Source organism: Neltuma alba, unplaced genomic scaffold, assembly GCF_004799145.2.
Source record: "Neltuma alba isolate B1F8T4 unplaced genomic scaffold, ASM479914v2 tig00004241_pilon, whole genome shotgun sequence".
Taxonomy (NCBI): domain Eukaryota; kingdom Viridiplantae; phylum Streptophyta; class Magnoliopsida; order Fabales; family Fabaceae; genus Neltuma; species Neltuma alba.
This window is the reverse complement of record NW_021633617.1, coordinates 47,058-119,146: the sequence shown is the minus strand read 5'-3', so window position 1 is coordinate 119,146 and position 72,089 is coordinate 47,058. Positions and strand designations below refer to the sequence as shown.

Below are 72,089 nucleotides of genomic sequence, written 5' to 3'. Positions count from 1 at the left end.
CGTTTTGGCCGCTAATTATTGTGGTTTTTCACAGACATGACATATAATTACCAAAAATAAATATTTAAAAATCTGACATATAAATAAACAAAGCAGGCCCCTCAAAAGTAGGTCATATTCAACAAAATCCTGCCACCATTCACATGTCATTGTTCCCCTATGAAAATTATGGGGAAAATTAGCATGGCAGTCCTTGTAATTTCATGCAGTTTGAAATAAGGTTCTCATAATTTTTTTTTCTTTTTATTTCATCCTTCTTTTCGCTCTGTTATCTGTTGTTATCTGTGCCCCCCTTTTTTCCGTTAGTTGTGCCGTTAGTTTAGGTTAGATAGGAATGATCTAACTGACCAGTTACTGACATGGAAAGAAGAAAAGATTGACTGTGGAAGAACGAGAGTCTGCAAAAAATAAAAAGCTTCCTTCCCCTTTTGCTCGGACTGAGAGAAAAGCAAGGAGAAGAAAAAACTAGAAAGAAAAACATGAGAAAAAATAAGTTTTCTCTTGTTTGGATAGAGAAAAAAATATGGAAGAAAAGAAAAATAGAGGAGAAAATAAGATAGACTCCATGCCATATTTTTCTCCATATCTGGAGAGATTTGGGAAGGAAAAAATGATTTCCATGATTATCCCTCCTCTCCATTCCTCTCTATATTTATTTTCTTTTATTATATTTAAAAAATTATTCACTTTTTATTTTTTACCTCAAAACAATATTTTTATTAAATAATTTGGTTTTAAAACATAATAATATGAAAATATATACAAACCAAATAACTTGATTTTAAATTATTTGATGATGCTAATGTTAGTATAATTTTTCTATAGCAATATTTAATTTAATTTAATTTTAAATATGATAGATTTTGATAAGGACATTTTAGTCATCTAAATATTTGTTAATTTTTTTTTTTCCTATTTTCTCTCATCCATCCAAACAAGAGGGATGATAACAACTTCCCTCTAGTTTTTTCTTCTTCATTCTATTTTCTCTCCTCTTATTTTCTTTCCTCTCAACTTTTCTCCCTAACCAAGCAAAACATTAATTTCCTTTCCCATGCTCTCTTCTCTATCCCCACTCGCCACTCCCCTTGCTCTCCTTCCCCCCCTCCCAAAAAACAAAAAACAAAAGAAAAACCCCCACAAACTCACATCCCCGCATACCATCTTTCCCCTTCATTAAACTATACAGTACATTATTATAATTGATGTATGCTCGTGAAAATTCCCCACATCCCATCTTTTATGGGTGCAGTTTGGATGAGAGAAGAAAGGAAGAAACCAAGCCCAGTTTCATTCGCCTCCTCTCACAGGATCATCTTTCTAAATAAGCAAGACCAGGTTGATGACAGGGAGCTTTTATGCAGCCTGTGAAATTGGAGGTTCATGAGCTTCTTCTGTCTTGTAAATTCCCGGTAATAATGTTCCCTTGGCTCTCTTTCTTCTGCCATCTCAGTCATTCTCATTCTTTCCTTGTCATGCTATCGAGTGCGTAGTCGGATAGCCACATCACTCCCAGTCAACTCAAACTAACCGCGTATATATGCTTCAGTGATAGAAGGACAGGCACATATAAGGGGAAAAAACAATAAGGATGGAATTAAAAAGAAAAAACACATAAGGACTTAATTCAAAACCCCTTAAAACTACGAGAACTTCCGTATTAGTTTTCCCAAAATTATATAATGATTGATGATTGATTCAATTTATCTTTTATTTTGATGGCAAAAAATTATCGTTTATTTTAATTTTAAACCATATCTTCTTTTTGCCATTGAATTTTAAACTAAATCAATTAAACTAGGTTGAGACATGAGTGAAAAAATTGCCCCGGATCAAAGTGGATTAAACCTCTGATCAAATCAATATTTGGCCTAAGCCATTTAATTAATGTATAGATCAGGAGCCCTGGGAACAGATACGAATATAATAATGATGGTGATAAATCAAGCGAAATTAATAAGTCCAACTTCAAACCTGGGCCAGGATTTTAGGTCCAAATCCTGAGGGCCTAGGGGACCACAATTTCCTCAGCTAATAAGCCCGTTTGGTGTTGGGCCGAGACTTCCAAAATGACCTTTTATGGGCCTTAAAATGAATTGTAGAAAAGAAAAATAGGAACAGGCGACTCCACTGGGGATCGAACCCAGAATCTCTGGTTCCGTAGACCAGCGCCTTATCCATTGGGCCATGGAGTCCCTTGTTTGTGGGCGCACACCATGGTTTCTTTTTTTTTTATCAATTTCAATACGCTCATCATTGAGCATTATGATTATAAAACAAAATAATTTAGGGTTACCAACAAGTGTTGGTCTAAGTGAAAGGAACTTGGACACCCTAAGTGTCACATCCTGGGTTTGATCTTTTGGATGGTGTGTATGAAAAAAAAACATTGTTCAAGGGGTCACCGTTACGGCGCCTAACAGTACCCCGAGCGAGAGATTAATCTCTTACCATTCAGATAGAAGGATACTCTGGACAATAAAAAAAAGTTAATATAATTTTGGTTCCTCAAGTCTGCCTTCATTTTGATTTTTGTCTCACATTTTAAGTTATAGGTTTTGGTCCTTTAAGACGTAAAATTGTTTAAATTTTTATTGGATCATGGAGACCAACATTTTAAATGAAAAAAAACTTGAGAACCAAAACCTATGATTTGAAATTTGAGGGATCAAAACCAAAATGAGAGCAAATTTGAAGGATCAAAAATTGTATTACCCTAATAATTAATACTATACAAAGAGTTAAAACTCTAACCTAATAATTATCTAGTTAATCACTTTGACAAGGTAAAAGGAGGGTTAATTACGTTAACAAGAAGGGATTAATGGCCAATACGAATCCTCTTATTCTTTTTCCCCATTACAACTTGTAATTGTGTAATTGCTAGGAATTGATCAAAGTCCACTTAATTATATCCAAACCTGCACATTTGGGGTTGTTGGATACATTGACCAGAAATGTTTTGTGTATTTTAATATCAACATCTATCATTTAATTAGATCAATAAAAGGATCAATAACGTATAAAATCAAACAATGCTATATAATTAAGCAGAGCATTTGCTGGAGAATATGTATATACACACATTTTAAAATCATTTGACCAAAACATTATCGTTTCATTTTTTGAATGGATCTTTCGAATATTTTTTAGTTGTGCTGCGGCTTTCAACTCCAATCAACTTTGTAAGTTAATGAATATATGTATAATTAGAGGCCGCAGCTGTGATAAAAATGGATTGCAAGAGCATTGACCTCGTTTTTTAAAATTAAGGTCGGCTTTAAATTAGAGGAATCAATTCCCTAAAATATCACACTGAATGAGTTGAAAAATACTTCGAGCAATTAATTTGCCTTACGTGTACTATCATATTCATCATTGACCAAACATATGATTTTAGGTATTTTAATCACGCGAGAAAGAAGAAAATGCAACCCCCTCCAACCAAAAAAAAAAATCATCTTCTTCCCATGAATTTGAACACACACACACACACACACACATGTTGACATTTCTGTATCTATAAATCATAATCCATCGATCATATCATAATTTATCTTCACAAAAATGAAAGTTGACTTACAATAACCAGCAGGCATCATTTTTATTATCTATCGTCATACATAAGATTCGATACAAGGGAAATTAAAAAGCATCATTCAGAATAAATGTCATTATCAACCATAAGAGAGAACAAATCAAATCATTACAAAATACAAATCGTAGTAATAATTGGCATAGCAGGGAAGATTGAGTCCACACATCGAATAAATTCACATGTGAGGGTATATAAGGAGAACATTTAGCCTATTTTGGAGCACTATATCTGCGTTAGATGATTGGTCTTCCCTTCAGCCTTTGGTAAAAAAATAATTGCCCCTTTCAGCTAAAATTTAACCCAACTTTAATGAAGTAAATTTATAAATATGAAGAAAATGCTCCCTTTATTATTCTTAGAAGCCATTAACTCTTGGTTTTATTTTTGAGGCACAAGCCCACAACTCTTGGTGTTCTTTAACACGCAAGTGTTCTGTATTATTCTCATTTTAAAAATACATGAAATGTACATTAACTATAATTAATTATCACTTGTCAGTACACAAATATATAGTACAACACAATTAATATAGTACATATTCGTGCCAGCTAATGGCCATGTTACAGAAACGTATATACCCTTCACAACTATATATACACACGCACATATAGTGTATAGTTTTCTACTTGTAATTCAGGCCAGACCAAGCACCATAATCGATCGGAGATACATATAATCACTCAAACAAATATGGCTTCATCGTCGTCTTCACTGGTAAAATTCACAGTGCTCGCAGCTTACTTCATCGTTTTGGTTGCAGTGGTTGCTGCTCATGAAGGTCATGACCATGGTGCTCCGTCTCCTCAACCAGAACCACCGTCTGGTTCGTCGTCGAGGAGCTTTACTTATCCCATGATTGCCGGATTTGTTCCTTTTGTGCTCTCGCTTTTGTTTGTGAGAGACAGAATCTAGGTCTCCTCGTGTTGATTCTTTATGGAACTTTTAATTTAATTTGCCTCTCGACAGATCCTCCATTATATTCTTCATCATGCATGCTTTTGAATAATACTGGGTTCTGTCTACGTTCTGTACTTTTGTGTGTTATTGGATGTATTCATACTCTGCTGTGGATCAGTGTTTTGTGATGTTGATACATTCTTATTTGTTTACTCTCTCTCTCTCTCTCTCTCTACATGCAGATATTCTGATTGTTAATGGTCTGATACCAAATCATACACACAGACATGAAAGATAGTTAAGTTCATTTTTATGAGCTAATTTAGTTGATCAAATCCTTCAAAATCAAAACGCCAAAAGACAGTGAGTTGGGTTTGATATATGTCAAGTGATTATTTTCTTGCAATGTTTTCTAGGGGTCGAGAATAGACTTTTGATACTTTGTTATGGGGTTGCAAATTAACCCCATGAGAAAAATCTAATCGCCCTATACTAACAGTTTTGCTCGGATGGAACTTGGCCCTATTGATATAAGTTGGTCCAAAAAATTGTGCCAATTTTTTACATTATTTAATGAATTTTTTTTTTAATAACGTGTATTCGGATGGCCAATATGTAACTTCACAAAGATTTATATTAAAATTTTGGTATAAAAAAGAGTTGTGTGGCTTTTATCTTGTTAAGAATTAGGAACTCCTGGTAATCTATTTGCACAAGTAACCTTCTACGCCTATTCTGATTTTTTTTTTTTGGGGAAAAAATAGTAAGATAAACATGCAATTAAATTCTGCATTACGGACTAGCACTGTGCCTGTATTGACAAAATTATGATGAGTGTGCTGTTAACTTGAATTACATACTTGCTTTTATTTGAAATGCACATCACAAAAAATATGATTACAAGTTCTACTTAATCAATTCAACTATAGAGGCCTTTTATGAGACAATAAATCAAGGGATCAAAAGCGGTAATATTGGTGGGATTTTGGCTTAAATATTATTATAATCACCCTTATGGATGACTCTGTTACTTAACTATAATATTAATTATAGTTAACAATACTTCATAAATAATTTTATCTCATTAAACTTAGAGGGTATTTGGATAGAAGCAAAATCATAATTTTAAAAATGCTTTTACAGCATATAAAGTAAATATGTAAAAGTACTTTTGAAAAACACTTTTAGCGTAACCCAATCATCCCCTTACTTCGATTTCCTAGTAAAATAGTATATAATGCAAGGACTACTTCCCATCCTTTCATTAAATTCATAAATAATTAAGTCATACTTGAGGAAGAAACATTGAGGCTAGACCATTTATGGCAGAGGATGGGTGGGGGAAATAGGGTTAATGAACCATGAGGTGTTTGGTTTCACATTAGAAATCAAACTAACATAAAGCCAAACATGTTTCTATTCCTAACTTAATGGAACCATTAACAACGATAAAATGCTGAAGATGAGCTAACAGACTAGAAAGAATTTTACAGAAACAGTGAGATGTCACCCCTGAGCTATGGAGCCCTCAAGGACACAGTCTCCCAGCAGCTAACCGTTGCTTTGGCAGATCCTCCTTCTTACCTATCAAAGATGCCAATAAAAAGAAGAATGCAGACGACCTGACTATAGTTTCTCTTTCCCATTAGTACATATTTCGACCATAATAATTCCGTACTAGGTCCTAACATGGGGTGATAAAAGAATTTGTTTATGCCTAGCAAGCTTTTCTCTTATCAGCTTTTAAGTGGATGTTATACCATTTCTTTCTCCTCCGTCGCTCCCTTGTATATCTCTTCTCTCTTGCTTGGCCATCTTCTCGCTCCTCCTTGGAAGAACTTTTACTCCTCTTCGTCGTACTTCGTTTTAATGGAGCAACAGTATATGATGAACGTATTTCATTCCTCTGCTTAAGTAGCTCATCAATCTTCACCGAGAATGAAGAACAAACAAAAGTTCAGTGGATTCCATCCAACAGAAAGGAAAAGGAAAGATAAGTTGAGCGGAAACCCTAATCTTATCAAAGACAAAACCTACCGCTTGCATTTCTTGTGTATATCTACTTGTCATCTCTGTAAATTGTGCCAGAACCTATCAAGATTTAATGAGAAACGTGAAATCTGATGAAATGTAATTACAACCATATACCCTGCTTGCGTCCAAGTGCTTACCTCTCGGTATTCGGACTCAAACTTCGTTAGGTCCGCCCTTTTAGATAAAATTTGGGCTTCTACACTTCTGAGACTTTCTTTCTCTTGACTAAAAGGCGCAGCACATGAAGCTTCTATAGTGTAGCTTGCACTTTTGAAAAAATTGTCACCTGTAAGAAATTTTGACAGCATATATCAGTTCCTAAATACCGTAATTACAATCAAGGAATATAATAATCAGCACTAAGCTCAGAAGTATTCATGTACCATAAACGGCAAATACATGAGTACCGGCCTTCAGTTCTGTTAGTTCACATGGGCGGAACCCATCTAGCTTTCTGAAAAATGATGCATCAGGATCCTTAGCAGCAGCTGTCTGCAAAATGGTCCGATCATCAAATTGTAGTAATTAAAACATAAGGGAGGAAATTTTAAGCGAATAGTATTCTTTTACGATAACCACGTACTGAATTCATGGTTTGATCCAATTGATAAACAGGAAAGCCAAGAAAATACATTCCCGCAGAGGTTACCTTCCCTGTTTTTGCACTGTCCTCCTACAATAACAATTATTAACCTCAACAAATTTCATCGAGTGCTCAGAAACTGGAAGGTTTTAAAAAAACACAAGAAAAAAGTTAAAAAATTACTAGAAAGCCAAGTAATCCTGAGGAAAAAGAGAAAATTAATCATATTATTCCACCTTTCACTCCTTCCCTCCCCCTCAGACTGACACAGGAAAAGCTTAATACCTGGAGTGCAAGACTTAGTCCACCAGTCTCTTCTTGATCAAAATATAGTAACTGCGGAATTCAAACATATTAGTATTGTTAAAATATACACAAATTTCACATATCTTCATGGAGTTTGGAAGGGGAAAACAGCATCAACGTGGAATAACTAAAGCCTTAACATCAGCAGATTTAAAGCAACAGAGATGATTATACAGAGACTAAAATCCTAACCTTGAACTTGCTTTTGTCTGATGATTGCACATGGCAAACCAATCCATCCTGTGCTTCTTCTTCTGATAATGTAACTGAATAAAAGTGAGCACATTGCTTCTCAACCTATCAGATGGTATCAACAAAAAATTAATAAAAGACAATCGTTAAGAAGGCCACAAGAAATTGAAATGAGAAAATAGGTCACCCTTTTAGATATAGGCAGCCCAAGAGGAAGTGAATGAATGATCACTGCCCCATTAAGCGCTTCTTCCAAAACAGTTGCTGATACAGTTGTCTTAATTGGCACACCAAGTTTACTGACATGTATGAAGATAACTAAGGATGAAAATGTGGTAAAAACAGCAGGGATGGGGAGCATTCAAGACAAAGAAATTGCTCCTTGGAGCTAAACTAGAGAAACAACACAATGAATGGGCAGAGAATATTTTTTCTCACCTAAAAAGTGCTGCAAATATTGTATTCACAGCACCTAAACTCGAAAGATCCAACTCCAAATCTTGGTTATCTGATTCAACAGCCTGCACCAAACCATGAGATTACATCACCGGCATTTCATGTCAAAGCTAAACAAAAAATGATGTATGGGGATCTTAAAGATGGATGAAAAAAATATAAATCTGGCAAAGCTCATGACCGCCATGATGTCTTAATGGTTGATGCCCAAACACAATTTTAATCACCTCAAGACCATAAGAGTCATACTGATGGCGTTTTTCAGGGTCTGACAAGATATTATATGCAAAGGTGGCCTCTTTGAACAAATCCGCTGCTTTAGGATCATTAGCATTCTTGTCAGGATGATATCTGCAAAAGGAATAAACCTCATTTTAATTTTATTCTACTACGTCACTATTTTAGCAATAAATTAAAAAAAATGTATATTCAAATGAATGTCACAAAAGCATAGTTGCTCCTATTTTAGCCCTACTTGTTTTCACTCAGCAAAAATTTAAGATATGTTCACTATATTCCAGTCATCTCAAAGAACTACGGACATTTTTAGCTCATGACACCTTGAAATTAATTAAAATCTAGGAGTTAAATGGAAAGGAGCTTTGATGAATATTCTAGCATTTGTATGGCATTGTGCGTCTTTAATATATCTTCCCTTTTGAATCCTAGAAAAGGGATTACCCCGCCTATGAATCCCAAATATCCAAAGAGATGCATTCTCAAAAAATTCCAGGCCCCACAATGAACGGCGGGGTAGTTTTCTAAAAGCTGCAGAGCTTACTTCAGGCGCAAGAATAAACCTCACAGTTGAAGAAACATTTAAACATACTTGAGTGCCAGTTTCCGGTAAGCAGTTTTAATGTCTTGATCTGTGGAGTTTCGTGAGACGCCGAGAACCTCACGAGGGTCCCGCCGGAGCTGCTTCGCACCGTGGCGCTTCTCTGATTTTGATCTATCCGTCGGCATTCTTCGAATTCTTCAGCTCGAGAAAACGCAGAACTACTCCGCTGTGGTATAAAAACAAGAAATCAAGAAGTGGAGACGGAGAAATTTCCGGCGTCGGGGATCATCTTTTCACAGTACTCATCGGCAAAATGAAGCTTCAGGATTGGAAAACGGTGAAGGTGAGAAGTGAGAAGCTGAAGTAAATGGAGCTTGAGGCCTGAGCTCTGGAGGAGAGGGGCGGAGACGGAGACGAACAGCACAGAAGACAAGGGAGAGCCAGAAAATGGAGGGGAAATTTGGTGTTTTTAAATATATATTTTAAAAAGTTTTTGAAATCGAATTTGGTTGCGGCTAAACGAAACCGGGTGCGTACTGCGCCCCGACAGGTTAACAATAGGCCGCAAACTTGGGTAAATTTCGAAATTTTTTGTCTGGCCCAACTAAACTAGGGTAAAAAAATTGAGATTTTTCAAAAGAATAATCCGAGACGGGGGCAGCATTCATCAGATCAAAACTCGCTGGTAGGCGCCCACAATATTGAGAATAAATCGATTAAATTCATTATAGTTTTTAAACCTTGATTGCATAGCATGATTAATAAAAATATTTTAAGAAAAATTTCAATGTTTTGGATTTTTTTTAAAAAACAAACAATACATAGTATTATCACTATTTGTAATGATTTTTCTACAAAATATTAGTACTCAAACAATACTTAAGCTATTTTTCCCCAAAAAAAAAAAAAAAGGTTTGCGCATTTGAATGTGATTTTTGTGATTCAAAATAAAGGTTAAAGTGGGGGCGGCGGGGCGCGTCAGGCGCACAGGAATTGAGAAAGGGCGTTTAGAAACGGATAGCATTTTGAAACTTCGAGGTTTGGCTGATTATGCTAGAAACAAGACTCTGAAACAAACCCCTAAAATCCATCAGTCTTAATGCACCGATGTGTTCAAAAGACTTGAGAGGAAAGGCCAGGGAATGGGAGGCGTAATTGGACGGATAAGTAATGATTAGGCATAATCAATGCTACTCCTCCAGTCCTTATTATAAGACCCCATTTGACTTTTTATTTGGTCCTAATTATAAGACCCCAATCCATTTTATCTCTTATATTTATGTATTTTTTTCCAAGATAATCCTTCTAATAATGATAGTTTTAGCCAATATACTTAATTAGCAAGGATATTTTAGGAATGACAACACTTATTTATTATAAATAACCAACTTAACTTACTTCCTTAATCTCCTCAAATAAGTCAATTGAGTCTTATAATTAGGACTGGAGGAGTATAAAGTTAAGCAATTGAAGTTTGCGTGTTATTCATTATGAGGATTGACCACGATACAGTGACCATTGTCTTCACTGTACTTTTATCTCTGTTGCCTCTGGATTTATAAATCATTTTTCTCTCTATCTTTTCTTTTCCACTTTCCAACCATAATTAATAAGAGTAAAATTTAAAAAAAATAATTAAACATCGTATAGACGAATTAAAAGGAGAATTAGAATAGATGACTTGCAGGAAAAAATATTTAGTAAAAAGATCATAAAAATTAGAATTATTTAAAGGGAGCAAATGTTAAAATATAAATTTTAAAACACCAAATTACCCCTGTCTACCCTTCGTTTCCTTCGTGATTGATTGTTCCGCTCATGTTTTCATTTAATGGCTTTTGCACTCAATTTCAAACTAATGTACTACCTTCTATCTTTAATATAAGACCCTGTTTGATTTTTATTTTAATCCTAAATATAATATCATAATCCATTTTGTCTCTCATATTTATACATTTTTTCTTCTAAAGTAGCCCTTCTAATAATTAGAGTTATAGTCAATACACTTGATTAGCAAGGATATTTTAAGAAATACAACACCTATTTACGACAAATAACTAACTCAACTTATTTTCTTAATCTCCTCAAATTAGTCAATTGGCTTTTATAATTAAGACCGGAGGTAGTAGTTTGTCCCCCCCCCCTAATTTTTCAGAAAGTTAAGAGTATTCTAAAATAGCCATACAATGTAGAGAAGTCACTAAAACTCATATACTCCTCCGATCCTAATTATAAGACCCAATTGACTTATTTGAGGTGATTAAGGAAGTAAGTTAAGTTGGTTATTTATAATAAATAAGTGTTGTCATTCCTAAAATATCTTTGATAATTAAGTATATTGGTTAAAACTATTATTATTAGAAGGATTATCTTGAAAAAAATGTATAAATATAAGAGACAAAATGGATTGGGGTCTTATAATTAAGACCAAATAAAAAGTCAAATAGGGTCTTATAATAAGGATCGGAGGAGTATTAATCAATGTCCACAAAACATGCCAGAATCTTTAATGAATAACACATTACTTACAATTGTAGTAGATCGAGGAAAACTAATTCTTATTGCTTATTTCTTAACAAAGCAATAAACTAATGGTGGGTAACGCAAACAAACCCAAGTCAAATATGTTCGAAAGTAATCACTAACAGACAATGAGAGAGACGCAAAAAATTCAAGAACAAGTATCTACGTTGTCCCCTACAACATATTCTAGCACCAGGTGTTATTGCCAAAGAATTAGATTACGAGAAGTCACAAATGCGTAAAGGGCAAGGCTTTTGTCATCAATAAGTTCCAAGGATTTCTTTTAATTTTGTGTGAAGTAGAGTGCAAGCTAGTAAAAAATACGTGAACTCATTAACCGTAGATATCGTATGAGAAAATATATGAAGATTAATTATGGATAATTTAATCCTTCTAAAATTATATTTTAATATAAAGTCTTTTAAAATAATTACAATTTTTATGATCCCTCTTCACTAAATATTTTTCTCTCTTTTGTTCTAATTCTCTCCCTGTAATAAAAGACTGAAACGATAGTTCTCTTTGTCCCCCCCCCCCCGGTTTTTTTTTTTTTTTTTGGTTTCGATCTGTATTATACTTCTCTAAACTTATTACTTGGGATGGGGATTTTATAATTCTTTCTTACAAGGAAACAAAGAAATACAGTATAAACAACGTAATAATGAAGCTTTGGTACATTGCGCTTTTTATATATCACCTCTTTCTCAATTTTCATATGAATGCACCAGAGATACTTATTTGCCCCGTTTTTATGAGAGATAATTTGAAACATTTTCAACAGTAAAGTAAAATTATATATTTTTCAACATTGCAACCTTGTATGAATTAAAGCAAGATCAAGGCCAACCAAAGGAGGGAAAAAAACAAAGAATTAAAGCAAGAGGTTCTCACCACAAGTACAATTTTCCATATCTGAAGAAGCCACTGTTAGAAAGCAAAGGACAGCTCCCTGTGGAATTGGCATGCGACCCTACTTTGGGACAGTATGCTCTCTTCATTACTTAGATTATTTTTTAATTTTAGTGGCTATTGGCTAAGAGTGTGTTTAGATTAGTAATAGCAAAATTAATTTTTATTTCATCTTATTTTTGCAAACATGAGTTGAGGTAAAATTCAATTAGTATAATATAATTTATGTTTACATTGACGTTTATAAAAAAAATTAGTTTGACAAGTTGAAACTTATTTAGATGACTAATAAAAAAGTAAGTTTAAATATAAAATGACTAAAAAATATATGAACTTTATTGAATAATACATATTACAATATGATAATTGTTAGAGAATAATTAAAATTAAAATTATAAAAATAAAATTTTTTGTTATTGAGAAAATTTTTGAAAATAAATTTTAATTGATTAAATATACATAATGAATAAATATGAATATAATTAAAATTCATTGAAATTGAAAATTTTTCAATTAAATAATTTTCTTGTTAAAAATAACATAATTAAATATTTTGTTTTATGCTAATTTCATTTCATTTCTTTTTTTCCTTTTCATTTATTTCTTTTTTTCCCCTTCATCAGACACATCAACTGTGAATTTAGATATAAAACCCAACAAAAAGAAGGAACACATGGCATTACCTCCCCCCTCCCCAAAACTACATCCCCATCGACTAACTTCTTGTCTTTTTGTTTTCAGTTCTTCCTTGTTTTCTTTAGATAGAGATTGCAAGTTGAAAAAGAGGGGGGAGGGAGTGAAAGCTTCTGGTTTTCTTATCAAGGGGGCAAACTCGATGAACTGTGCGCAATAACACTAGAGATGGGGGCTAGTTCATGCTACTGGATCTTCTTCTTCATGCACAACTTAGAGAGAGAAAGAAGAGAAAAAGGTCGTTGTGCACTGCTGATTCTTCTTGTTTAGTTTTGATAAGCCTGAACGTGTGATGACAAGAGAGGAGGGACAAATCTGGGCATATAAATGCACCTAACAGCAAATTGACTTTCGCAACGATAGCCTCTTCCTATATTTGACGGTGCTGTGGCTTTTCTTCTTAAGTCAAATGGAGAAAAAGCCAATCCAAACTAGCTTTTGTTTTTAGACGAGCTTCCAACCCACATTTTTAATTCTCAGCTAATTTGTGTGTGTGTGTGTGTGTGTTAATTCTTAGCTATTTGAAATTCTAATGCCTATGAGCCTACCCCTAGATGTGGATCCTTACCAATTTCGCCCTGTGGACTAGTATTAGACAACTACTTACAAATAGGTATACATGACTTAGAATTAAAAAGTTTAGGGCTAAAAATCATAAGTTTTAGAAGATAGGGAAACATGGTTCAACATGTTTCTTGAGAAGCAAAATGCTTGCGATAACTTGTGAGTTCAACGTGATCATCACATGAACGGAGATTTGTTACTTTTCCACTGTTCCAAGTTTAAATGTTAAAAACTCTTGGGGGCTACCATATATAAGCAGCATATTGTTCTGAGTTGGCTTGTACTGTTTCTGTTCTATGTTGTTAATTTATCATTTCCTTTTTTTTAAAAAAAAAAAGAAAAAAGTTAATAAAACTTTTAAAAGTGTAAAGTGTAAATAGATGGAAAGGAAGCGAGTAAAAAGTAAACCCAACATATTTTTTCGTTTAAATTTGTTCACTAGTACAAATTTCGGGCATTCGATTTGAGTTTATTTATAAATTTATAATGACTCAATGTTGTTATTCTTTCTCCTTAAGTTAGACTTCTCAAGTTGGAGTTAGGAGGTAAAAGATGGGGAAAATTTTCAAAAATTTTTTATTTTTTTTCCCTTCTCATTGATCTGTGATTGATTATAAATGATTTTGATATATGTGCATCAAGCTACATTTTACAAGGAATGATTACTTAAACTCATAAAAACTGATCTTTTTAATGATATAGCATGATTTTGACAATATCAAGAAAATTTTCTAAAAGAAGCCAAAGCAACTCATCTATGGCATTCTTGGTTTTTAGATAATGCTCAGCATAAGCCACTTATTGACGTCAAAAAAAAAAGAAAAAAGAAAAAAGAAGCCGCTTGATACGACAAGCTTAGAACTAACGAATCAGAAATATGGATTCATCATCAAAATTGATCATAAATTTCACTAGAAATAATTACTTGAACTAATAAAAAAATAGATGATTCAATGATATGAAGCATGAATTTGACACGATAAAGAAAATTTTCCAAAACATTAGTTGGAAAAAAAGAAATACATGAAATAATTAATAAGTAAAATAAAATTTCAATATGTTATTGAGCATTTATAAATAATAATGAGACAATTAGATAGTATCAAATATTCGAGTATGAAATACATATATGCATGAATTTATCTAATTTATTATGGACAAATCATATTAAAAGGTCAAAAATAGTTCTTCCCCTTTGGTAATTAATCATATTTTATGGATTCTATCAAGAATGTGTAACCTAGAATCTAGATTTGTTATTAATTATACTTAAATTAATTATTTTAAAATTAATTATGAAGAAGATGTGCTTTTAAATTAAAAATTTTCGGATTTTAATTTTGATTTCGCTAGAAGAGACATGGGATAGCTTCCATTTTCTCTCCATTTTCTTTTTTGGGGTCATATTGAAGCGTCTCCCATTTTCCCGTTCCAGGAAAGACCCGGGTTGGACAATTTTGGGCCGACATGAAAAGTCCAATGGGTCTTAAACTACGTGCAGCTAATCCTTTTTTTTTGGTGATCTGAACAGCTCATTTTTAACTATATGTAAAACAAATACTAGTTATACTAAGCAGAAAAAGAGCTATACTTATTTAAAAACGGGCTCTCTGGATGTTTTTGAGCAATTGATTTTTTTAGTAACGAAATTTTGGATTATTTTGCCTTTTTAATCTATGAAGAGGATTTGAACCCTTAACTTTTGCCTGCGCTCTGTCATCTAGTCTAGCACCAAAACTAGTGTTAACTCACTAAAATTGTCATTTCTTACAAAATTTTGGGCCAACATGAAAAGTCCAATGGGTCTCAAACTGTGTGCAGCCAATCATGTTTTTTGGTGATCTGAACAGCTCATTTTTAACTCTATGCAAAACAAAAACTAGTTATACTGAGCAGAAAAAGAGCTATACTTATTTAAAAACCTGGGTCGTTAGATGTTTTTGAGCAATTGATTTTTTTTAGTAACGAATTTTTGGATTGTTTGGCCTTTTTAATCTATATAGAGGATTTGAACCCTTAGCTTTTGCCTGCGCTCTGTCATCTAGTTTAGCACCAAAACTAGTGTTAACTCACTAAAATTGTCATTACTTACAAAGGCACAAAACTACACGTGTGCGCACATACCCAGATCGTCATCACATAGAGATGCTTATTTCGAATTAGGGTAAGTTGCAGAGTGATCTAGAGGATAAACATCTCTCAATAAGTATTCAAATCTTTTAAAAGTCATCTCACATATTTATCTCAAATTTGATAAAATTATTTTTAAAATCATGGTTTAGTTTTTATTCAAACACTTCCCTAAATATTAAATATGAAAACATCTCTTAATAAACATTCAAATCTTAATTTCTTATGTTGTGAGGGGTTAATTTCTATCCAATTGTGATTTTTTTTTTAATTTTTGTTTTGCCAACATATCACAGAACATTTAATTTAATGACATAATGACCAGCCCTTCAATTTGTGCTTTTTTTAATCAAACTTCAATATGTGTTAATCAGCTATTTAATGCTCAATAGGATTTCCTTAATCATTCAATATAATATATAAACTATAAATAATCCAATGATCTACTCCTCGGAATAAACGGAGGTATTAAACTATTATTCTTAGCCACGCAACGATTGAATTTAATAATTTAAACAGTTTTTTTTAAAAAGAATCTATCAATAAAGATTCTCATAATTAATTACACCATAATTATGAACACCGTGTTCCCCATTCACCTCATAAAATCTGTTTTCTAATCAAGATTTATTTTATTTATCATTGTTTAAGGCTACATATATAACGTGCTTATAGACTTTTTAAGTGAATGTACCTAAAAGGTCAAAGAAGCGAACAAATTCCAAATATATAAACAAATGCTTTGCATTGGTAAGCATGGGTCAGTGCATGCCCATAAATATAATAATACTTTTTTTACGAGTTAGGTTTCAATTATAAAATTAACAGTAAAGCCGTCATAAAATTATATTATCATCGGCACTACTTCCATTAAGACCAATCAAATGGATGGTTTTCCATTCCACTGACCATCTATATTAATATTTAATGCAATAGATTAGATGAAGATAAACCTAATTAATTAACTAATCGTGTTTGATTATTTTCATGTTTTCATTTAATACAAGTGTAAAGGCTCTTGTCCTCTTGTTTGGTAACGCGGGATACAATTAATCCATGTTTTTTGGCAGATTCAATTAATCCATTTTTAAAAAATTATTAAAGTTTGAAATTGTCATATTTGGCTTACCAAATCGAATATAAAATCGACAAACAATCTCACTATTGTTAAGTCTTAAATATTCTGCCAGGTGAAAAAAGTCCTAAATGTTGAGAGTGCGTGTGGGTGTGTTTTTCTTTGATGTAAATTGTTTATTCTCTCAATTTTTTTCAAATATTTTATTAGGTTTTGTGTAATTTTTTCTTAACTTTTTTTAATCATGTTCTGTATAAGTAGCTGGAATTAAAATTTAGAAAAATAATTATAGTCTTCTAAATTTTAGTTGTTATTTATTAAGAAAAAGGAGGGAGAATCATATCTAATAAAATATTTTAAGCAAGCAATGCCTGGATTTGTTTTAATTTTATACTTAAAGCCACACATCTGGAGTTTGGTCTGGAGAATAATTCATATCACGTGTAAAATATAATTATTTAATTTTCAGGGAAATTTAGTTCGACAGAATTATCCATCACATAAATTGCTGAATGAGCTGGCAATGTTTCCTCCCTGATATTAATTAATAATATAGTTAAACAATGTCTTTTTTTTTCTTATTTTTTCTATTTTAAAAAAATTACATTATAGACTGAATAACATGATTCAAATGAAATAATTGATTAAAAGGGACAAAATTCTTCGCACACTTATTGTTATCTCTTCATAAAGTTTAATTCGAAATTTAATATCTAAAAAGCTTGTTTCTCTGCTTCCAAGATCGTCAAAACTCAAAAGCCTTGATTTTAAAACACAATTTTACTGAATACAAATAATATTGACTCAAATAAAATAATGATGCCCGAAAATTATTGAAATAAGTAATTAATAGAACTTCAGTCCAAAAATCTAAAGTATTAAATCAAAATTAAGATCTCCCGAAACTATTAACATATAGCAGTCGCGACTGTAAATTATAAAAAAAAAAAAAAGAGGCAAAATTGACCAAACTTGATATTTTCAAAACTGGCAAAGAAATATTTTTTTTGGGTTCTCTATTTTCGGTGCTGCGCCGTTTTGAATGATTCTGAAGAGGTTTCTGACTGTTACTTGCAAATTTGAATGAAGTTATATTTATTAATTTCATTTTATTTCTAGATCCTTTAATTTGCACGTTTATCATGAATAACTCCGAATCCCTTTATGCCTTTTCTTTTGGTTTTCTGCCAAATTCTTTTACCCTTCTAATCTCGTTGAGAATACATCGATATCTGAGGCTACGTGACTCAAACTTTATTCTCCTCAATTTTGAATCATATGCGAATAGTTTTTTTTTATATATATTTAAAACTTAATAATAAATTCAAATAAACTAATAAACCTTAATTAAACTATATACTGCCTTAAATTATATTGTGTGCGTATGTAATTTCCTCAAATTTTGAGTTATATGCATTTGAAATTATATTGTGTGCGTATGTAATTTCCTCAAATTTTGAGTTATATGCATTTGAACCTCTTAAATTTTAATATATGTGCAGTTAAGTAACAAACAAAACCATTAGTTAAAATTCAACCCAAAAAAAAAACCATTAGTTAAAAAATATTTGTATAAATACAAGAATTTAGGGAGATTTGTTGTGGAGTTTCAAAATACAAAGAAATTATCTAGAGATTCAGAAGAATTATATATAAGCTCACTTTATGTTTTACACATACATGTGATAAAAATAGATAAGAAGCTTCGGTAATTCATTAATTACTGATAAAAATAACTATGTAGTTTTATATGTATAATTTCGTAATAACTAATAAGTTTTTAGATGAGTTACCAACAGATATAGGTACTCGAATATGCATGCGTAAGTAGACATTCCGAGCTATTTAATTATATTTTATGACTCATATTGCTGGGTTTTAACTTACAGGCTTTAATTTGATTGAAAAAAATGAATAACAAATACATATTTTCTCTTATAAATTCCTAATCATTAGATCAATTTGATGGCCTAGATCAATTCCTAAATATTTGCTAAAAATGGTGTTGAGGTGATGAAATTTGATGCGTATAGGATTTGAAATGCTATAAAAAGAAGGGGCAAAAATCTATCATTAATTGTGACAGTTAATTGATTTATGACAAATTCAAATGTTTGGGATTGGTCTTGGGCTATAGGCTATTAAAATTGATCCCCGTCATAAATTAAAACAGAAAACAAAAATGAAATACATTTTAATAGAGAGGATCCAAATTCAGAAGAAAAAAAATGTATTCCTTACTTTAACTTTATTAGTTCATAATATAAGATCCTATTCATTAATTTGGAAATATTAAAAAATCTAAATAAATTATTGTAAAGTATTTATATTTATTATTTTTTAATTTATAAATTAATAATCTAACGATACATAAAGTATTCTGAGAGAGATCATATAATACATGTTATACATGAGTAATTTATTTAACTTTTTTAATCTTGTCAAATTGATGAACTGAATGTTATATTAAGGATGAGAGCTAATATATTCATAGTCAATTTGAGTTCCTTTCTTCTTGAAATTCCATCTGTTCAACACTTTAACTAAATACTCATATTTTTAATGTTTGTTCTTCCACAGCAGGCGAAACAAATTATTTAAAAAATGCATATAATAAGTTACTAAAAACAAGTAAGATAAAATAAAATTAAAAAATTGTAAGGAAACAATATGATTAAGAGGACTTGATTGTGTTGTCATCTTTTACCGTCAGATTAGTTTTTAAAACTTATAATTAACACTCTTATTTATTCAAATCAAAGTTCAACCACCACCACGAATAGTTGACTTTCAATCTTCCAGCCTTTATCTTAACTTTATAAATATGTGTACAAATAAATAAACTACAAATCATCAAAACGCAAATGAGAAAAACCCTTTTAAGCACTTCCCAAGGCGGCTGGTCACCGAAAAAATTAAAGAATAGAAAATATAATTATATGATTGCTTTATTTTGTCGCATGTGTTTTGCCCAATATTAAAACGTGCATGCGATTGTGATATGTTCTCATAATTAAATAAATTGATGAGTAAATTACCAAGTCTTGTCCCTGATTTTATTAAAATTTTATGAGCTTCCTTTTTATTTTTGAATCAATAAGTACATATTTTCTTAAATTTGATAAACTTACATAAACATCGTTTGCGTTTTTTTTTTCCAATTTTTTTTTTCAAAACCTAACCGAACATCCTAAAGAGTAAAGACAGAATGAATTAGATAGGCTTGTTCCTTAGTCAGCCGGAAAAAACAGGGAAAGATAGGCTTCTTCTTCCTTCCCCCCCCCCCCACTGTAGATAGGCTTGTTATTTAAAAAAAAAAAAATTAAATAAACAACTCCTGATAAAATTACGCAATTTACTTTTCATTTTTACAAGAAGTCTTTATAATTTCAATGAAATTCAAGGATAATACTCGTAATTTGCTCTGATTTAAATAATACGGTGCCTTGGACTTTGATTTAATTAAGGAAATCGGAATGCCGACAATTTTTTTAATAGTTAGTAAACTAGATTAAATCTATGAGAGTTGCTTAAAATGTTTGGTTAGTCCTACGATGACTATTATGATTTGGATGAAGCATTTTGCCTTCTTGTAGTGGAACGTGCATGGAGTCTCTTTAATTAATAATTAGGTGATAACTCAAATATTTTTTTTATAAAAAAAGATGACGCCTGATCTTTCTTCCTGTTAAAATTGATTTAAAATTTTATTTTTAAATAACCAAAAAAACCTTTTTAATTTTAATGACATTGATACGAGAGATACGACAGAAGTAAATGTTAATTTTGAATTGTGACAGAATCAAGTGGATAACAATCTATTTGCGTATGTGACCTCAATTGTGATTTTTTTATACAAAAAAAAAATAGTGAGAACACCCTTACACATCAAAACCGTACTTATTAAATTGTGACTGCTAATTTTTTCCCCCTACAATAACATTAAGACGAGATCTTTCTGGGGAAATTTTATTGAATGATGATGAATGGTTAGAAGGAGAAAGTAATAAAAATATTCGGACAAGAGAGATAAAATATAATATTTTGTCCAGTTTTAAGAATTAGATTCGATTAAAAATTTTGGCTTCTAATTTTCTCTTGTATCACATATTAATTTTTTTCTTTAATATCCTTATTTATTGGAGAATTCTTATTATCTCTACACATTAAATTTGAATATTAAATCATCAGGGGTATTTTTTTTAAAAAAATGTCATGAAATCTCAACATATTAGTTATAAATAACCATGTTAACCATGTTCTTTTAAATTCAACTAATTAATTAAAAAGATGATATATTTATGACAATAGAGAGTATCAGGTAAAACAAAGATGCAATATAAGTTAGATGAAGATTGGTGAGTTAAATAAATATATGATGTGCACTACAGGGAAAAATTAGTTCTTTTTTCAAATGAAGCCTATATTAAACAGCAAGTCAAAGGGAATAGGAAAATGAGATTAAGGATTTCACTTTATATGCTTTTTAACAAAAAGTGATGATTCCAGTTCTTACGTTTCAAGGCATACAATTTACCTTTAGTAACTTAATATACGCATAACAAAGATAATCGGTAATATGTTCTCGGCCAAATTATCACGGTTAGAACATATTACCCTACATTATTTGTGATTCTGATTTCCCCAAGTTGTTCAGAAGGCGTCCTTAAGTTCCAAAAGATTTTTATTTTTTTTTCCCAACTTGGAAGTAAGGCAGTGGTCTTCTTCTTCTTCTTCTAGGGTCACTACCCATATTTTTCCATCCAGACAGGTGAGTTTTGAACCATTGACATGTGAATAGTCAAGCCCATTTAACAAGATACGTGTTCTTTAATTAATCTCAACGTTCCTGTTCTCCCTCTGCTCTCTATGAGTGATTTGCTCGAAAAGTAATTTTGCATTCAAGTATTTAACATACAGAAAGATTAGGTAAATAAAGAATGAAAGAGGCAACTCTGATAGAGATATTATCTGCTGCAAAAGTAACCAGTTCGGGCAATATGCTATTAATCTATAACAACACATGAATTTTACACAAGGCGACTGATGAATTGCCTCTGTGAGGGCCAACCAGCTATAATGAATTGTGATTTTCTCTATGTTGCTTTTTTCTTCGTTTCCTATGTGTCCTAAACTAAATATGCGTATTTGACTGCAAAGTGAGGCCTAGTTGAAGATCCAAACCCTTGTTACTATGGCTCTGGTTTGAAGCTGCAGGGAAGATGAAAGGCCTATTATCTGTATGAGATAGAGTGAACATACAAGTCTCTTGCTGAGAAGGAAGGGAAAGGGACGGATGAGAGTTACAACTTGATTTCTGATCAAAACCATTAAGAACATTAATGGCATCTTGATCCTTGGTTTTGAAGCTAATCTGAGGTTCTTCAAACAAAGAAAACTCAGAGTTATAAGAGGAGGGGTCATAGAACCAAGGCGTATTAGAGCTGTCGAAGGAAAAACCAGGGTTGTTTTGAAAAGGCTGAAGGTAGTAGCTTAAGCTAGCCCTCCTGGCTTGAAGCTGCAACCTCTTCTTCTTCATTCTCTCTTTCTTGTGAGCATTTTGGTGGCCTCCTAATGCTTGTGAGTTTGCAAATTCTTTGAAACAATATTGGCATTCGAACTTCCTCTCATGATCTGATGTGTTGTCTCTTGTTGCAGATGAACTCTTCTCCTGCTGTTCAGTTTTCTCCCCACCTGATGAAAATGAGTTTGAAGAGTTCACACTTTCGTCCCCTTCCACGGAGTCTTTGACACAGCCCTCGTTGATCTGATATGGGTTCAGCTCAAACCCAAATAACCTTAGCCTCTTCTCCATGGAAGAATGACCATTTTCTCCATTATCCCATGAAGGAGAAATATCACAGCCATGTTCTTTTTCCATCTTTCTCCGGCAAACTGAGATCTATCAAGGTAGAAATGCACACAATATTGTCTGGCTTCTCTCCCTTTTATAGATGCCCTAAAGGTTCTAGGTTAACATGCATTGCATCTATTAAATTACAAGTAGTTGTTTAATAATACAGACATACAGTACTGGGGGAAGGGAAACCGAAAGGGTCAATAGAAAAAAAGATTTGAAAGAAAAGTCAGATAAGGGAAAAGCCGTCTCTCATGCAATGTTTGGTTAATTTAAAACTTTCATATTGTAGTAGATACACCTCAAACTTCTCAATCAGGGTGGATTCAGTGTGATTTTTTAAAGATGAAATTAGATGGTCTAAAAGCACTTTATAATATATTAACATGTAATTATAGGACCACTTGGCTTTTTTTATTTCTTACTAGAAAGATAAATATTCCATGCTTAAGACATGATTAATGTTACAAAACTAACTGTAGCTGCAAAAGTCAAAGAAAGATAGGATGTAATCATCCAGAAGGCAGGGTCCTATAACTTAATTAATTAACAACATATCTGCTTCTGTATTAAAATGCATATCTAGCATTATTTTAACTGACCAACCAATGACTTAGTGGATTCCTGTATTGTCCTTTAGTGGATTCTTGCATCGCCCTCTACCTAAGCTCTTCATAACATCATTAATATTATTGTTTATGGATGCCAATGCTGCCTAGTCTCATCAACTGCAGCTCTTTCAATTGAAGTAAATAATTAAAATTCTCTAAGTATCTTTAGGCTGTAGCAAATGAGATTACTCAGCATTGGTTGAAGCTTCTCAGTAATTGTCCCACCACCCACATTTACAAATGATTAAAAAAATCATCCTAATCTGTTTAAGTTGACCATGTTTTATTAATGCGATAATGGCAATGAAGTGGTAGTTGCTAAATGAAGGAATATAAGAAGTGGGGTTATGATGTCAGCATATATACTAATAAAAGGTCGCCCATAAGATCTGGGCATATCTTCACAGAGGAAACCAAGCCTACATCTTATACTTTTGTAGCATATGTTTCCAGGTGAATTAGGCCATCAAGTAATCTTTATTCTATGATAATCCTAGAAAAAATAAACAGCGGATTAGCGTTGGACAGTTGTTTCTTCTAGTTGGACCCCACACTTTTGTTGCTTTTGGGACAATTTAGAAAGCCATGAGATTGTGTTTTATTCCATTGTCTCTTCCTATATCTTCCCTTGCTGGACTTCTACCCCCAATAAATATTTCATGCTCGTCAATTCCCTCTCCTTTTTTCGTTACCTGAAGTTTATTCAATTTGCTTTTTCTTGCTTTAGGAGGGAAAATTCCAAGTAGGAATGGTGTAATCAAGCATATCACCATCCCAACATGTAGAATAAAAAGGGAGCTTCATGGAAGTGATTGGGTTATGGTGGCTATTGGCTAATCAATCCAAGTGGGTGGGTTGGCTGATTGATTGATGGTTAATTCTATTGCATTACACGTTGTATTTTGGAGTATCAGACAGTGGTCCCTACTTCTCTCATCAGGTGCAGTTGATCCCACCACTATCTTATGGCTTCTCTTCTGGACAAATTCGAAGTAGGTTTTTTAATTATCCTATGAGAGCTCACAGAATGCCAAAACTGACTACGGTTTGAAAAAAACCTCCATTAAACATCATAGCAGCAAATATTGTTCTTTCGGAGAAGGAACACGTTGATTTGAAATGTCTGCTTATACCAAATACTGATGTATCAAGAGCACTTTATTTGTTTCTAGAGTTAGGTTCTCACTTGGAAATTTCACCCGTCTTTTTAATGCCTTGTCAGGATAGGTTCCCCACTATTTAGTATCAATTTTCTTAGAACAATCCCATTTGTGAAAATATATAAAAAAAAATTTATTAAAAATACGTCTTTTATATATTTATATGTATGTTTATTTTGATGATCAGAGATTAGAGTTTGAATCGGAGGGGGATGCTAAAGATGATGTCAGGATCATTGTGGAATGAAAGCTTAGCCATGAAGCGCGGAAGAAGGTACTTCCTAACCACCAGATTCCATTATAATTTTACTTGAAACTGACTTAAAAAGCACTGCTGCTAAAGAGAAGTGTATTGATGAGAGAATCTGTTGATTCTCAATTAAAGTTGAAAAAGAAAGACTCTATTGGTTTGTGGGCCTGAGAGACTGTTCAAGGCAGCGTTGAAGAAAGAACAAATTTAGAGCTGATCCACGTAGACTGGCAAGGGAATTCAAACACGTCGTTGACTATGCATATTTCTTTAATGATTGAGCACTTTGAGACTTGGTTATCTGGATAGCCTTTGCTTGAAATTACGCAATAGAAATAACCGGGTTAAATTCTTTACTTGGATGAGTTACCTTTTGATTTTCTCGGATTCTACTCAAGGGATTAAAGAAAAAGAGAGAAATTTGATCGCTGGTTAGAAATGATTATAATATGAATTTTATAGTCTAGAGATATGCGAGGCCTGCAAACGTTCCTCCACTGTGTCTTGTTTAAATGTCAAATAACGGCATAATTTATTTAATAGAAGTGAAGAGAGACAGAGAGAATAATCTTTTTTATGTTTTTTTAAAGTGATCCCTGATAGAAATCACAGGATGGAAAGGTGACACAATTACATCGGATGCGTACAAGACTGGCATATTAAATTGTCAAAAGTTCTTTTTCTATCTCATTATGATGGCAAGAACTCAGTATATGGGGATTTGACGATGCTAATTAAGTACCATGAAGAGAGGGCTTTCTGTCACGTATTGCCAAGTGGCAGGAAAAAGTAAAAACCGAAAAGAAAAGACGAAAGTATTTGATACCATTAGTGCTTTGCGACAAAGCGGTATAGACGTTCACACCACTTTGGAAAAATATTGCCCTAACTTGGTATAAATTGGGAAATCAATTTCCTTCAACAAATGCGATATCTTCAAGGACTGCGAATCGCCTACCAATTTTGAGGAAAATAAAGATGCTTACAATGGACACTCGCAACAGAAAAAGGGGGGGTGAAAATATCCAACGTATTTTGCTGACATAACAAAATTTTGCTGAATGCAAAGCACTATCTTCAGAGTTACAGAATTGTCAACTTCTGTTCAGGACATTTTAGACAAATCCATTTCCTATTCTTCTCAGAGAAAAACAAGGGAATACTTTACACACAAATATTGCTAATTGAAACCTAAATGATAGCGTTCTTGAATGCAAAAAAATGAGGAAGTGGATCCACTGGAACTCAACCCCGTAAGAGGTTAAGGCTGCAATTCTCAAGTGGAGATTCTCGGAAATGTGGGTTCGTCACCCGAAAAAACCTGGTGATCCTGACATGCATCAGCCTCCACATCAAACATCATGCAGGATAGATGTCACGGTTGGCGCTTGGCACGTGGCAAGAGAGCGAGCAGAATTTTTTTCCTCGGACCCTGTAACTCAAACAATTGAACACAAATAAATCTATGAACCAACTCAGCATAAGCTCTTCAGCATATAAAATGAGCACATCCTGTTCTCAACCTTGCCCTTCTTGTTGCAAACAAATAAGAAGCAGAGAACGTAACAACCATCATACAGTTCATGATGCATGAACAAGGCAACATTTAGCATAGCCGAAAAAATGACATTCAATATGCATACGTGGCTCAGAGTCAAAAGTGATGCTCAGTCCAAGCTTCATGTCCTCCTTCATATATGGTTGAATATTCAATTGAAATTCCAACGCTTGTAACATAACAAAGCACAAAGCATAAATGAAAAAAAAATAATACCGCTCAAGTCCTAAATATAAGACCCATTTTGTAATTTATAAGAGTAATAATTAAAAGAAGAAAGGTATATTACCATGGGAATCCCAAGCTCTTTAAGGTCATTTTCTCCCATCTGCTTTAACGCAGTCATATCCACCTGCATGACAAATGATCAAATTATACAATTATAACTATGATAATTATAATCATAATTATACCTTTTCTAATAATATAATCATTACAGTAAGTAACAATACAATTTGTCAACTGCTTGACATGGACTGCAAAGATCAAATTCAGCTGAAAATTCAGGCATCATAGTAGGAGATATACCTTAAGCCAAGAACAGGATCCTCGGAAGATAGAATGCTTCCCAAACCATTATTACTAATTTTTTTGGGCCCTGGCTTCACGAACCACTATTGAAGGGCTAAAATTTCTGGAATTCCTATCCCCATTAGATGGATTGAAATGAAACCCCTTCTAAGTGATTACAAAATGCAAGAATGTCTGTGTGAACTCATCAAAGATGAGGACCCCCCCCCCCCAAAAATTTCTAATCTACTTAGGGAATAAACACTAATGAATAAAGCAAGCAAATGGAACAAAACCAATGAATAAAGACGACACCATGTTAGTTTTAGGTGCTTTGAGTTGTGGAGCCAGCCTTTGGCTGAAATATGGAAGTATGGAAAAAATTCAAAGAACCAGAGTTCTCAGTCATGTCTTCTGGAAAATGTTAACTCTAGTTGCTCATCCCCAAATTTATAAACAGTTAACAATAGCTCAATCCACTGAACATTACATGGGAAAAAAGTTAGCCATATAAAGCAACAAGGAAGAAAAAAATCATGAAGCAAAAACCATGCTCAATGTTAGTTCTATTACAGACGATTGAATAGTCAAAGTGTTCATTCAAATAAAAGATTCTCCTAGTCACATGATGAATCCTTCACCAGCGAATTGCTGGATAACTTTGACATTTCATTGAACAAAGCATAACTCAACATTAGATAAGGTTGAAAATAAAGTCATTAAATAAATAAATGAGCTACGTACTTCCTCAGCTTTGAAAAGAATGGCATATTTTCCCAGTCCCAATGCATGCAACAGACCATCAACAGTTTGGGGCGTCTGCTGTTCATTGCCCTACATAATCGCCAATTGACATGTCAATGAAACACTAAGCTTGCTCTGCTTAAAGAAGCAAAAACCACTTTTGATGGGACACAAATGCATGGGATCATGTAACACAGACTAATGATAACTATAGCAGTGATGTCAATGGAACTTCCAACAGATCAGAATTTTGCCCTCCTGATACTGGATTACTTCTCCATATGGTGTCCATGCATTGTTGAAGAAGGAAGATAATAGAGCAGTCAGCAGTACACAAATGAACAATGTTTACTTCATCGTTGACCAATAACTAGGTTATTTTAGAAACAACTAAGACTCTGCCTCCAGCATACACTTCATGCAGACTTTCTCTCTATAAGGTCACTAGCTGCTTTACAAATCAATATCAAGCTTTTCCATTACTTATGCCTTCGGTATTCACTATAAAATGCCAATGAGTCAACTACCATCTCACAAGTCACAACACTTGCTTGGCTTGCATACTCAATAAACTCTTGGCATAAAAAATAACGAGTAGAGGGCATGATAAACATGATAAATAATTGAATGTTATAAAATTCTTTAATATCTACTAGCATTCCAGAGTTCCTGTGAGGATAGTAACTTGGAGGGACAGATCCCAGATAAAAACTTTTGTTTTCTTCCCTTTTGTTTTCCCCCCTTTATATACACAAATCAGGTTCAATTTCCTTTTATGTCACATTTTACTCCTCCATTCCAAGTAACTTCAAGCATGACTCTTTTTTTTTTTTTTAATTGGGGGGGGGGGGAGGTTGCATTAGAAGGGATTGAACCCTTAACCTTTACCCACATCCACCGCACACTAATTGTAATTGTTAATATTAATGAAAAGGACATAAAAGGAGGAAAGCCAACTTTCAACACATAGATAAGCCGGGTAATTCTACTGTTACAAAAATCCAGTACTTCTACAGCAAAGAGCGGAAAAGTAGCATCTAGTGCAGTAAAAATGAAGCTACATAAAAATAATATGAACTTGTCTTCAAGACAAAATATTCCTCAGTTTCAAAGAGGTCAAAGTTACAATTACAGAACTATTCTCACTTGGAATATCAATACAACCAAACCAACGTTCTAGCAAGTAGCAATAAATCAACGCAACAGGAATTGTTTGCCTGTCATTTCTGCTTGAAGTGCACACAATTACCACCACCCCATTCAGAATTTGTTCATCAAAAAGCATGCTTGCTAGTTCTAAATAGTAACAATGAAAACAAACTTTGGAGAATGACAACCTTTAAATTGCAGGCTTACAAATTTACAATTGAAGCAATTATTACTTCTTAAATCAGATGTTTAAAAATAAGCAGTCAGTGTACCCACAACTTATGGCCATGAGACCATCCATAACTGAATTATAAGGCAAAGCACAAGGGGGAGCTTAGTAAGTTTCGCAAACCATTACAAGCCCAATTTGTTTATACCTTTCAAATCATGGCCAAAGTAACTCAAATGGACAAATTCTACATCCCCAATCAGTCCCTTGTGAGCTCACATGTGACCAGTCTACTGGAAAATATTTTAACCAGACATAGAGCTTCTAAGAAAAATTACAATGGGCAAGGAGATTCAAAATGTACTGACCCTTCCGATTTAGTTCCCAATGTGGAAGAGATTGAATTCTCATTCTTAATTTCACTAAGGCGTCTCATTTTCAACAACACCTCTTGCAGGTTGAGGCGAGGTGTCTTCAGCCAGGTGCTTGCCCAAGGCACCTTGCAGACAACAATTCATGTTCAGGCCTAAAAGCCTACTTTGAGTAATTTAATTTTAAAATTAAAACATTACAGTTACTTTCAGGATATTTTATGGGGTAACCCTTTCATTCCCCCCCCCCCGACCCACAGAGAGAGAGAGAGAGAGAGAGATTACTGCAGGGATTGTGAAAGCCATAAATCCAACCCTAATTCATATGTCATGGGATAAGTAGTCATCATCCTCACTTTAAAAGATTACTATCAAATTCAATTGCTTCTTTAAGGTTTCATAAACAAAGAAATTTTTCTTTTTTATTACAATATAAAAAAATTTAAAAAAAAAAGGAAAAACGAGGAGGAGGAGACAGCCTTGGACCACAACACATGAAACAAGGAACTCTAGATAAACAGATTATCATGGAAAAAGTTTCTCCATTAACATAGAAAACCAGCATCAGAGAAAAGCAATTTGGAAAGTTAAAAAATAAGTAGAATTTACCACAAATGGGGTCCGTGGTGGGGGCAGTTGCCCTTGATGAGGTGCTACAGGCTTAGCAGTTACTAGAGGTAAAGTGGATGCTGTGGAGTGGGCCACAAAAGATGAAGGTGCAGTGCTAGGAGGTCTTGAAGCCTCAACATCCCTACATGGAGCTGACCTGATACTATCATAAGTCCTGTTCGAAGGCCTTCTCTGCAGGTCTTCCATTTTTCTTTGAGGGGAAATTCCCCTGGAAGTGCTTGGAAGCCCTTCGGGTGATCTTCTTCTGATATGATCCAATGTCCACGGTGAATATGAACTTCGCACTGATTCCATACGTGCTAAATCACCAGAACTTCTAGCAGAAGGGATTCGTCCCAACATACTTGTTTCCCTTGGTTCAGACAAGTTCTGCTTTGAACTACTATTGGCTGCTGCAGATGGAGCTACCCTTGACAATTTTTCACGAAGGTCCATGTGCCTCTTGCCACCATTACTCTCAGCCAATCTAGATGCACTTTTTCGCATAAGCTTCAATCGAAGGTCATCTTTGCCAATCCGCCCATCTGATAAATTGATGATGATGTGATTAAGGCTATAGAAGTTGAGCAGCACGGAGATTGATCAAAATAAAAATTCACTGTAGAGGGAGCTTACTACCATTGAACCCATTTTGCGAGCTTATATCTCCTCGCTGTCTGCAGTGAACAAAATCTTTGATGTAAGCGAATTATTTTTCATATTGTAATGACACACTCGCACAGGCAGCAGCAGCCTATTCCACTAACATAACTGACAAGTAGAGGGTCCAATATACCATTTATTTCACAATTTAAATACACTATTCACGCATTTTTCAGGGTGAAGTTTCTGAACAAAATAGAGAATCTCTGCAAGAATAGTGCCTACTTTGTATACTATGCTAAGAACTACATGACCAGCAACAGGGGCTAAAGGAATAGCAACACACCTTTTATAGTTGCTGAGATCATTCCCATTCCACAATGAACTCTCGGTATCATTTCCAAGTCTATCTCTCACAGACCGCTTAGTGCCAACTGCAGCATAGGAAGGGAAGGGAACATCCGCCGTAGATTGGTCCCTCTTGACAACCTATACTCAAATGCATAATAGCTCATTCAAATAAAGTCGGTTAAACCCTCGTGATCGAGAACGAAACTTACAAGTAGAGAGAGTAAAAGTGAAAAGTTTAACTTCTTTTCTATATTCTCCACGCATAGAATTTGACCAAGAAAAAATGGGTGTCAAAGAGGGAAAGCCATTTCTTTTGACAAAAAAAAAAAAACAGAATAGAAATCAAAAGACTTCAATGAAAATCACCCGCCATCATTTAACCAAGCATTCACGGATAAACCAATTCAAATTCATGGAGTTCGTAAAAATTCAAAGCAGCAAAAGTTACAATGAGAACTTCAATAATATAAAGCAGAAAAAAATTAAAAGATTTGAAATAGATATCCAACATTAGAAGCCATAAAAAAGTACCTGACCACTGTGCCCAAGAGTAATGGTAACTCGACCCCTCGAACTATCAGCCATATCGATGAACAACACCCTAAATAATGAACTTTGAAAAGAAATCTCCAAAGACAAATGTACCAACTCGGGCGAGATGCATCAATACAATGGATCGAGAAGCAAAGAGGGATGCCCTAATCCCATGCTGAAACTGGAAGCTCAAAGAGCGAAAGTAGCTCGAAGAAAGAAAGAGCCTTTTCCAAAATATAATTATGCCAGGACTAGGGAGGCTCAAATAGAGGGTTTGCGGCCGGAGAGGAGAAAGGGTTGTCGCGCTGTAGTCAGCTTTGAACGGAAGCGGAGAGGACAGTAGAACAAGGAAGAGGTGATAATGTCCAGGAATGAAGAGAGATTGCCACAGTGCACGCCGGGAAAACAGTGGCCGTCCGATTAGCACACGTTAGGAACGCCGTGAGTACAGGTCGGGAACGTAACTGGTAAGAAATGGGAGAAGACAGAAAAGAAACAAACAAATTTTGATTCTTTATCAGAATATGTGGGTCAGGCCACTTCTGCTGTGTTCCTTTGTTCTGGGATTTCTAATGATGGGCCTGAAGTTGAGGCCCATAAAATAAAACATATGGGCCAGCTTTTGAACGCAGCCAGGCCTAAGAAGTTCCCCAAAGATTTATCTTAACCATAAATATGTAGGCCGATATTTTGGGCTACCCCTTCCGACAAAATATTGTGGGTCCAATTGTCAACAAAAGAGATTGAGCCCAAACATTAAGGGCATCCGGCGCCAAACCCTCTAAAATACTATCTCCAATTTTTAATATAATAACTTATTTTATTTTTATTTTATTTTTAAATACAAAACCAGAATTAAATTTATCTCTCATATTTATCTATTTTTTTAAATTATTTTTTTATAAAAATGATAGTTCTAACCAATACACTTAATTAGCAAAAATATTTTAGAAAAAAATACATATTTATTACAAATAAGTAACTTGACTAATTTTTTTAATCATCTCAAATTATTCAACTAGTTTTTATATTAAAAACTAGAGATAGTATATTTGTAATTGCTTTTTGGGCAAGTGACTTGTAGCTGAGAAATAGCTTTAAGTTGTTTTGTGACTTTTAACTTTGCTTATATTTAAACTTTGTGAAACTCATGTTTTGATATATCATCTAACTATATTTAGATTGAACTATTTTTTTAATAAAATTTAACTTACTATAAATCACATTACGTTAATGAACTTTTACCTCAACTTCAATTTGGAAAAAAAAAATTTAAACGTACTTTTATAAAGTTAATTCGAACACAATATTTCGACGTGTAATTTTTTTCAACAACATTAGATTTAAGAAAAATGCGCAGATGGAATAAGAGGTAGGAAGGAGCCATCAAACTTTTGACTTTGAGAAAGATTATAGTATTGAAGTATGAATGCATGAATAGGCCTCTCACTAGTATGCCAGAAAGACTATAATGTTCTATCATATTTGAATTGAAGTCTCAGATGAAGGTTTTAAAATCAATCATGGGTATATGTATTTTTCTGAGGAGAGTTGGGGTCATTATATTTTGTGATGTGCTTGTGATATTTGCTTGCAATGTGTGCCATGCTTTCTTGGTGTTTGCCGGAGATGATGCCGGACTGATGTGGACTTTAATTATTCCGGTAGTTGTAATGATGTGTGTGCAGATATATGTATTTTTCTGAGTAGTTGTCTTTTAAAATGTAGTTTGCTACTTTTGTCTTTTATATTTAAGATAAGTTAAATCAACACACGTAAAAATTTTATCCATCATTTTCATTTTTCTGGAGTAAAAATTATTTTCATTTTAAACCTAATTTATTTTCCGTTTTCATTTTTATTTCTACTAAAACGTTTTCAGCAAACCAAAGGGGGCTTTAAATGCATTGCATGTGGATTAATATACAGAATCAAAGGAAGGTGCGAAGGAAAGAGAGCGCCCTCCAGCTGTGGGAATATTTTAATGATTATGTTCCCTCACTCATTTAACCATTCCCATTGTTTACCTAATGCTAATTATAAACCACTCTAAATTAAATTCTTCACAGTAAATTATGCACGGCATGTGCAATATTGTCAAAACGAGAATTGAGATTTGTGTGTGTGTGTGTGTGTTGGATTCATTATATTTTTATTTCTTCGAATCATTCTCTCACTGCCCGACAACATTTCAAAACTAATGTAGAGTCACATGATTTAATTTAAATGATCAATCTTTCCCATTTTATTTGCATTACAAATTAAATCCAAAGAAATCATCAACCTGAACAATTATTGATTTGACGACCATAAATCATTTTTAAAATTGAGATATATATAAATGGAAGGGACTTCAAAATGTAGAGGGCACAAATATTTTGGATAGCAACTAAGAAGAATTCCCAGCAAATCCATATAAATATTTCCAGGTTAACTATCATCATCATTATTCCCTCATAGGAGAGATTAAAGAAAACAATAGATAGATCATAGATGCATATTTACACATTATTCTTTCATTCAACATCTAATAATGATTTGCAGGCATGAAGTAATTAATGCTTAATTACGGTTAATTAAGTGGCACCCATGCATTATATATGAACTCTGAAGAATTTACGTGTATGAATAATAATGTGACGTGATTTATTATGAATTTTACAGAAGATCATAAAATAATTTGAATCGCTTATTATAGTGTATGCAGGTAAAATTAAAAATCAGAGACCTAGTTAATGTAACTAATCACAAACGTCCAGCGGATTAATTAATTGGTTATGTAGCTAATCGAATGGGATACACACAAAGAAATAGATTCTTGTCAAGTCCCACAGAAATACTGATGAGAAGGAACTTTTTTTTTTTTGAGATAAAAAACCTTAGGTAAGTTGAATCCCAAGACTACTAAAGTTAGGGTAAGTCTCCAGGCTCAGAAAACAGTACAAAAATACTTATAGATCACCCACTAACATGGTCCTCATATTGGCAGGGCAATTGGAACTTACAACCTTGTAAGTTATTAGTTGATCTTCACTAATTAGATCAACTCTTTTTAGTATTGAAAACGAACTTTAATTCTTTTGAAAAAAAAATCATAAACATAAGAGGGAGGACAAGTACAACACATGACAACTAATTATAATGGAGATCACTGTGGGTGCTTAACAGCTATATATATTGCGATTTGGAAGGACAAAAGTAAAGTGTTAATGTTGACCTAAAATGTAAACAGAATCTAAAAACACACACAAACACAAACAAAATGATCAATTTCAAACACCATGTTTTAACGCTTGGCGTACCTCTCAAATTCTTCTCCGTTGATATTTCTTTGTCAACTTAATTGTGTTCTCTTGAGTACGTTGATGATTTTTTATCGTTTAAATTTTCGGAGATATCTAAATCATGTGACCCAGCATATTATTCCAAATTAAAAGGTGCCCTACATTAATGACCTTCCACGTGAAATTGGCTCAAAATATCCTCGTATTTAATTTTTCATATATTGAATTTGTTTCTCGACAGAGCAGATTAAATGTGTTATAACTTTTAACACAATAAATAAAATCGAAATTGAGGTTTAAAAAATACTTGTAATAATGTATATATCTTTATGCGTGTTTGCGTGTGAGTACACAAGTAGCCTAAATGATTTTTTACCGTCCACCGTGCATAATGTAATATGAATAGAAGTAAGGTGAGATCTCAAACCTATACATCACCTATAGCTGGCTATAACAATTATACGCAGCTCAAAATAAACAAATATCGTTCCCCAAAGTATAGTTTAGTTTCTTAGCTTTGCGCTGGAAGATATACGTCATTTCTCTTTTGAGTATAGAGGAAATATCGATCAGAGGGATATAGCTTGCTGTCGTCATGTGAATTTAAACTCATCATCCGATAATCAAACTGAAATGGAAAAATTAAACTACCAGAAAAATCCTTCAGGGCTAAGATTTGGCCAGAGAATTGACTAATAATATAACTCTCATGGTATCTTTCTAGGGCGCTATCTATTTTTAGGTTATTCCAGAGATCAGCAGAAGAAGAAGAGAACAGATGAAACATGTAAATCAGACCACCTGCATGCTAGGACCATACATATGTAATAAAGACAGTTCAACATCCTATAAGAAGAAGTAAAGATAACAGTAAAAAGAAAACCTACTTGAAGAAAGGAATCAAAGGAGAAACAATCGAGGTCATCATGATGATAACCATTAAAGTCTACAGTACACAAATTAACATAGTAGATTCAGAAACATTCCAACTGCTACCTTAAGAATAACATGTATCATCGTACATACACATGGGAAGACAAATCCAGATCTCTACGTCGTCTCAAACTCTAGTTAATTAAAATCATTTCAATACAATCAAATTTACAGCCATTAACTACACACGAGAGAGATCAGAAATCAAATCAAATCATGAAGATAAAACAGCAAGCTCACAAACATGGCACCACACGTAATACGCAGAATCAAACCGAAGCAGAAACTACAGAAGAAGCTTTGAAGAATAATATCAGAAAAACAGAAACCATATAAGAGATAAGCTAGAGCTAGATTTGGTTGATCTAGCGAAGAGTACTAGGTAGTACGTCGGACCACAAGGCTTCAATTCCCCGAGAAGAGAGAGAGAGAGAGAGAGAGAAGAAAGTAGCGTCATAAGAAGAAGCAGAAGAAGAAGGTCACCGGTTGATGTAGGGTTTCTTCTTCATCTTCTTGGTCTCTGGTCTAACCCTTGTCCGACGACGATAAGATCTTGATTCTGTTTGTTGTTTCGGGGAGATTAGTCGTCTGAGAGAGAGATGATGGGTTTTGTGAGGTTGGAGGGAGGTGGTGATGATGAAAGTGAGGACGGAATAATGATGAGACGAAGAGGGAAGAAGACATGATGATTGCTCCGCCTTGTGTTTTGGGGTTTGAGAATTGGGAGAGAGAGAGAGAAGCGATGGTTATCATAACACTAGTACTGGAGAGATGGGTCTTCTTTTATTTTATTTTTTTTCTTCTTTCGCTTCTTCATTCAAATGGTTCTAATTATGGAGAAACCCACATTTAAGGACTCAAATCGTAGAACAAAAGTTTTTAAACAAAAAAGTAAAATGACGAGAAACTTACCAGTTACCACCAACTTTTCTAAAATTTTAAAATTAATTTTTATAAATTTAACATAAAAAATATTTAAAATCACATTTTTTCTAAAAATCAAACGAAGTTATACTCCTAAATCTTATATAATGTATTCCAGGTTTTTTAAAAGATATCGTCATATTAAAAATACACTTCAAAGCAGTATTGTGATTTTTTAAGCTTACAAAATGTTTTATTATCTTGTGCAAAACTTGGTACTAACTTCATTCTTTTAAATAATCGTGATTTTTAAGATCTTTTTCATTTAAATGTTTTAAGATAGGGTGCTTAAAAATATAACTGGATATCATGGGGAGGGTTGCATGAAGTCAGCCATGATATCACACACACACACACACATCACTGAGAAGTTGCAGAATGGCAGATTCTTTTGGTGAGAGCAGAGGATGAAGGCGCCTGCACTTGTGATGATCTACCTCTTTTTTGGAAGGCTGAGTTTGACTGTCAGAAAGAAGGTGTACGAGAGAGAGAGAGACTAAAAGTTTTGACTGTAATGGAAATTAGCTGTTGCCCTTTTGGCTCTGTGAAAGTTGCAATCAAAAAGATTAGCACCGTAATATCTAAGTTAAAAATCTTTCACCGCTGCTTTATTTAATTATTAGGATTAGCAAAGAATTGATGGTATAGGTAAAATATATATAGTGCAGAGAAGAGGAAGTCTCCCTTGACATGAAAGCGACTCCGTTAAAACCCTAACCACCGGCTGCCCTAATTTTACGCCACCAATTCACAATAATGAATTTCTACACTTCACAATCCCTATAAATCCCAGCTAACCTGATCTTGTCTCTAACTTAATTAATTTTTTTTCTTGAGTTACATTTCAGTACTACCAAATATGCATTTACCTTTCAGGTTTTAACCTATGAATACGTGTGAATGGATCGGATATATATATATATATATATATATATTCACCTTTGGTCTGTATTTCTTTCCAAGCTGTTACTTGTATATATCTTTATACATCTTAGTCTCTTGTGGAGAATGTACATATAAGATTAATGACAGTCATTGGTTCTCTATCTGTATAATTTGCAATTCTATCTGATCTTGGAGATCTCCATTGTGAAACAATGATAATAGAATAATGTCACGATAACCAGATTATCTTATGATAGATTTGTCAATTTTAGTTGACAATAACAAAAAGAATGTATAATTAACTGATGTAGTAGTTAGTAATTAATTTCCACAAATGTTTAAAGCGAGTAAAACTAAACATATGCATGAATAGATTGCTTGGTGGGGAGACCGATATTACCCATAAGAGTTATAACTAAAGGGCAATGTGGTGACAAAGGTGAATTGGTATATACGCGTTGAAAGTGGGAAGGAAGGTGAAGAAAATAAACCTCTGGTAATGATTATGAGAATGACGCCATTACAACCATCATTACTTTGATGAAATTTATAAAGCCATTGCCTGTCTTTAGTATATATGTTAATTCAATAAAAACAAAAGTTTAATGCTTATCAATGTCATATATGCCCCATTAATTCTTGTCATCAACCCCCATATTGATGGTGGCTGTACATTCTTCTGTAAAAGTAACAATATGCCCTATCAGTTATAAACTGAGAAATCAGCCGATCGAGATGAAAATTAAAGTACAAAGCACTAGTCCGTGGTAAACAAAAGTCTAATGTTCCTGTTGAAAAATTTACTTCCGTGTTGGTACTTAGGCATGAGCAGAATTACCATTTATGCAGTAACTAGCTGGTAAGGATCAGATTATTATGTATATTTTATATTTTGAGTGCATTGGCAACAGTAATAGATGTAATCTTTTATAAGCACAAAGAATGGTACGTAACTAAGCTATATATTAAAGCAAATAAGAACGTTTGATCATTACAAAGGCGCAGAATGGACGATATTAGTAGTTTTTTAGCGAAGAGGAGCAAAACTTCACACGTATAGTTAAGATTTGAGAGATTAGTACTATGTGTAGGAAAAATTATTAATTTCGTGTGTCTGGAAAACCAGAGGAAACTATAAAGCCTCTGGTTGAAGCTTGGTGCATGCTTTTCCCAGGAGAAGTATAGCGCTCTTGAGACAATTCAGGAGCTTCGTGTATTATTTTACTAATCCTATAATCAATTAGCACAGCTGGCCAGGTCTGCGTTTTTGTAATTAAACATATAGTTAGAGATTTATCATATATTTTCAAATTATAAAGGAATTACTTAATCAAACTGTACTTAAATAATAGTAAATATTACGGGGAGTTGGGTATGAGAATTTTTTAATATAAAGACCATACTATAAAATCAAGTGAAGGTATGGACACTAAAGACTAAATTCCCTGCAAAAACAACTATATGGGTTTTACCAAACTAAAAATCAAAATTACTGGATCTAATATGTATAATCATATTTAATTGAAAAAAGTGTGCATTAATCTAGTATTATTGCTCAAAAAGAAGAGAGAGAGAGAGAAAACTCAAAGGTAAAAATTTGTTGTGGCCATAATTAAAGGTAATTAAAGATGAGTGATGTAGATAAATAATAAACACGAGACTAAATTCTCTAAATTATTTGTATTAAAAAATCCGTATAAACATGCGAGAAGGAAGAAGAAAAAGGAACAACCTAAGTAAAACAAATGGAAAGGAAAAGAAAAGAAAAAGTGGACGCCATGTTTACTTTCATTCTATGCCGCTTTTTATCCGAACTCTCCAAGAATTTGACGTTCAAAAACACAAAGTCATCGTAAAGAAAATTTGACAGTAAAAACTTTAGATGATGTAAATAAACCCTCATCACAGAAGATCTTTCACCGTCCACAAAACATACATTTGATAGCTTTATGTTTGACCCCAACGTCAACAACTTGGCTTTAATTTGGACTGACGTTCTCTTCATTTTGCAACCTTTTTACCCTAGATTAGGTTACTTTTATATTACACACACACACACACACACACACACACACTGTGTGTGTGTGAGGGCGGATAAGTTAGGCTTAGAGGAGTGCCTACATTCATTTGATAAATAAAAAGGAGCACAAAAAGGGCGAAGCACAAAGATCAGATTGCTTCTGCTTTTCAGCCAAGTGGAAGCTTTATTTACTTCAATGGCTCTCTTTTGATTCTTTTGGGGCTAATATTGCAATATGCGATCGAATTTGTTGAGAAATCCAAGAAAGAAAAGGGGATGCTACAAAAGGGATCATTTTTTTCACTTCCAAGAAGGATATATATAAACCAGCTAATATATCACACACAAACATTCCTTTTGTGTCTCTTTTTTATTGGTACTATCGTTGTCATTGATCATTATTTATCCCACTAAAGAACCTACAAGCTGTAATCATTCTCTGCACTGGAGATTACCAGTTTTGCTCAGCTCTCCCTAAGCCCAACTTCTGGCCATTCTCACACATAAATGAGCTTTTATAAAGTATATATAAACGATATCATTTCTTGTTTCCCTTCTCACTTGGCTCAAGTTCTAATACAGAGGAATATAGCGTTATTCATTATCAAGGATGCATTTTGAATGACGGGTAAAAGGATCTCAAGTTTAGATCTTACGAATGGGAAAAAAGTTAAATCAGGGTAATTCTAAATACCAAATTAATATCACTAAAAACATTCTCCCTCTAGTCCTTAACATTGGAGTCAATTGGGAGTTATTTGATTCTAAATATAAGATTTCAAATCATTTTACTCCTCAAAATTATCATTTTTTTCAAATTAATTTACTTATACAAAGATATTCTCCTGGTCCTAAATATAAGACTCTTATACACACACTAGTATAATTAACTAATTTATTTAACTTTCTTAATTAATAGATTTAAATTAGTTAAATAATTTCTATATTAACGATTAAAAGTACTCATTCAGTCCTTAATATGAGACCTAATTATTGAGTTGATCTTGATTTTAAATATAAGACATATTTATCATATTTATCAATTTTCTAAATTACTCCTATTGATACCACCTCAACAGTAATCAAATAGAAAAGGGAGGAAAGATATCAAAAAGATGATTATGGTGTTTTAAAAAAAACATATTATACTCCTCCGATCCTTAATATAGAATCTTATTGTTGAGTTAATTTTGGTCATAAATATAAGACTTATTTCTTATATTTATCAATTTTTCTTATATTACCCATATGGATACTCTCTCAATCATAATCAAGTAGAAGAGGGAGGAAAAATACTAAGAAAGATAATTATGATATTTTGGGAAAAATATGTCATATTTCTTATAATTAACTGACTTACTTAACTTTCTTAATCTAATTAAATTAGTTAAATATGCCTTCTAGTAAGGACCGGAAGAATATTTCTTATAATCAACTAACTTATCTAATTTTCTTAATTTAATCAAAGTGCTTAAATAGTTGATACTGAGGGTGAAGGAGTAACATATTTGCAATAATGCGCATATACGGACGCGCGGGTACTGTATAAATTACCCACTTGCACTTTTCTAACTCTTATTTTTTTGGGGGATAAATTAAGTGGGTTAATTAGGCAGATCAAAGTTTGAAGTTTTTTTTTTTAGCACACGAAACGAATTGTTAAACTTATATTTCTATGCATGCAAGTTTATTGTAGTTTACGAAATTATAGAGAAGTTAATTAAACATATTTGCATGTAATATATGTCGGCAATTTAATTTGAACAACTCAAATTGTCAACCCTTTAATTTGATTTTTGGGGTCACGTCAATTGCTTTTATTGGCTAGATAGAATCATAATTAGGGTTCCATCATTTGGGGCCGAACAGGAAAAATTCATAGTCTTTGAGATAAAGCAGCTACATGCCACATTGTGGGCTCCACTATATTCAGATTTTTCTCAAGTGCGTGAATCTCTAATCTGATGCTTATCTCTTGTGCTTTGACTTTAATCAAAATGGTCCAATCATGTTTACCCATCTCGCGGTGCTCAAGTGAGACTAGGGCCTCGTGATTTACCCATCCCATACTCATTAGACTTTAATTTAGATATTTTTCAACAATATTGTCGGTTTTGGCCAAAGGAAAAAAAAAAAACAATATTGTCGGAAGCCTAATTTGCAGATTTATATAATGATAATGTAGAAGATAGTCTTAAAATTTTAATTTCATTATTTTTATAACATGCACTCTCTCCCACTGGTTAGTGTTTATCAAAGGCATACTTTTGGTTCACTTTTTTTTTCCCCCCCAAAAGATCCAGCGGATGAAATCATATATATAGGGTGCTACTAGAATTCACCGAATTGAATCATATCAAGGGTCAGTCCTGATAAGGAAAAAAAAACATAAGATTTTAAATTTGAATTTATGTAAATGTAAACTATATTTCTATCTTATCCCATTATGTTTGAATTAATTAATTAGTGGATATCAAATATTGTGTTAAAAAAATTCACCGAATCGAAATTCAAATTTATAACGTGAGATCCTGCAATGTATGTCAAGTTTACATGATCACTTTTCAATAATTGTTAATATATTTTATATATACACGGGCACGAGTTATGGAACCTTTTTTTGTTTTTTTTTTCCGAGTGAAGTTATGGAACTTTTTTAATGGCATAGTATTGCCATTGGAGCGTGGGTCCGCGTCACGACATGGGGAGGAACTTGCGGGGGCACGAGAATGTTGGTAAAAGTTAGTAATATTAACATAACATGGTTACGTAAGAAACTCCGAATTTGCTTTCATAGTCAACGCGCTTTAGTTGACTTCCTCTTCCTTCTCAGCATAACAATATCTTTTTAGCCTTTGGGTGAAATTGAAAATGTGAAGCAACAGATAAGAAAAGCTTTCCGTTTTATATTCGTTTTGGCATTTCAAATTATTCCCTCCACTGCATCGTTATTGTTGCCTTATATGTAGTTTTGATCCAATTTCAAAATAATTGTCTCTTTAGAAATTAAATAAAACATTACTACCTCTTGTCCTTAGTATAAGAATTAAATAATTAATTTAAAAATATTTAAAAAATTAGTTAAGTTAGTTATTTATTACAAATGTATGTTGATCTTTCTAAACTATTTTCATTGGAATTACCCTTAGTAGAACTCCTTATAATCAATAGAGGTATCTTTAAGAAAAGATGGAGATAAAGTGAATTGAGATTTTATATTTAGAACTAAATTCAATTCTTCAACTAGTTCTTACATTAAAGATCAGAGGTAGTAGTTATTTTTCTATCATTTTCATTATCTTTTGTTAATAATTAAGTTAATTGAAAAGGAGAGTCAAATACAATATATACACACTTAAGGACACACTTTACTCAAATATATCTTGATTATAGCATAATAATATATTCCTCAGTCATTGTCTAAGATCGTTATTTATTTTTTTCCAATACAGATTTGCGTTTCTCATCCAATTATCAGTGCCTTTGAGGAGTAGAGTAGGAATTTGTCTTTCTTTCTTTTGTAAATGAACTAATTAAGAAATAAGAACCAATTCTTTCATGAGAACAACATCAATATAATAACGAAATCATTATTATATATGTTGGCTTTGTGTTTGAGCTTTTTAGTGAAACCTATAGGACAAAGGTTTAGATGATCTGGATATACAACTTATATAGATAACCTACTTGTGACATTTTTTTTAATGTAACGATTTGATATTTCGTATTATTAAATTAAATTCCAACATTATCAATCTTAATTGACAGTAGATTTCTTGATACAATATTTTCAATTTACAGAGTTTAAACTCTCAACCTCATTTACAGTAAATAAATTTTTTCCGTTTGACTGAATTTTAATTTATCAAGAGATATTAGTGCCTTTTGCTAGATTCAACCTCATTAGTTAGAATTATTTTCATTTAATCAGTGCATAATATAATAATACGAGTTAATTTTTTTCATTTCTTACCAAGATTTTATATGTCTGTTTTTCCTACATTATATACATACTAAAAATAAGTCATAATTATTCATGACTTGATAATAATTGATAAAATTAAATTGATGATTGATGTTAACGAATTGATAATTTTTACGTAATATTTTTTATTACAATTTTTACGTAATATTAATGTGAGTGGAATTTCGTTCCATAGGGCCACCATTTTACTATGCATTTTGGGCCTTGAGATTTTGGTATCTGATAAGAAACGAACCACAGATCGCTCTCTGCCTCTCTCACAATGTCCCAAGGGCTCCGTTTCCTTTTCGGCCCCTGTCCTCAGCTGTCATTTTAAATGTCCATATTAGACTTTAGATATTAAATATATATATCATAAATTCATAATGCAATGCCCTATTGGACTTAAATTATTCCATAATATTAAATATTGAAAAATTCTTGGAAAAAAAAGGACGTCTCAATTTGCAATAAACTTATATTACTTTTTATAAAGATTAGATGAACTTTTCTAAGTATTTATATGAAGCTTTAGAAATAAATTACTCAAACCGATGCTAATTTTATTCTGATTAATTGCTATCTGCACAAAAAATACACAGAATAACGGTTAATTAAGCTAGCGCATTTTCCTAGATCACAGCTTCTGTTCAATCTTTGATATACTGCACATTCATAATAATTCATGCGGAATGATCAACGAGTTTGAAGCTTGATATGAAAATGGTGGCCAGGAATTCTATTGGCGTTTCAATTCTTGTTGACGCTAGATCCATGATCCATCTTCCCAATTTGCTTGCTTCGATTCAGACCTGGAACTCCAAAACAGTTGATTTTGGTTTCCAAGTGTTTGGTAAATCTTTTGATTCTCTTTTTTAATAACGTTCTTCTACCTAAGAGGCTAACACCCCATTATGTTTTGGGACTTCTAATTTCGTGTTCATCTTAGGGAAATTCTTATATATACTATTCCTTTGCACTGTCAACTAGTGAAATGAATGATAAAAACCCATCAAAGTTTAATTGGATCCCATAACATGAATCATTACCTCAGTACGGGTTTTCTTTTGCTTTTTTTTTTTTTTTGGCTTTTTGTGAACAAATGTTTCATTCTGCATCAACAAACTTCCTCAAAACACTTTGCAAATGTGGCTCTCTTCAAATTACTACGGATATTGCCAACTGTAAGCAGAATTTCATTTTTCTCTTGGACATTCGAGTCTGCTATCCAACGAAGCCGTGGTTTAGCAGAAACTGAGGTTCTTTCTCAAATGTTTATTGTTGTATGCTAAATTTTATATTGTGGCAAGATCTAGATCCACTGATATGCCTTGCACAGGGCGAGTTTGGGATCAGATAAACTACACTTTCTCGACCGAGGAGTTTATATCTGAATTGAGTTGGTTGTATTGTGTTCTTCATGCGCACATTCTTTCTCATTCTCATGAAGCACGAGCATACGAGGAGTTATAGACTAGAAGACTTCTGTTTCAAGAATGTTCTCAGTTGTTCGGCCTACATCGCTGGTTGCACTACATGAATTAAAGGTCAAAGCTCATGATTAGAGCAGTTTGTCATATCGCAATCAAATTACAATTAGCAGTTTTTTAAATCTAATCAGGAGTTAAACCATGTACAAGAAATTACTAGAAAGTTACTTTTCATTTTTTTCACCATTATATTCTGCGACGTGGCTAAAACTTGGCCTGCACACAAAGCTTCGAGTTACAGGAAAGTGGATTTTCTTCTAGAACATGAACCCCACAAAGAATGTTTTGATGTATTTTCCTAACCGCCCTTTAGAATAGGATATAATCTTATGTTTTACGTATATCCTGCCTCCTTAATTAAAAATTAGTTTCCTTTAGACAAGAAAAGACATCCGGGATATAAGAGCAGAGAATTATTTGTACTTTTAACCTAACTCATAACTCCGTTTGCAATAAACTAAGAAGTTTAAACCTTTTATGCCCCTGATATAACGTTACTTTAATTCCAGGAGGATCAGCAAGATGGTGTACTACCAACGTTTTTTTGATCCAAGGTGCATTAACATAATGTTGTACTGCCAGATATATGATAAAATATTGAAAGTTATGCTCACATCATGCGTTGGTTGTTGATGTGCTCTTGTCAAGTGTTCTTCGCGAGCCTTCTCTAAAATAAGAAAGAAAACTGTAAATACTTCTCTATATTAACAAAAAGAGACAAACAAATGAAAATCGTCTAAAGAAACCAATGAGTGAAATCTAGGGGCATTATTAAAACACGCTCAGCTACTAGCATATCAGTTTCAGAGTTCTTCACGAGCCTTCTTCCACGGTATAGAAAGCAAAGCTCATTGTGTGAGTGAATTTGTGTGTTCATTGACCAGAATTCTAAGGACATAAATTACTAGTCTCTTGTTTAGTGTGATAAAGAGGAAGACCGAGAGGAGAGAGTACAGGCTAACCCCATGTGCATGGTTCCAACATCGAAGAACGAACAGAAATACTATAAGAAACTCGGTAAATGAACTAATGATTCAGTTTTTTGGTTAAGCTCATGATCTAGAGCTATAATGTGGTAAGATGCATCATCATAATCTGTGCTGGTTTGGGCTCACTGCCATTAAAGCACTGAGATATAAGATAAAAATTCATGGAAGTCATACACAAAATATAATTAAAAGATATGATTGTTTGCCACAGAATATATAGAACTTGTTAATCAGTTCTAAACATCTTTGTTCCCTCCGCATGAAGTATGAACAAGTATAATCCGACGATGTGTGAAGGGAATTTTGCAGTAGTCTCTGGCCAATTTGCTGTGTGTTTGGAATTTGGACTTCAAGTGGGGGGGGGGGGAATCAAAGACAAAAATAGAGGTCAGAAAATTGGATGTTAGGTGGTAATTCAGAATTTCGTATGAAAGCTGAGAAATTTTTGAAGATTCCATTATTTGTGGTCCTAACATATGCATATTACTGAGAAATTTCTGCAGTAATATTCACGTACGCACACCTCAAGAATACGTGAAGGAAAAGTTGGTCATAAGTTTCTAGGTAAGTCTTTAGCTTTCGCTTCAACCCACATGACCATTCTCTCCCGCTCAAAAGCTAAAAACAAAAATACGACTCAACAAGAAGAAAGAACTCACAGAATATTCTCTGACGTCAAAACTTTAATTAATACTATTAATCAATGCGAAAGGTCAACAAAGAATGCCTTAACATAACACTCTTATTGGTAAGATAAAAAATTGTATGGCATATAAAACTCTAACCTAACCAGAATCCTTTATTTTTAGTTATCCATGCCAACCACCACCATCCAAACAATTCAAAGTAAAAGCCTTCTAAGAAGAAATTGAATGAATAAATTGTAGCATTCCATCACTCACTCTTCTGAAAATAAGGAACAAAGGAACAGTTCGAATGTGTACAAGTATATGGCATTCAATCATCTATATGTCTTCTAAATTTTTCACACTCTTGCTCTATATACGAATTCTCCACAGCAAAAACTTCTTTTTCCCCTCCCGAAGAAAGAAAAGTGGAAGTCAAATCTCAGAACAAGGGAACTTGTACTTTCCAAACCTTAATGTTACAATCCAAACCACCACTGTAAACCAGATAACTGGTACTGCTCGAATCAGAACCACCATTATTATTATTATTATTGGATTGGTTAGAGTCAACCGCCATAGCCAAGCACTTCACAGGCTTTTTATGACCTTCTAACACAGCGAGGCATGTATAGCTCTTGTCAAGCCCTCTCCTCCATATCCTCACACTGTTATCAGCTGATCCACTGCATACCAAATCCTCCATAGCCACCAAGCTCAGTATAGCCCTCGTGTGACCTCTCAGAGCACCCACCAACACCATCTTCCCTTCATCATTCCCATCCTTTTCCCACACCAGAATTGATCTGTCGCACGCACCAGAATATAAAACTGATCCATCTGTGCTTAAAGCTAGTGCGTTCACAGCTGATTTGTGCTTCTCTAAAGTTCCCAATAAGGAATGATTCTTCTCACCTTCCTTCTTCTTCCACATCTTGATCTTCTTGTCCGCAGAACCAGTATAAACAACCCCATCACTGGACACAACCAAGGCGTTTATCGCGTCTTCGTGGGCGCGGACGGATTCTAAACACTTGAAGTCGGAAGTTCTCCAGATTTTGAACGTTCGATCCCACGAAGCAGAGTAAAGCAGAGACCCGTCTTCGGACAGAGCAAGGGAAGAGACGGTGTCCACGTGATGCACCCACGTGCACTTCTTATGCCGCCGTACCTGGACGTAGTTCTTAGCCGATAACAGCTTGCAGAAACGATCGCCGACGGTAGGAAGAGTGGCTACGGGTTTGAACCTCAGGTTCGGATCGTCAGGTTGGATCTTCCAGACCCGAATTTTATGATCTTGATGAGCGCTGAACAACTTGTCGCCGGAAACCACGAGGGACTTCACAGCTCCATTGTTGGCTGACACGACGTCGCCATGTGGGTTGCTACTAAAACCAGGTCCACGACTCCAGGCGCGAATCTCGCTGTTGAAAGAGCCAGTGTAAAGGAACTTGCCATGGAGGGTAATGGAGAAAACGGGAGAGGAAGGCGTCGAAGTGAGCGTGGTTATGAGTTGGTGATGAGACTGAGACAAATTCTGAGTTTGATGGGATTGCAGTGCCGGAGGGGTCAGGGAAGGAACAGAAGGTAGACTTGGCTGAGAAGAAAGGGAAGAAGCATTTGATGATTCGGAATGAAGATGATCGGAATTGTCAGGAGATCGTTGTTCTTGCTCCTCTGTGTGGCAACACAGAAGTCCCATTTTGTTTTCTGCAACTTTCTTGGTTTTTCGTTTTCTTGGAGAGTGCGCGTGAGAGAGGTGGAAGGGGGTAGTTGGGTTTAAATAGCGAAGGTTCGTTGAAGGGAGTGGCGCACTTTAGCACGAGCCCAAAGGAGGACGCACATTTTAGCGTGTCGGAAATAAATATGAAAGTAGAGAGATGACTACAGCTTGGGTTGACTGTTGACAGTTGACAGTTGACACTCCCTATTCCCTCCAAATGGGTTATTTAGGGGTTTTCAAGTAAAATCATTACCCGTGTTGATTATCGAATTTGCTTAATTGCTTTTGATCGATCATTCTACCAAACTTAGCCGAAAAATAGATAGTATTCGATTTTATCCTAGGCCTTGCAACCAATCGCTAAACAAATAATAAGGTCAACTAAGTCAAACCAAAATGAGAATTTTAATTTAGGAGATAGGAAGGCCTTTTGTTCTTGTTTTTGTTTTTGGCTAGCACCAGTAAATTAAACATTGAATATTTCACATAAAACTGGAGACTATTAGTCTCTCTTTTGCTTCCTTTCTTTTTATTCATGGAATAAAATAATTTATTTCTCACATGCCACTAAAAAAACGTTGAACATTGTCAAAAAACCACATTTTGATAGAATTAAAGTAAAATATTCTTGTTGCTTTTGTCAAAAACCATATCTTGTATCACAAACAAAACGTGATTTGAAGCATATTATTTTTAATTATCTTAGTCAGCTAACTTCTTACAGCTTAAAGGGAGATATCTAATACACAAATACAACCTCTAGTTCTAAATATAATGATTGATTGATATTTGATTTGATCTAAAATATAAGATTCTAGTCCGTTTTGTCTTTTATATATATATGAATATTTTTCAAGGTAGTCCCATTACACAGTAGAAAGTTTTTATCCTAATGCACATAATTGATTGATAAAAATATTTTAAGAAAAGTAACACACATTTATTATAAATAACTAATTTAATTAATTTTTTTAATATTCATAAATCAGTTATCTAATTAAGTAAACAAGAAATTAATTCCATGCCGGCGAACAACTTTATAGAAGACAGATATTTATTGGGTGAGCAGGAAAACAAAAAGAAAGAAAGGGAGGATATGTATGGGAAAAGAACGTCCAAAACAAGAGATGACCCCATGGGGGAACAAGTTGGGGGCCTTTCCAGCACACAAGCTTGGTTGGACATCGCAATATATATGGAATTTGCGTAGCTGTCGCTTTGCTAATCCCACTCACTGTTTTTTTTTATAAAATGAGATAAAGATAAAGCAGCAAGTCGCCGGAAATTTCCTCATCTCTTTTGTTGTTTTCCCTTTCGGACTTCATTATCCGCCCTGTCTCTTCATTATCCCTTACAATTATCCATTAGTTGGGTTATGTCCAATAACCCAACGGTGTCCTCAATTTTCAATGCACAAAATTATGATTGTTTCAAATAAATTTTCATCCTCCCATTCGTTTGAAGACTTTTAGATTATATTTTTATCGATAGCATCAAACATCTAATTGGTTATATATGAATAACAAAAATTACTGGAAAGAAATTGTTTTTTTTTTAAATGTTGAATAGGAAGAAGATAAACTCCACCACAAAAAACTCTCACTGTCAAGCCATCTGCTTTCTTTTTGTTTTGGACGTGTTTGCCAATAACTTGATCATGAATCTGGACACACACACACACACACACGTCTTAAGCAACTTTAGATCGAATGAGGTTAAAAAGATATAGAGATCAACATAGATATCACTTCTGCCAGTCCACTTGGAACTCACATTGTATTCTTATTTCCAAGTGTTCCCCATTCATGTCTTTTTATATATATTTAAATTGCCTTAGATTTATTTTAAGAGATCCTATCCCGCAGCCAACCAACAAATCCATTGCACTTGTTAAAAAAAAAATTGAAAATAATGTTTCGTATGAATTTAAATAAATTTATAAAATCGTGCTTTTGTTATCATTGCTTGCTTTTACAGCAAGCCAGAAGCATCTTGTTTTTTCACTTTTTTTTTCTTGTCAGTATCAAATGTTTATGGCTTCGACACTGAGTCACTGAGTCGAGTGTTAGGGCATTATTTGACAGATTTGGCATGTTTAATAATATAAGAACATGCATTATCTTTTACTTGCTGTGTTTTTTTTTGTTGCCCATCCAGTTTACCAGAGCTTTGCTCTGACTACATCCAGATCCGACTCACGTTACACACCTGGCTGTGGTGGATGAATCTCTCAATGGAGATTTCTGCATACGCTGAGGCTCAAACTCGAAACATCGCTTAAGCGGTACTAAACTGCTTACCACTTGAACCAACCCCGTTAGTTGCTGCGTGTTAAATGATTGCAAGAATCTCATTGTGACTGGATTGTTGAGGGCTCGCCGCAAATTAACAACAACACTAATAATAGTAATAGCAGCCCCATACTCAATTATTTGATAGCTGCCCGTACATGATGCAAATGGTAGAAGGCAAATGGCTAACATTTAAGAGAAACACGCCAAATCTGCATTGTGCAACTTTCTCCTGAGGCCGCGTTTGGATATGAAATCCGTCTTAAATGGGCATTTAAAAAAAAAAAAATGGAACCAACACTTGAATTTTGTGGAATGAAGGTGACTTGGAAACACATCGACCACAGCCATTCTGTGGTATTTTCTGGGCCACGTTTCAGACATTTAGATTTGGGCCCCAAAGTGGGTTCCTAGTACTACCGACCAACCCACGTTATCAGCTTGAGCCCATACGTACCTGTTGGATTTCCATTTTCATATGAACAACTTCATCACCACTTGTCGTTGCTTCCTTAACACAACTACATTGCTCGTGGTTCGTCCTAGGAAGGAATTCACTGGTCCACCATATATGCATACGTGTGTGTATATTTATGTAATATCTATTTGATTAATTTGATTAAATTAAAAAATTAAGAAAGTTAGTTAATTATAAGAAACATAAAACATTTTTCTTTAAATACCATAATCATCTTTCTTAATACTCCCTCCGTTCCTTATTATAAGAGACAAATAACCGAAGTACGTTGATCAAAAAAACAGTTAAAATTAGTTAAGAACAATTAATGTGTAAAAAGTATAATTTTTTTTCCAAAAATGCCCTCATTAATAAGGAGAGAGAGCATGAGAGAGAACAATTAAATTATTAAAAGAAAGAGAGGTGAGAGGGAGAGAGAGTGTGAGTTGGAGATAATAAATATGGGTAAAATAGTAAATCAACACAAAAAGTAGAGACAACTTGTAAGTGTCTCTTATATATAGGAACATGCCATAACATCAAATGTCTCTTATAATAAGGAACGGAGGGAGTATTCTCTATCCCCCTCCTAGTTGATTATAGTCGATGGAGTATTAATAGAGGTAATTTAAGAAAAATTGATAAATATAAGAAATAGATCTCATATTTAAAACTAAAATCAACTCAATAATTAGGTTTTACATTAAGGATCAGAGGGGTATTTCTCTCTGATCTTTTTTAAAAATCTTTTTAAGGTCAAAAGAAGGTTTATGCGTCTATTGCATTATTTGCAGAATCAAAAGTCCATTATATATCCACTCATCCAAATTTATAGGAGAGAACGGGGCCAGTTCAATGGGATTGAATCACGCTTTAAACTAGAAATTGTAAAGATGGCAAATATTTTTCTTAATAACCCTTTGGAATTGTCGAGAAACACACAAAAGATTCCAAAATTTATTATTTTCCCCCATAATTAATTTGGTTATTCCACTTGGCTCTTGTGGCGGGAGGGGTTAGTCTTGTTTTGAGGTGTAATTAAAATTTGGGAAAATCACAAGGAAGTCTTGCGTAAGAAATTCAATTACTAACAAATCTCACTTACGTATCATGTACTTTACCTTGCGTATCATTTTATGACATTTTGCCCATGATAGGACCCGAGAAGTTATTACATGAGACTTTTCTGTTTGGGAAAATTGGTTAAAAAAAAACATGAGAAAATCCCAAAAAAAGCCCATTCTGTTATTTACCAAATTTCAGGACTCAATCTAGAATTTCTTATATTTCAAGGGCTTTTTCTGAAATTTTTCCAAAAAAAATTCATGTTTAAAAATTTAATTGGCTAAAAAGACCTGAATTTAAGTGAGTACAATGATGATCTATAAGTAAACATATCTCGTGCAAATAACTTTCATATTAATAATTGTTGCACATCATTGATGATATGTTGCACACAACTGAAAATATATTACACTCACAGATCATAATTACACTCACTCAAATTTAAATACAAGATATGTATGAGACGGCAACTACCAGCGTAAGGACGCCTGGGGGAGAGACAAAGGACTTCCCTATTAAGATTGGCCTACATCAGGGATCCTCTCTGATCCCGTACTTGTTCAATATTGTTTTGGATGTTCTAACTGAAACTGTTCAAGAAAGAATCCCTAAGTCTATGCTCTTTGCGGATGATATAGTTCTTATGGCGGAATCAAAAGAAGAGATTAACACTAGTTTGGAGTTATGGAGAAGGACTTTGGAGTCGAAAGGTTTCCGTTTGAGCAGGAACAAAACAGAATATATGCATTGTGATTTTGGAGGGAGGCAAGGTAATAGGGATTTGGAGGTGAGGATGGGAAAGCAAATTATTCCTCAAGTATCAAAGTTTAAATACCTAGGATCCATTATACAGGAGGATGGGGAAATTGATGGAGACATTTCTCATAGAATACAAGCTGGCTGGTTAAAGTGAAGGAAAGCTACCAGAGTTATTTGCGATAAGAAGGTACCTGAGAAACTTAAAGGAAAATTTTATCGGACTGCTATAAGACCAGTTATGATGTATGGTAGTGAATGTTGGGCAATAAAGGGAAAACAAGAGCACAAAGTCAGAGTAGCAGAAATGAGGATGTTGAGATGGATGTGTGGTCATACAAGAAAAGATAGGATTCGAAATGAAAAGATCAGGACAAGAGTCGGTGTGGCACCTATCCAAGAGAAAATGGTTGAAAATCGCTTAAGATGGTTTGGACATGTGCAGAGAAGGCCCTTGGAGGCCCCGGTGAGGGGGGTGGATCAAACAAGATGGAGTCCCATAAAAAGAGGCAAGGGAAGACCGAGAAGAACACTGAATGAGGTCATTGAACGAGACCTCCTAATCAACGACATATATAAGGATTTGGTTGTTGACAGAGCACGATGGCATCGTGTGATTCATGTAGCCGACCCCACCTAGTGGGATAAGGCTTGTTGTTTGTTTGTTGTATTTAATTAAATTTTCAAACGCGAATTTTTTACTTTTTTTTTTATTTTTTTTTATACAAAACATGAGATATTTCTAATTATGGGTGAACGTTTAGCCCAGCAGTTCAATCAACTCCGCAAGCTCATTGGATCAAGTGGGTCGGTCCATAAACAAATTTGGTCACCGCATTTCCGAGGAAGTTTCGGCTTATTTGAGACAACCTCTTTTTTTGACCAGAGCTTATTTGAGATAACCTGGCCCACACACATCCGTATTACGTACATCATATATAAAATTTGAAGAATGCAAAACTTACCATAAATTTTGCCCTTGTCATTGATTATTTAACTAAAACCCTTGCCAAAAATGAATTAGAAGTTCAGATGTAGAATTTTCAAAAACAAGATTAGTTAAATAAAACCATGTGGACATCAAATTAATAAGCTGAAATTCAATCCTGTACTGTATTAAAACAAACGGAGAATAAGATGTAACTCTCATTATATAGCACCCTATGATGTACTGCAAGCTGCAACGGCTGTACCAGTAAGTAGCTATATAGGTACAAGAATAAGATATTCTATAATCACAATAAAAAATTTAAAAATAAATGTCTACAACCAAAAAAAAAAATACAAACTACAAAATCAAATGGGCTAATCCAACGGCCACCAGAAGGAGTAGCCCCCGCGTTGATTCCACCACACTGAGTCGCCGGCCTCCGTGGCTGGAGTCGTTCTCACGAGCCGTCATCACCGTCGTGGAGCCATTGTAATCGGGATTTGACCCGTAAAGCTGTTGAATCCCCTGAATATCATCGTCCGCCAGAGTCACCTTCCTCGTCCTCGACGATATCGTCGGGTACATGATCGCCTCCTCCACAGATGAGTGTCCCAACCCTAATAAGTGCCCGATCTCGTGTACCGCCACCGATTCCAGATCCACCGCGGTTGAAAGCGTCGATTGCGACACATCGCCGGATACCACCCAGTTCTCCGCCCCGTCCAGATGGAATCTTCCGTTCGTTGGCGAAAACGCGTGGGCCAGCGTCCCCAAAGGTCCGTCGAATGGCTCTCCGTCTCCGTGGTCTCCTGTGTAGAATGCTATCCTGATGTCCGCCATTTCGTACGACGACGCTTCCGTGAAACTCAACGTCGTTACCTCCGACCATCGATCAAAGGCGGTGGCAAACACGTTCTTGACGTCGTCTGCGAGACCGTTGCCCGGCAAGAACGCGTAGGTCAGAGTTTGGGTCCCGGGGGGCCACCGCGGAGTGCCGGGGAAGAAAGTGTAGTGAGAGACAGTGTGGAAGTGCAAGTCTTTACTGGCGGCGGAGGTATTCTCCTTGCCGGAGTTCATGGTGCTGGTGCCGTTGATTATATCAGCGACGCCGCATCGAGGGCGAACAATCTGCTGAAGGGTATCCGCATCGAGCTCGCCTGTGACGTTGAGATTGAAGTTCTTCTGGTAAGTTTTAATAGCGGCTTCAAGGGCGTCATCGAAGTCGTCGGTGAAGTTCAAAGGGGTGTTGGGGATGTATCCAAAGTGGTGGAAGTAGTTCTTGAGTTTACCCAATCCATCGTAGCTACTTCCCGGACGGCAGCCCGTGAAGTTCCGGAAGGCGTCCCAAACGCCAGGAGGCACGTTTTTGGTAAGCCAAGGAGGTATAGATGATACATTAGGGAACAATCGAGCTGAAATTGGCGTGAAGGAGACAGAGAGAGACAGAAAAATAGCGAAAAAGAGACGGAGTCTCATTTTCAACAGAAGCTCAGGCAGGAAGAAAGTGATTGGTCAGGGAGAAAATGAAGAAGGAAAATGGGGAAGGAGAGAATATAAAGGGCAGAGAATTGAAACGGAGAAGACGGCAAATTTAAGCCTACAGAAATCTGGGTCGAAAGAAAATTATTTTGATGGGGAGGCGGACGTTGAAAAGTTCGCGTGTACGATTGGTTTCATTAGAGCCAGTTCTCGGCGAGTACAAGGAGGACGCGCAATCTCTGCAAACGTTGTCGTTTTCTATGGAATTATTCTGCTTCACGACCATACGCGGGATTACAAGGTAAAAAAATTGTTTTTTTTTTTGGGGTGAAAACTATGTTCAATTCTCTAATATATTTTGTGAAGCCAGATTTCTCATTTTTATTTCTGTGAAGGAAAATGATTTATTGTGTATGAACTTATTATTCAATTCTTAATATGCGGCTTAATTCTTGAAGTAAAAAGTGTCAAAAATAAATAAATAAATAAATGATGTTTTTGTGTAAATTGTGTGTGTTGTTGTGATTTGTTCAAAATTTGTGACTGCGTGGAGGCTGGAGTTTTAATTAAGAAACGGGGAACACATTGTTTGACTTTTATATATGGATATCTTGTTCTGTCCACGCAGCTTGGAACGGAACCGCCTTCGTCGTAGGCTCGTGTTACCTTTTATGTTTGTGATAGAAAGGTTAAGCTTTCCGTTGGCCTAAAAAAGGTTACATTTTTAGAAGAGGAAGCATCTTTAAGTAAACAAAAATAAAATAAAATAAAATAATGAGGAAGCATAGTAGTTGAACCAGATGGTCCTCAATAAAAAAGAAAGAAAGAAAGAAAAAAAAGGTAGGCTCAACAATTGGGGAAGTAGGACACGTGGAAGAAGCTTAGAGGTTTCTGACGTTGACAAGTAACAAATGTTGACTTACTAAAAAAAATGTTGAGTGTGTTTTTTTACCAGCGTATACGTGTGTATCAATTTTTATTTTGCCAACAGGTAGTTTTGTTTCGTATACTCTAATTATTAAGTATATATGATGTCAAATATCAATTATGTATGTTTAAAGGAATATTTGAGTAAAAATTAAATTATCATTTTACTGTATACAAAATAAATATATAATAAGAATTTTATGTCAATTTGCATGAAAACACTTTTAAGAGTACTTTTAGATATATCTAAACACTTCTTTGGATACCTCAATAATCACTTTTCAGAAGTACTTTTCTGTAAATCGAGACAAATTCCTTTACATATTTACTTCGTATACTCTAAAAGCATTTCTGAAACTATGATTTTGATCTTATCTAAATACCCTTTAAATCACATGAGAGGAAGCCGTATTTTCAATGCCTTGCAAAATCAAACTTCTTCATATTTTCTATGTCTTCGCTTAGTCAGTTTTCATATCTTCCGGGGAACCAAAAAAGATTATTATAAAAAAAAACAAAGGTTGTTTAAATAGACATTGTTATTTTTAAAATTTCATGGCTGACGAGGCTGGGTATGGTTTGTCATTGAGAACAAGATAAATCAACAGAAATTGAACCAAATAAAGTGGTGGTTATTTACGAATTTCTTTAAAAATAATTTCATTTATATTCATTATTGAAACACTAATTAAAATCGAGTGATATGACGCTGCCCTGTTACCTACGAGTTACATACTTACATAATCAAACCATGACAGAAACCCATCTAAAGAGACGTGTTGGTTTCAAAATGAAGTGTTCACATTAGTATTTCACAGCTCGAGCTACATCAATTAACATATTGACTCCAAAAAAAATTACATTTTCTAATTCTAAATGTAAAAGTTAATTAAGGGTTTCTTTTAATTCTAAATACAAAAAGTTAATTCACATTACTTTTTAAAATTATAAGTTTTTCTCAAGTTTTTCATATTAATTGCATATATCAAAGTGTGCTTCTTTTTTTTTTTTATGTCTCAAAGGGTGTTTTTATTAATTATGATAATGATTAAAGTGAATATTTCAAAGAAACTAACACAAATTTATTATAATTAACTAATTTAATTAACTTTTTGAAAAACATAAATCCATTTTATTAATCACAAAAAATATTAAAATCACAAGGAAACCATAAAAGAAAAAACACTTCATAAAACCTAACAACACAGCCCAGCACAACACTTACTCAGAACAAAAAATTTATTAATGTTTGTAATATCTATAAATTAATTACTTAGCTCCTATGTTTAAAACGAGAAAAAAATATATATCAAAACACATTTAGAAGCATAAACAAACAATAATTAAATTATGTATCATTTGTATTGATGCTAAGCATCATGCCTGACGTTTATACTGAGAAATCTTGATCAGAATGTTCGATGGCAGTTGGAAGAAGGGTCAAACACGGAGGCTTGACAACTTTAAAAAAGTAATCATTTTAAGTTTATTATAAAAATCTTGCGAGTCCTTTTCCAAAGAAGCTTCCGAGGAAGAAATGGAACAGCCTTGGTATATTTATACCATTAGTTCGTTTGACATATAATTTAAGTGATTAAAAATAGTCTTAACTTTTCTGATGATGGTTTATTATTATTATTATTCCGTCGCCCAGAAGCAGTCTTTGCTGACGCAATGATGCATTGATTATTTGATGTTACATAACAAATATTTCAGAGTGTTTAGATCAGAATTCGTCAGAAATGTAGAATTAATCTTATTAACCTGATACGTACGTTTTTTGCCTTTGACTTCACTAATAACTCAATAAAAATTAAATGATAATATAATGTAAATGATATATTAGTTTTTCTTGGTAGGTTAAGTGATTACTAATATTGCTGCTGAAGTCTTGCACTGATAAGAAAAATAGAATTAAATTCTCACATTAAAATACGATAGAAGCAATTTTATAGCAAAGAAGTTCCAATAGAATCTGAAATTACTTTTCACCAAAAAATAAAAAGAATCTGAGATGACCCTCTAGGATTAGGAGACTCTTTGGAAATTTTCAATTATTAAAATACTCTTTATTATTATTTTTTTAAAATACCCCCACAGAGGTTAGAAATTTTTCAAGGGAGCCTTGACTTGGGGTCTTGCATTCGTCAAAATCACCTTTGTCATCGAGCTGCCAATAACTCTTAGTTAAATAATACTGTTTTTTACTATTAATATAAAAGTTAGATAAATAAATTGAGGAAATTAAAAAACTTATTTAAGTTAACTATTTATAACAATTATGTATTGACTTTCCTAAAATACCATATTTAATTATATACTCCTTCAGTTCTTAATATAAGACTTAATTGTTGAGTTAATTTTGATCCTAAATATAAGACCTATTTATCATATTTATCAATTTTTTTTAAATTATCACTATGGATACTCTCTAAACCATAATCAAATAAAAAAGAGAATGAGGATATTAAGAAAGATGATTATAGTATTTTAAGAAAAACATATCATATCTCTTATAATTAACTAACTTACCTAACTTTTTTAATCTAACTAAATTTGTTAAATAGACTTTATAAAAACTAGAAGAGTAGTACATTAAAACCAACTCTTAGTGACAGCCTTTTATAATTAATAGATATATTTTGAGAAAAAAAATTATAAATTTAAATGACAAAATATATTGAAATTTTATATTTAGAATTAAATTCAATCTCCAATATAAAATATTATATCTATAAACTTGCAAAATTTACAATTGTTAAAAATAAATGCACATGACACTCATTTATAATATCAAATGAACTTGTTATTTTATTAAATGACCTTGTCATCTCGAAATTTGCAGATACCACTCGTCAACAAACCTAAACGTGCAGCGGTCAAACTTGTTAAGACATGAACTCTACTTGTTAGCAAGTCAAGTCAGATGCAAGATCAGAAGCTTGAAAATATATGAAAACCGTTTTACAATATAAATGGGCTTCTTTAAATAAACTAGTCAATTCGGTCATATGGAGCTGGATTCGGCCTTTGGGATCATTTAATCAATTTGAAATCCTTTACAGCCAAAGCAGCTCATATACAACATTTCTGTCAACTCTGTAGAATCTCAAGACACCGGCATGTCATTTGTAGACAACGCCATACCAGCATGGGCCAACTCGAGTTAATTTTACCAAGTTATCAAATAGAAATATGACACGTAGGTATTTTTCCCAAGCCCAACACTATAACTAACCTAAGAACAGCATTACGCGTCCCGACCAACTCCCCAGTTATTGCTTATATAAAAGACAAGCAATTTAAATAATATGATAGCTATATATTTAGTGATGGCTATCAGAACGGATTTAACACCGTGAGGGCCTGTCATAAGTTGGGGGAAGGGAAGGGCAGTATTCGTTCATATTGCTGTACGGCTCCAAAGTGTTGTAGCCAGGCAGCTCCATTCTATATTCACCAAGAATCTGGCAGAATGGAAGCTTGTCACTCTCACTGTTGCACCATCTTGGTAGTCGTGTTTGGTTATCCTCAAAAATCTTGAGCATATACGCATCACGGATCTGTAAATAATAACAAATATGCATGACCAACTGATTGTAACTAGCCATCTTTCATCCAGAGTCACAAAACTAAGTAGGTAAGGTAACCGAGGGCTATCAAGACTTACAGTGAACTCAGTTACTTGAATGGAGCTGGAAACAGGTCCAAATATTCCAGCCTCTTTATACATTGAGAGAATAAAGGCAACACAGGTTGTTGATTTGCCATCACTATATATCCATTCATCTTGTTCTGGAATGGTAAGTAATTGATCAAAAGATATCCCTCGCTTCTCAGTCTCAGCTAGAATTTCGTGAAGAGCCAAACCCTGAAGGCATGAAAAAATGTGAGGACTCTATCAACTACAACAGAATCAGCCATTTTATGCTTCAGCAAGCTACTCCCAAACAGGAGTTCTTGCCGTCCCACTAAATATAATTTTAGAGGTGACATCTTCAGTGAAATTTGGCCGATGCAAAAATATTTTAACATTTGAGGCTCAGCCCAATTCACAAACTTCGTGGATGAAGGGTGTTTAATTTGTAATTCTCTCATCTAAAAGACTGAAAAAAACAAAAACCTCAACCATGTCAGTTGCATAGGGAAAGAAGCCAACCATTTAGCAGAGTCCCGCAAAGAACAATTAATTTGCCCCAATATTTATAATTCGTCTTGTCATCACTCATCAACAATATTAATAACACAATCAACACCAATATTTTGAATAACACTACAACTTTTACGGAGAAATATAACACATCTAGAGAGCAATCAGTATCCCCTGTGGTTTTGACTAGATATTCCTACACAGCAAAAGACAGCAAGCATATGTGTCTTCACTTTTTTTTTTTTGGGGGGGGGGGTTGGTCTAGACAGAAATGCAAAAATAAATAAATTTTAAAAAAAGAAAGAAAAAAAAAGGCACAGATGGATATACTACTTATCATCTAAAAGGTTCAAATCGCGTCTCTCTATACATACCTCCGTCCCTAACCGCTTATTTAAAGCTTCATTCCACATATTTGCAGCATAATCCGGTTGCACTCTAGTCCACATAGACATGACAGAAATTACCTGCAAAGAGACCAGATGACTCAAACAAGCTTCATTACCCTTCAAATTGACATCACCCTTATATGTGAAATCTAGAATTTCAGTTGGCACTGATAAAGCATGTATGTATATCATCACCATAAAGATGGTATGGCATAATCAAAATCTAGGAAAATAGAGAGTTCTCTCCATTCCATTGTCCCTTCTCCATTCTTTAGGTGTTTAAAGCGTTGCCTCCTAAAGTCAAAAGCACTTTCTCTTTCCTGGAATATCCCTCCAGTTCATATTTGAAAAAACTTTTAAACAATTCATTGCCACTTAGTTTGTCAATGAAAGTTTCCTGGACCTGGTAATAAAGCAACTGCTTCACAAAACCTGGCTCCATAGAATACTTGTATTACACACAACCCATAAGGGAAAAGATGAATACCAAGTGAGCATCAAGAGGTGGCGGATAGTTGTCAGCTACTGTGTCAATCCAACTAAATATCATGTTATGATAACCATATGGCTTGCCCAACATACTCCGAGCATACTCCCATGCAGCAGTAGAGTTAAATTTTGCACGCAACTCTGGATGCAATGGAAGCAAGGCTATCTGGGGATTAGAATCATCTTTAAGAGCCAGTTCCCACCATTCATCCCATGGTATTACCACTATTATTTCCTCACCCTGCAGAGGCAAACCATTTGAATGAGAATCATTTTTATGGTAAAATTTACACGCTTCAAAACCCAAAACAAAATCTCTGTGTGGGTGTGTGTGAATAGCTGTACCATATATTATGATTTCTGATTACTCATATTTGCAATGTATACTACATAAGATCTCATGATTAACATTCATGCAGTATGAGCCAAAATGGACTTGACTAAAATATTTACATGATCGATAGAATAAAAGTTTCTGATTCAGTTGCACGGTTTTGCAAAAAGTGCAAGCCATGATAATTAACAGTACAGTCATTTCTAATTCTTAATTCTTTTCCTAATATATGTCTTTATGTAATTTTAAGAGAGTGCAGTTAAATCAACTCTCCAGCCTGTGTAAACCAACATATGATTTCTATTTGGTTCTACTTCACTGGAAGTCTGATCCCTGAAAGTCACTCAAGATGGCAATTATGAAGCAATTAGACTATTCAATCAACCGAGCAGTACACAATGACTTTAATTTCTACAAAAATAATTTTGAAGGGTTGTACTTCAAAAACATGATATCTTAAAGTGGTGCATATAACAATTACACTTCAATGAGTATACCTTTTCATTCTCATGCCCTGATTCGCCAACCCATAAATTGCCCATTTCATCTTTTAAGCAAACCGCAGTATGACCAGCAAATGCACCAGTTACCCACTTTTCCAATGTCTCAAATCCTCCCCACCTGCCACGGATCTTTGACACGGCTAAGAAATCTCCAGAATGAACATCTTCCGGATTTATAGTTGCATGCCAAGGCTTACTACGCTTCTCAAATGTAGCTCCCATGTGTTTCTTTAGGAAATCTAAGTTGGCCTTCTGACCCCACGCAGTGTTAGAGAATAGAGGTAAGACATCAATTAGGGATAGCAGAGTTCCCAGCATCCCTGATGGCATAAGAAACACAGACACCCCATGCTGCTTTACCTGCTCAATTCAATGATGATGACCTTCAGCGACTAGCATAGAATGTTCAAAATGAATCACAAAAAAGATTAGCAAATACATATTCCATCTCTGCAGGCTCTTCCCACGAGTCAAATCTCAAGGTATGTTCTCGAGAAGAGAAGTAGTAATCCCATGTAATTCGGTAGGGTGTCGCAAACACGTAGAGATCCATACAGGTCCAGCTGTGAGCAGCAGATGTCTGTAGAAGATAATAATTAATATTTCAAACCAAAAAGAGGACAAAATAATGCAGTTGTAAATTATAACTTTCACTATGAGGAAAGGAGGGAGAGTCAGGATGAGACTTAACATAAAAGCATGAACCAATGCGGCGAGCAACTTCCGTCCAAATCAGCTAGTATTATGATTCAGTAAACGAATAAATGGAAAGCTTTACGTTTACATTAAATTTCCAGAAAATGTATGCAGGCAGGTACTAGAAGTTATCGTCTCCAGTATCTGTCCGCAATGTATGCGGACGTAATTCCAGTGAAATGGGCCATGAATCAATCAGAATAAAACGCATTGTCAAGTAAAATCAGTAATATTGATCCAGAATGCAGCTGCCCAACCACTCCAATTTGCATATTTATGATGAATAAACAAGTCATGCAAGATGATAAAATATGATCTGAATTCGCCAACAAAATAGTTCAGTTACTACCTGATAGACATAGAATTATCTTCTATTTTGCTTGACTACGAGCTTAGACAATCCATCCTATCTAGATTGTAAAGAGAAAACAGATATAGAACCTTCAGGACTTCACATGAAAGCAGAATAACAAACCTGGAGATAGAGAGTGCCACCTCCCAAGCCTGGATCATCCCTGTCCCCAGCGGTGAACTCCAGCTTAGCTTTATTTTCATAAAAGCACGCTCCTTTCCACTCAATCGAGGAATTGTCAGGAGACACAGAGCCAACAAAATACGGAAGCAAATCCACGGCACTGTGGAAATTATTAAGCACAGGCCACGAAATCCCACGAGGAAGAACTGGAAGCACATCGTTTACTCTGAAAGGAACCTTGAAAGCATAAGCAATAGACCAAGACCCAAACCCTAGAATCCATAGCAGAAGAAAACACAGAGGAGGAGGAGAAAAGGCAGCCATGAATAAGGGATTCTGGTTCTTGTCAAAAGAATGAAGGGAATCAAGGCAAGTAACTGGGATTTCCTGGAGATTCAGGTGAATTTGCGCATTCAATCCGTCAGGGCATTGGGATTCCGAATCGGGGCAGGAGGCGACTATGATCTGGAGACCTGGATGGTAATAGGGGGAATTATCCTCGGGGTATACCTCATATGGGACCAGAGACATACGTGGCGGTAAATACTAGATACATGTGTCCCTTCCTTTTGGGCCAGAGTGTCCGAGGCGCCCTAAACCGTTTTTTGGCCAATATAAATTTTAGGCTCTATGTATGTATGTATATGGCATTTTTGCTTTTATAAGCTACATGTTTTAAGGGACATTGCAACACTGGGGCATTGGGCATCCTGAATAGTGAAATGTCCAGTAATGCAATGTTTTCTTTAAAAATTAAAATATCTAAAAAAGGGTGAAAGTGAAGAATAATTTAAAGACAAAAAAAGTAGCATTTTAACACCAGATACAAAATCTGTTTGAAATCACGTTGAAAAGTATTTATAAGCACATTTTATGTAAGTCGAGACAAAATTCTTTTTACATACTTATCTTGTATTCTGCAAATCACGGTTAAAAAGTTACTTATAAGTTATTTCAAATAGATACACAAGCATCTCATGAAATGGGAGAGGAATAATGGGAATGGAAATCAATAAGCAACTAAAATATATAATTTAATTAACTAATTTAAAAAAATCTAATTATCATATATATATTACATTATTTCTTTGAAATGCTTGCGCATATTATTAGATTATCTACCAATTTAAAAGTTGACAAAATAATTTGAAGAAAAATGATAAATATAAATACTTAAATAATTTATTTAATTTTTTTAATATCATCAAATTAATCAACTGGGTCTTATATTTAGAATCGAAAGTAGTATTTATTTCTCATAGTCGCAAAAATAATTAGAATTGATCACTATTGCTAGCAACTAACATTTTTATTGAGTTATACAGTGAAAAATGTTATCACATCACAGTAAATACTGACCAATGCATTTTATTATTATTAATAATACCCGATTTAGCCCATTACATTTTTATTTCAGCCCCCATAAGACTAAAGTCCAATTAAACACATCTATTTACGCAGCCGTCCACACACTTTGACACTTGCTCTGCATCTGCCAAAAAAAATTGCAAAATTGTTAAACAAACACATACATATGATCATAATTTATATTTGTTCTTATGCAGGACTGTTAAATTGTATGTATGATTATAATTAACAAAAGAATATTGAATATAAAAGAAGAGATACTAATTAGAATTAGTAGTTACTTGTGTTAGAAGGAGTACTGATGGAGGCACAAGAAGATTGGGCACAAGGCAAAGCGCAGTTATATTGGGAATCATCAGAGATCTTTTCATGGTGGTGAAGGCATTGAGCAATGCAGCCAGCAGAACAGATGGCCACGTTAATTAGTTTGCCACTGGCCAAACATTGTGGCATGCAATTTGCAAAACATGTGAAGAATGACATTGCTTCAGATTGCCCTGTTACCACTTGTAACACTAAAACCACAACTATTACTGACCTTATCATCTTCTTCTTCCCCTCCATTATTATTGAAATTGATCTCTCTTCTTTCTCTAGTTTAGGACTTTAACTTATATATGCTGTGGATGGGTCTTTTGAACTCTTGACTTGCCTAAGGATGGTTTATATAGGCTCAGAAAGATAGTTTGCATAATACTAAAATGAATTGGTGAATTGGATCCTTCTAGAATGATTTTTTTTTGTTGCAGAGAAGGCTTTTTTTTTTCATTCATGAGCTTTCTTTAAAAGATTGGTGTTAGAGTGATAATTAAGGGATGGAAAATCCTTGTGATTATCTAACTCATAAAATCCTTCCTTCTTAGAGTTTGACCCCGAGATGTGAAAAAAAAAAATTGCAGATTGTATTAAAGTTAAAACATAAGGGGAAGAAAAATCTTGGATTTAGATCCCAATCTTACTTTATTTAATCATCAAATTTTAAATAGTGTAGATTCTGATTTTAATGGATCCAATTATGTTAAAAAAAATTAACGGATCAGATTTTTAATTTAAGGGTGAATTTAACTGTCAGGTGTCCAGTGTTTTGAAATTGCCTAGTTTAGACTTTTAAATTTTAACTTTTTTTCATTTCAGCAACGTTGCTTTTAATCTTGCTTGAGTTTAGCGTCAGAGTTCATCAAATCGAAACAGAATTATTTATTTCTAATGCAATGGTTTAATTCTATCTATTATTCTATCTATAGTTTTTATGTAGGCATTTCATTAAATTCTAAATGAATTTACTTTTTTTTTTGAAAATTTTAATATCTCAATTATATTAAATTTTATAATCCATGTAAATTTAAGATGAATTGGGAATAATATTATTATGTTGAAATAGCTGCTCCCAATTGTATCGGACAACATCCAAATCAGACATAATAACAAAGAAAATTCAGATGAACATAACAAGATTAAAAAACAAAATTTTAACGGTGAATGTTAGTTTTTGTGACAAGGTGCCAATAAGGCATTCCTATACTTTGAAACCTTCGAGCAACATTAAACTCGAAACAATTTTCAAAACAACATTACCTTAAGCAAAACTTTTGAAACAAATTCATGCATTAACTACCGCGTGAAAATAATATGAAACAGTGAGGTATAGATGTTTGGGTCCAATTTTTTTTTTTTTGGTTGGTGACAAACTCCAAATTTAAATGAGAAAGGAATTATTGATAATTTATTAAATTTTGTGGGAGATAATTACCGGAGCTTTTTTAATAACACGTTGTAAAGTTGATTTTGCAACTTATGAAATAAAATTACTCTCATGTTATTTTGGTCAAAACCAAATTTTAACTACATTCAACGGTTTTAATTTTAAATATATATACTTAATGGCATTTCTCACAATCTAAAATGAAGTGTTACCTTTTTTTGGGTAATTTACATGAGTTAAATTCAATTTTCTCATATATTTCCTCAAATTCAACCTTTGGAAAAAAAAAAAAAGTAAATTCGCGCGTCGTTGAACCTGATGAACAACAACAAGAAATTTTGCTTTCTTAAGATGCAAATTAACATGTAATTTTATGTATTCATTGCAAATCATGTCAAATACTCTTTCGGTCTTAAATATATGACTCATTTTAGAGTATAAATTACACTGCAAAATGGATCTTATAGTCAGGATTGGAGGAGTATTAATACATATAATTTTCTTAATTCATTTTAGATGATTACATTCCTTGCTTTTGTCTATATAATTCTAAAAACATCCATTTACGCATCTGCCCAACAGCTTGAAATTTGATCAACATCTGCGAAACAAAGTCACAAAGAGAAAACAAATAATTAATAAGGAATCAATATATTATAAAATCTCATGTTAAATTTAATTTTTACTGTAATATAATATTAATTACACTATTCCATACAACACACGTATGAAAAACTTGTTCTTTTTTATGCTCTCTCCAGTCTTTTTCATAACATATAAATAACCGAATTACATAAATTAAAAAAATTGGCTAAAATTAATTAAAGATAATAAATACGTAAAATATACAGTCAGTACTCTTGTTTATAGAGAAGAGAATAAAGGAGCGAGCAAGAGAGAATGAATAAATAGTTAATCAATAAAACTAGGCTAGCCAATCATTAACGAAAGCAAAAGCAGAAAATAACACAAAAAATTTCCAGAAAGAATAGAGGCAAATCATCTGTGGAAAATAATCGGAGAGAATATAAAATTACATTACATTGTTAATACAAATGGATGGAATGAAATGAAGAGAGCACTTAACACACGTGCCCATGCAACCCTCAAAACATTCATGCCTTGATGATTTCACTTCTTAACATTCTCCCATCACCGCCACTTGTAACATCAAAAATATCACCATTATTGACTTTATCACCTTCTTCCCCTCGATTTTTCTTTCTTAATATTCTATGCCCACAACAATATATATTTATATATATTATATGTATTATATTGTTTCTCTCTCTTCATGCTTATATATATTGGGAACCTTTTTGATCTCTTGTTTGTGATCTCACATCAGAATGATTCATATATATGTGGGATCATGCGTGTAAAAGTGAATTAATATGCATCAGATTCTTCTAGAAAGATTTCATTTATTACTACTTATTTGTTTCTTAGTATGCATCTAATTTCACAAAATGCTTCCTTCTTGGATTTTGTGATGTGAAAAAAAAAAGTAATTGTTTTGCATTAAAACATTAGGGGTGGAAAATCTTGGATTTAGATTCCCTCGAAAGTCAAAAGGGGCTCTTGCTTTATTCACTCATCAACTTTTAAATGTTTTAGATTTTGTTTTAATGGATCAGATTTATTTTCTTTTCAATTATAGAAGATGCTGACATGAATTAAATAGTATTATATATGGGTACAGGATTTGTGATTTGATCCATGTAATTTTCCCTATTTTAAAGTTCATATTTGAGGTTTATATTATTATTTTCCGCAAAAATGTTTTATACTTTTTAAATTTGGTGCGGGCTAACAAAATAACAGCAACAAGAATAGCTAAGTGTCTCGGGTTCTCCTTAAAAGGGGAGAATAAAAAAATACTTTTAAATTTTAAATTTCCAAATCAATCTTGTTTACCAGTTTTAATAGCAATTGACAATATTTAAAAATCAAATAACAATACATTTTTATAGTCATTTCTGATTAAGGATTTTTAAATTTTAGATGTATTTTGTTGGGAATTTTTTCAATAAGAAAGGTGCCTTACGTTTTTTTTTGGGGTAATTTATATGAGTTAAATTCAATTTTCCATCTATGTCTTTCTCCGAAAGTCTAAATTCAACTCTAAAAATCTCCGCGCCTCCTTGAACTTGATAAACAGCAGCAGCAACAGCAAAAGCAAATAGATTTTGCTTTCTTAAGATCCAAATCAAAATGTAATTTATTTATTAATTGCAAATCATGTCAAATACTAATACATATAATTGTCTTAATTTATTTTAGATGATCGCATTCTTTGCTCTTGTCTATATAATTCTAAAAACATCCATTTACGCATCTGCCCACACAGGTTGAAACTTGGTCAACATCTGCGGAACAAAATCACCCCAAAAAAAAAAAGATGAGAATTCAGTTATATTATAAAACCTGAGTATGTTAGCTTAATTTTTACAGAAATTCAATAATAATTACCCTCTTTCGCACGACATACGCATAGAAAAAAGACAAAACATACTCTCTATTATGCTCTATCTGATCCTTTTTCCAAGACATAAATAGCTGAATTAGGTAAATTAAAAACACATATTTTGTAAAATACTTTCACTTACGAACAAACAGAGTAAGTGAACATGAACAAGAGCTCAGGCCAAAAAAAAAAAAAAGAATATGAACAAGAGCGAATAAATAAATAGTTAATCACTAAAATCAAACAAAAATATAAAAAAATAACCCTAACATTCCAAACAGACCATTAGTGCCCATTATAAAGGTCATCTCTAAGCAAATTCTCGTATATATAGTCAAAAGGGAGTACATATAAAGTTATATTATTATCATTATTGTTAAAAGTAAAGGTGCATCCAGGACTCTAATTTTATTTTCACAGTGCGTTTAATGTCCTGATATTATTTTTGTAGTAACTAAAAAATAATATTAAATATTGAATACACCATAAAAAAATTAGGGTACTAGATGCACATAGCACTGAATGCACGTTTACTTTATTATAAATAAATAGAATAAATTACATGAAGAGAAATTATATATACCTAATTAAGGCGTGTGGGGTAGTGATGTTGGAATTTTAGCGGAAGCTTATTGGTATGATGATGTGTAAGGAGTTGGCATTGACGAGAGCACAGAGCATAACATTTAGGCTTCGGAGTTTCCTCTCCAAGACAATAACTCATGCAAGCCTCTAAACACTCATGTCTTGATTTTACTTCACATCCTGCTCTCACCACTTGTTTCACCAAAACCATCACCATTAGTGAACTTATCACCTTCTTCTACTCCATTTTTCTTTCTTAATATATATTCTATGCCACAACAATATATGTAGAAGCTCTTTTAATCTGTTTCTCTCACGTCACAATGATTTATGTAGGCTCGTGCGCATAAAAGTGAATTAATATATCAGATTCTTCTACAAAGATTTCATTTATTACTATTATTTATTTCATATAAAAGGCATCTAATCTAGTGTTATAAAATCCTTTCTTCTTAGATTTTATGATGTAAAAAGTAATTGGCAATTGCATTAAAACATGAGGGGAGGAAAATCTGGGATTTAGATTCCCTCAAAAGTCAAAAACTCAAAAGGCATTTTTACTTTATTCAATCATCAAATTTTAAATGTTTTCGATTGTGTTTTAATGGATCAGGTTTATCTTTTTTTTTTTTTGGAATAAAAGGAAAGATTTCAATTCATCAAAAAGCAACTGTACAGGAGAAAGACTTTACAAGAAAATTCTAAGAACAGAAAAATTCTTTACAGTGTAGTCAACTTTAATTCTAATGTCAGCAAGAATACTTTCTGTCGTGTAAGTCTCAGAGGTAAAAATGCGATGGTTCCTGACTTCCCATAATTTCCAGTAAGTAATGCAAAGCCCGATCTTCCAAGAAATATCTAGGCTTGAATCACCTAATTTTTTATTGAGCCAAGGCACCACATCATTCCTGAAAAAGTCGATGCACATGTCTTGTGGGAGAATTTTCTTCCAAACTGAGGATGCTAATGGGCAATTCTTAAAGACATGATTAATATCTTCTACATTTGCATTACAAAGGGTGCAGTGGCTTTCCATACTCATTCCTCTTCTATGGCATTCAGAATTAGTGAGTAGCTTTCTTTTAGTAAGCAGCCAAGTGAAGGTCCGTATTTTTTGCGCCATGGGGACCTTCCATATTTGAGTCCAGTTTATATCAGCATCGTTCCAATTAAGACACTCGACAGCTTGATAGGCTGATTTTGTTATGAAATCTCCAGTTGGCGTGAGGTTCCAATAACAAGAAGGGGCACAAGGGGTCTGGACAATTTTGGTGGAAGAAATTTCTTGCAGAATATTTGGTGGCAACAAGTGGTCAAACAAGTGCCATCTTCAACCACCATTTGAATCAATATAATGAGGACTTGTTTGTGAGAGATCAGATTCAGAGATAGGGGCAAAGGAAAGATTTTTTAAGGGTCCACAATCACCAACCCAATAATCTGACCAGAATCTTATCTTATGACCATCCCCAGGTTTCCATTTAACATGAAAGGAAGCATCTTGCCATATTTTAGCTATATTCCTCCAAAAGTAAGAGGAGTGAGATCTAGCAAGAACAGTAGATTCTATTGTGCCCTCAAGCCCATATTTACCTTTTAAGACCTTAATCGAAAGAGTGTCAGGCTGTGAGAACATATGGTAAATAAGCTTGGAGAAGAGAGCCTTGTTCTGTGATTCAAATCTTAGAATTCCACAACCACCATTCCTCAAAGGCTGACAAAGTTCACTCCATTTGACTAGGCTCACCCCACGATGATCATCAGAGTAGCCCCAAATAAATTTCCTTATAATTTTTTTGATTTCATTGCAACAAGAAGCAGGAAGCAAAGTACTTTGCATAGCATATAAAGGAACAGAAGAAAGAACAGACTTGGCCAAAGTGATGCGACCAGCGAGAGAGAGATCGACTTTTCCATCCAGCAAGCTTAGAATGAATTCTTTCAAGAACATATTTATAAGTGCTTGAAGAAACTCTCCCAGTAATCAAAGGTACACCTAGACACTTGCCAAGTGATTCAGTTTGATTATAGCCCAGTTCGATACAAATATGCCTTCTGATGCTTGAATGAACATTGTTAGAGAAATATATTTTAGTCTTGGATTGGCTAATCTTATGCCCAGAAGACTTACAGAAATCTTGTAGAATTCGTTTAATCACAACCAATTGAGTAGATGTGGTGTGACCAAAAATGATTAAGTCATCGGCAAAGAATAAATGTGAAAGAGGTACACCATTACGTCCCATTTTGATAGTTTTCCAGACCCCTTTGTTCACTTCAGCTATGATAGCTTGTGAAAGACGTTCCATGCAAAGTACAAAGATATATGGTGACAAAGGATCACCTTGTCTAATTCCCCTCATAGGAACAAAAGGGGTTGAAGGTTTACCATTCCACAAGACCTGCATAGTAGGAGATGTGATACAGTTCATAATTAGCCTAACCATAGCATCAGGCAAACCAACATCTTGTAGTGTGTCCTCAATGAAATCCCATCTTAATTTGTCAAAAGCTTTTTCAAGATCTATTTTTATGGCCATCCATCCTTCTTTACCTCGCTTTTTTCTCATGGAGTGAACAGTTTCTTGAGCTATAATGATATTATCAATAATGCTTCGCCCTTGAATGAAACTGGATTGGCAGGGGCTTATAAGATTTGGCAAGAGCACCCTTAGTCTATTCGCAATAAATTCGCAATAACCTTGGTCACTATTTTATAAGCAACAGGGCATAAACTGATAGGTCGAAATTCACTAATATAACTGGGCTTGTTAACTTTAGGAATCAAAGCAATAAGAGTACGATTCAAGAAAGGGTCTAGAGGGTGACCCATGCAGAGTTGTTGCACAAGAGAGAGGAGATTAGGACCCACTATGTTCCACTGGCTTTGATAGAAAAGGGCGTGCAACCCATCAATTCCAGGAGATTTGAGTGGCTTCATTTCGAACAAGGCTTGCTTTAGCTCTTCAA

General features: G+C 33.9%; 6 protein-coding genes and 1 non-coding gene across 8 annotated transcripts; all 7 read right to left on the bottom strand.

Annotated features, from left to right (window-relative positions):
- Window positions 1–2,122: 2,122 nt before the first annotated feature.
- TRNAR-ACG (transfer RNA arginine (anticodon ACG)) lies at window positions 2,123–2,195 on the bottom strand. The gene has a single exon. It is a non-coding gene; the product is annotated as a tRNA-Arg (tRNA).
- Window positions 2,196–6,156: 3,961 nt separating this feature from the next.
- Window positions 6,157–9,184, bottom strand: LOC114744028 (chaperone protein dnaJ 16-like). The gene is made up of 11 exons (XM_028932207.1): window positions 8,896–9,184; window positions 8,294–8,417; window positions 8,049–8,131; window positions 7,798–7,909; window positions 7,611–7,715; window positions 7,398–7,448; window positions 7,113–7,202; window positions 6,913–7,021; window positions 6,667–6,815; window positions 6,533–6,586; window positions 6,157–6,422 (listed from the first exon to the last, which is right to left on the bottom strand). Exons 1-11 carry the CDS (start codon window positions 9,030–9,032, stop codon window positions 6,213–6,215), a joined length of 1,224 nt encoding a protein of 407 aa, XP_028788040.1. The 5' UTR covers window positions 9,033–9,184; the 3' UTR covers window positions 6,157–6,212.
- A 12,547-nt stretch (window positions 9,185–21,731) lies between these two features.
- LOC114744039 (zinc finger protein 5-like) lies at window positions 21,732–22,668 on the bottom strand. The gene has a single exon (XM_028932223.1). It carries the CDS (start codon window positions 22,620–22,622, stop codon window positions 21,876–21,878), a length of 747 nt encoding a protein of 248 aa, XP_028788056.1. The 5' UTR covers window positions 22,623–22,668; the 3' UTR covers window positions 21,732–21,875.
- A 2,967-nt stretch (window positions 22,669–25,635) lies between these two features.
- LOC114744038 (uncharacterized) lies at window positions 25,636–31,714 on the bottom strand. Of its 2 annotated transcripts, none has more exons than XM_028932221.1 (7): window positions 31,215–31,714; window positions 30,679–30,821; window positions 30,366–30,406; window positions 29,730–30,274; window positions 27,432–27,521; window positions 26,467–26,529; window positions 25,636–26,051 (listed from the first exon to the last, which is right to left on the bottom strand). In XM_028932221.1, the coding sequence occupies exons 1-7, from the start codon at window positions 31,266–31,268 to the stop codon at window positions 25,995–25,997; spliced, it is 993 nt and encodes a 330-aa protein (XP_028788054.1). In that variant the 5' UTR covers window positions 31,269–31,714; the 3' UTR covers window positions 25,636–25,994. The 2 variants fall into 2 exon arrangements, with proteins under 2 accessions (XP_028788054.1, XP_028788055.1); XM_028932222.1 differs by having other exon boundaries at window positions 30,369–30,406; window positions 31,215–31,710.
- Window positions 31,715–46,412: 14,698 nt separating this feature from the next.
- Window positions 46,413–48,077, bottom strand: LOC114744030 (protein JINGUBANG). The gene has a single exon (XM_028932210.1). It carries the CDS (start codon window positions 48,032–48,034, stop codon window positions 46,775–46,777), a length of 1,260 nt encoding a protein of 419 aa, XP_028788043.1. The 5' UTR covers window positions 48,035–48,077; the 3' UTR covers window positions 46,413–46,774.
- A 5,632-nt stretch (window positions 48,078–53,709) lies between these two features.
- Window positions 53,710–55,338, bottom strand: LOC114744036 (metalloendoproteinase 2-MMP-like). The gene has a single exon (XM_028932219.1). It carries the CDS (start codon window positions 55,029–55,031, stop codon window positions 53,913–53,915), a length of 1,119 nt encoding a protein of 372 aa, XP_028788052.1. The 5' UTR covers window positions 55,032–55,338; the 3' UTR covers window positions 53,710–53,912.
- A 3,784-nt stretch (window positions 55,339–59,122) lies between these two features.
- LOC114744034 (uncharacterized) lies at window positions 59,123–63,461 on the bottom strand. The gene is made up of 7 exons (XM_028932218.1): window positions 62,998–63,461; window positions 62,266–62,406; window positions 61,821–62,186; window positions 60,988–61,230; window positions 60,486–60,578; window positions 59,632–59,832; window positions 59,123–59,524 (listed from the first exon to the last, which is right to left on the bottom strand). The coding sequence occupies exons 1-7, from the start codon at window positions 63,319–63,321 to the stop codon at window positions 59,312–59,314; spliced, it is 1,581 nt and encodes a 526-aa protein (XP_028788051.1). The 5' UTR covers window positions 63,322–63,461; the 3' UTR covers window positions 59,123–59,311.
- Between the last annotated feature and the right edge of the window lie 8,628 nt (window positions 63,462–72,089).

Coding starts and splice junctions, on each gene's coding strand:
- LOC114744034 (XM_028932218.1), bottom strand. CDS start 63,321: ATGGCTGCCTTTTCTCCTCCTCCTCTGTGTTTTCTTCTGCTATGGATT. Junction 62,187..62,265: donor AGCCTGCAGAGATGGAATAT/GTATTTGCTAAT, acceptor TGAATTGAGCAG/GTAAAGCAGCATGGGGTGTC. Junction 59,833..60,485: donor ATAAGCGGTTAGGGACGGAG/GTATGTATAGAG, acceptor TCATGCCTTCAG/GGTTTGGCTCTTCACGAAAT.
- LOC114744038 (XM_028932221.1), bottom strand. CDS start 31,268: ATGGCTGATAGTTCGAGGGGTCGAGTTACCATTACTCTTGGGCACAGT. Junction 30,275..30,365: donor GCAAAATGGGTTCAATGGTA/GTAAGCTCCCTC, acceptor TCAATTTATCAG/ATGGGCGGATTGGCAAAGAT. Junction 26,530..27,431: donor TTCTTTTCAAAGCTGAGGAA/GTACGTAGCTCA, acceptor TTTGTCATGCAG/GTGGATATGACTGCGTTAAA.
- LOC114744028 (XM_028932207.1), bottom strand. CDS start 9,032: ATGCCGACGGATAGATCAAAATCAGAGAAGCGCCACGGTGCGAAGCAG. Junction 7,203..7,397: donor GACTAAGTCTTGCACTCCAG/GTATTAAGCTTT, acceptor TTGTTATTGTAG/GAGGACAGTGCAAAAACAGG. Junction 6,423..6,532: donor ATACACAAGAAATGCAAGCG/GTAGGTTTTGTC, acceptor TTCTCGGTGAAG/ATTGATGAGCTACTTAAGCA.
- LOC114744030 (XM_028932210.1), bottom strand. CDS start 48,034: ATGGGACTTCTGTGTTGCCACACAGAGGAGCAAGAACAACGATCTCCT.
- LOC114744039 (XM_028932223.1), bottom strand. CDS start 22,622: ATGGAAAAAGAACATGGCTGTGATATTTCTCCTTCATGGGATAATGGA.
- LOC114744036 (XM_028932219.1), bottom strand. CDS start 55,031: ATGAGACTCCGTCTCTTTTTCGCTATTTTTCTGTCTCTCTCTGTCTCC.